The sequence below is a fragment of the Pan paniscus genome, chromosome 3, assembly GCF_029289425.2.
Source record: "Pan paniscus chromosome 3, NHGRI_mPanPan1-v2.0_pri, whole genome shotgun sequence".
Classification (NCBI taxonomy): domain Eukaryota; kingdom Metazoa; phylum Chordata; class Mammalia; order Primates; family Hominidae; genus Pan; species Pan paniscus.
Genome location: NC_073252.2, coordinates 162,475,660 through 162,547,748, shown reverse-complemented (window position 1 = coordinate 162,547,748; position 72,089 = coordinate 162,475,660). Strand labels below are relative to the sequence as shown.

Sequence of the window (72,089 nt, the reverse complement as noted above, 5' to 3'; positions counted from 1 at the left end):
GTGGAGAGAAGAGATGTTCTGGAACATCGGAAGCTAGGCCATATGATGTCTTACAGCTTTTGCCTGAGTTTCTTAGGACAATCATTCTTGGAATGCTTCCATGTAGAACCTAGCGGTCATCCTATGAAAAACCCAAGCCACATGGGGAGGCCTTGTATGGGTGTTCCAGTTTACAGTCCCAGCTAATACTAGCATCAGCTGCCAACCACGTGAGTCAGCCATCTTGGACATCCATCCCAGATGAGCCTTTGCATGATTCTAGCTCCAGCCATCATTGGACTGCAATCACATGAAAAACTCTAAAAATAAGAACTACCCAGCTGAGCTCAGTCAAGTCATAAAACCATTAGAGATAATATATATTTTTAAGCCACTATGTTTTGCGGTTGTTTGTTGTGCAGTAATAGAAAACTGGAACACTCATGGAAATCTTACTAGTTTTAGCATGTCTGTTTATTTTTGTGCCAGCACTAAACTGTTCACCACTGTAGTATTTTAATACATTTTAAGGTGGGTTTCCAATTATTATTGAGCCAATATACCATATAGGTTTGATGTACAGGCTCTGGAGTCAGACTACGTAGATTTAGATTTTATCTCAACCACTTGTAAATGTATCCTTGTATGTTAACTATTCTGTGCCTCAGTTTTCTCATTTATAGAGTAAGTATGATAGAAATACCTACTTCACATTGTAGTTTAGAGGAATTAATGAAATAATGTAGATAAATGTTAATTAATAGAGTGTCTAGCAATTTATCAGGGCTCAATAAATGTTAGCTATGATTATTACTCTTTCAGATTTTTCTTAGTTCTTAATAAAGACATCTAATCTTATTGAGATTGTTATTTTATTAAAACATCCCCTCTAAGAAGTTAATTAATATTTTTCTATCTCATTACTTGGTAAAATGCCTTTAGAGTGGTTTAATGATTGAAATTATTTAGACTGAATATATGAAATGAAATGTTAGTTTTGATCTACAATTCTGTAGTTTTGTTTTGAGACAGAGTCTTGCTCTGTTGCCAGGCTAGAGTGCAGTGACATGATCTTGGCTCACTGCAGCCTTGACCTCCTGGCCTCAAGCCATCCTCCCACCTCACTCTCCTGAGTAGCTGGGACTACAGGGATGTGCCACCATGTCTGGCTAAATGTTTTGGTATTTCTCATAGAGATGGCATTTTGGCATGTTGCCCTGGATATATCTACAATCCTTTATAGGAAACTTACAGGTCTAGATGTGCTTTATATTCAGATATTTCTGTTTTAGACAGTTTAAATGATATATAACCCTACATTATGTAAAACTCTCAAAGGAGGATTAGGAGAGCACCTGGTTATCAAACACAGTAACAGTTCTACAGTTAACCCTATGATTCCTTAAGAGGAAAAAATAGTAATTTAAAGCAGCCTCACATCAATACAGGTCAAGTTTTATTACCAAGTGAATTTAGATTAAGTCATTTTTGAATGCAAAATAAGTTATGGAAAAACATTCATATTTTAGCACTTTTTAAATTTTGGAATTGCAAAAAAGAGATTGTGGACGAGCATACTTTCTTTCTGTGTGAGTTCTGGGGATACAGACTAGGAGGTTAATGGTGCGACCATAGTAGCTGAAGTGCAGAAGCAAATGGACTTGCCCAAGAAGGTAGGCAAGGTAACTGGGAAACATCAGCATGAGTTTCTTGCTGGGTTTCTAAGAACATTCATTCTTAGAAACCACATGCTTGTCCTTTTTTCTCAATTTTTTTTTATTCCTTGTGAGGTTTTTTTTTTTCTATAAGAGCAAACTAATAGCTAGGACAAATTCCTGAAGTTCTCTCTTGCAAAACAATATAAATACTGTCCAACTTAGAATCAGAGGTAGTAGGATATAAATCAAATCACTTGAACCTAATATTCATCCCTGAAAGGTCTGAGAGAAACAAAAGAACATAACATGATAAAACCGGGGAAAAATCTGATTAAAAATACTATCTATCAGGGGAACCCACCCCCAATATTTCAATGTAGGTTCTTTCTATTTTCCATAAGTGTCGGCTGGCTGAGAAATAAAGAGAGACAGTATAAAGAGGAATTTTTTTTTTTAATTTTTTTTTTTTTATTGATAATTCTTGGGTGTTTCTCACAGAGGGGGATTTGGCAGGGTCATGGGACAATAGTGGAGGGAAGGTCAGCAGATAAACAAGTGAACAAAGGTCTCTGGTTTTCCTAGGCAGAGGACCCTGCGGCCTTCCGCAGTGTTTGTGTCCCTGGGTACTTGAGATTAGGGAGTGGTGATGACTCTTAACGAGCATGCTGCCTTCAAGCATCTGTTTAACAAAGCACATCTTGCACTGCCCTTAATCCATTTAACCCTGAGTGGACACAGCACATGTTTCAGAGAGCACAGGGTTGGGGGTAAGGTCACAGATCAACAGGATCCCAAGACAGAAGAACTTTTCTTAGTACAGAACAAAATGAAAAGTCTCCCATGTCTACTTCTTTCTACACAGACACGGCAACCATCCGATTTCTCAATGTTTTCCCCACCTTTCCCGCCTTTCTATTCCACAAAGCCACCATTGTCATCCTGGCCCGTTCTCAATGAGCTGTTGGGCACACCTCCCAGACGGGGTGGTGGCCGGGCAGAGGGGCTCCTCACTTCCCAGTAGGGGTGGCCAGGCAGAGGCGCCCCTCACCTCCCGGACGGGGCGGCTGGCCGGGCAGAGGGGCTCCTCACTTCCCAGTAAGGGCGGCCGGGCAGAGGGGCCCCTCACCTCCCAGACGGGGCAGCTGGCCGGGCGGGGGGCTGACCCCCCACCTCCCTCCCAGATGGGGCAGCTGGCCGGGCGGGGGGCTGACTCCCCCACCTCCCTCCCGGACGGGGCGGCTGGCCGGGCGGGGGGCTGACCCCCCCACCTCCCTCCCGGACGGGGCGGCTGGCCGGGCAGAGGGGCTCCTCACTTCCCAGTAAGGGTGGCCGGGCAGAGGGGCCCCTCACCTCCCAGATGGGGCGGCTGGCCGGGCAGGGGGCTGACCCCCCCACCTCCCTCACGGATGGGGCGGCTGGCTGGGCAGAGGGGCTCCTCAGTTCCCAGTAGGGGCGGCCGGGCAGAGGGGCCCCTCACCTCCCAGACGGGGTGGCTGGCCGGGTGGGGGGCTGACCCCCCCACCTCCCTCCCAGACGGGGTGGCTGGCTGGGTGGGGGGGCTGATCCCCCCACCTCCCTCCCGGACGGGGTGGCTGGCCGGGCAGAGGGGCTCCTCACTTCCCAGTAGGGGCGGCCGGGCAGAGGCGCCCCTCACCTCCCGGACGGGGCGGCTGGCCTGGCAGGGGGCTGGCCCCCCCACCTCCCTCCTGGACGGGGTGGCTGCCGGGCGGAGACGCTCCTCACTTCCCAGATGGGGTGGCTGCCGGGCGGAGAGGCTCCTCACTTCTCAGACGGGGCGGCTGCCGGGCGGAGGGGCTCCTCACTTCTCAGACGGGGTGGTTGCCAGGCAGAGGGTCTCCTCACTTCTCAGACGGGGCGGCTGGGCAGAGACGCTCCTCACCTCCCAGACGGGGTCGCGGCCGGGCAGAGGCGCTCCTCACATCCCAGATGGGGCGGCGGGGCAGAGGCGCTCCCCACATCTCAGACGATGGGCGGCCGGGAAGAGGCGCTCCTCACTTCCTAGATGGGATGGCGGCCGGGCGGAGACGCTCCTCACTTTCCAGACTGGGCAGCCGGGCAGAGGGGCTCCTCACATCCCAGACAATGGGCGGCCAGGCAGAGACACTCCTCACTTCCCAGACGGGGTGGCGGCCGGGCAGAGGCTGCAATCTCGGCACTTTGGGAGGCCAAGGCAGGCGGCTGGGAGGTGGAGGTTGTAGCGAGCCGAGATCACGCCACTGCACTCCAGCCTGGGCACCATTGAGCACTGAGTGAACGAGACTCCATCTGCAATCCCGGCACCTCGGGAGGCCGAGGCTGGCGGATCACTCGCGGTTAGGGGCTGGAGACCGGCCCGGCCAACACAGCGAAACCCCGTCTCCACCAAAACCAGTCAGGCGTGGCGGCGCGTGCCTGCAATCGCAGACACTCGGCAGGCTGAGGCAGGAGAATCAGGCAGGGAGGTTGCAGTGAGCCGAGATGGCAGCAGTACAGTCCAGCTTCGGCTCCGCATGAGAGGGAGACCGTGGAAAGAGAGGGAGACTGTGGGGAGAGGGAGAGGGAGAGCAAGAGGAATTTTTAAAATTATACTTTAAATTTTAGGGTACATGTGCACAACATGCAGGTTTGTTACATATGTATACATGTGCCATGCTGGTGTGCTGCACCCATTAACTCATCATTTACATTAGGTATATCTCCTAATGCTATCCCTCCCCCTTCCCCCGACCCCACAGCAGGCCCCGGCGTGTGATGTTCCCCTTCCTGTGTCCATGTGTTCTCATTGTTCAATTCCCACCTATGAGTGAGAACATGCGGTGTTTTGTTTTTTGTCCTTGCAATAGTTTGCTGAGAATGATGGTTTCCAGCTTCATCCATGTCCCTATAAAGGACATGAACTCATCACTTTTTATGGCTGCATAGTATTCCATGGTGTATATGTGCCACATTTTCTTAATCCAGTCTATCATTGTTGGACATTTGGGTTGGTTCCAAGTCTTTGCTATTGTGAATAGTGCCGCAATAAACATACGTGTGCATGTGTCTTTATAGCAGCATGATTTATAATCCTTTGGGTATATACCCAGTAATGGGATGGCTGGGTCAAATGGTATTTCTAGTTCTAGATCCCTCAGGAATTGCCACACTGACTTCCATAATGGTTGAACTAGTTTACAGTCCCACCAACAGTGTAAAAGTGTTCCTAATTCTCCACATCCTCTCCAGCACCTGTTGTTTCCTGACTTTTGAATGATTGCCATTCTAACTGGTGTGAGATGGTATCTCATTGTGGTTTTGATTTGCATTTCTCTGATGGCCAGTGATGATGAGCATTTTTTCATGTGTCTTTTGGCTGCATAAATGTCTTATAAAGAGGAATTTTACAGCTGGGCTGCTGGGGGTGACATCACATATTGGTAGGACTGTGATGCCCACCTGAGCCTCAAACCAGCAAGTTTTTTATTAAGGGTTTCAAAAGGGGAGGGGGCGTAAGAACAGGGAGTAGGTACAAAGATTGCATGCTTCAAAGGGCAAAAAACAGAACTACTGATAAGGGTCCAACAAAGATCACAAGGCAAAGGGCAAAAGCAGAACTACTGATAAGTGTCTATGTTCAGCAGTGTATGTATTGTCTTGATAAACAACTTAAACCACAGAAAACAGGGTTCGAGAGCAGAGAATGGGTCTCACCACAAATTTACCAGGGCGGGATTCTTCCCTACCCTAGTAAGCCTGAGGGTACTGCAGGAGATCAGGGTGTATCTCAGTCCTTATCTCAACCGCATAGGACAGACACTCCCAGAATGGCCATTTATAGACCTCCCCCAGGAATGCATTCCTTTCCCAGGGTATTAATATTAACATTCCTTGCTAGGAAAAGAATTCAGTGACATCTTCCCTTCTTGCACGTCCATTTATAGGCTCTCTGCAAGAAGAAAAATATGGCTCTCTTTGCCCGACCCCACAGGCAGTCAGACCTTATGGTTGTCTTCCCTTGTTCCCTAAAAATCACTGTTATTCTGTTCTTTTTCAAGGTGCACTGATTTAATATTGTTCAAACACACATGTTTTACAATCAATTTGTACAGTTAACATAATTATCACAGTGGTCCTGAGGTGATGTACAGCCTCAGTTTACGAAGATAACGGGATTAAGAGATTAAAGTAAGACAGGTGTAAGAAATTATAAAAGTATTATTTGGGAATGGATAAATGTCCATATTAAAATGAAATCTTCACAATTTATGTTCCTCTGCCACGGGTCCAGCCAGTGCCTCCATTCAGGGTCCCTGACTTCCCAAAACAACTATCCTAAACCTCTTGGGAAAAGAAAACACACAGAAAAACTGGCAAAAATGCTAATTTGAAAATTTTTAAGTAGAACTAAATGTTAACAAAATATAGTACCATGTAGTATTGGGTAGGAGGAAATAGCATCCAGGAAGATTCTTCCTCAAATACCCAGATTTAAAGACAGGGTCCTGGACTTGTGAATACTCTTTGGGCATTATTAAAAGGACAGCTAGAGCCTTCTATTCCCATGTGACCCTGTGGCTCTAGGGAGAAGCTGGCAAGTATAATCTGTATTTCTGGATGTGAATGAGGTAAGGGAGGATGAAGAGAAAATAAATGGTCAGAGATGTAGAAATGTGATCTATATGCTTTCAGTGAATCCACAGAGCTAGGAAAAATGTTAAACTTACTTTGCAACAACAAGAGTAATTGTGATTCTTAAACTATTTATCTCAGAATTGATAGAAACTATAGATCCTCTCTTCTTTTTTTTTTTTTCTTTTGAGGCAGAGTGCAGTGGCGCAATCTCAGCTCACTGCCACCTCCACTTCCTGGGTTCAGGTGATTCTCCTGCCTCAGCCTCCCAAGTAGCTGGGACTACAGGTACGTGTCACCACACCCAGCTAATTTTTTGTATTTTCAGTATGGATGGGGTTTCACCATGTTAGCCAGGATGGTCTCGATCTCCTGACCTCGTGATCCACCCGCCTCAGCCTCCCAAAGTGCTGGGATGATGGGCATGAGCCACTGTGCCCCACTGATCCTCTCTTCTCTAAGATGCACTGATGCATGTTCACCAAGTTTTGCACATCATTTTAGATAATTTACATATACATTAACTAATCCACAGACTCTGGGCTCCTGGCTTAAGTAAAATCTGATTCTTATCCAAGCTGGGATAAAAATATTTGCTCTCTCAGCTCCAACTTTAGAATAGAAAAAGGAAAAATATGTAAAATAAATAAGGAAATGTTTATAGCATTTAGTGATGATGTTTATTGTGGTTTATTTTTAGAATATTAGGATATCCTGGCTATGTTCAGCTGTTGGGAAGGAATTAAGAGAATCATTCTTTGAAATTATTTATTTTTATTAAGTAACAGAAGTAATATGATGTTATAGCTAATTTAAGAGGTTAGCGCTCTCTCTCTCTCTCTCCTCTCTCTCTCCTCTCTCTTTCTCTCTCTCTCTCTCTCTCTCTCCCCCTCTCCTCTCTCTCTCTCTCTCTGTGTCACACACACACACACACACACACACAGCCACCGGAGGCGACCTGAGCAGCAGCCCACTCCCTGTCCCCTGCAGGCGTCCGACCCGAAGTCCACGTGCCGGAACTTGGACCAGGAGCCAGAGGACCCCAGCGCAGAATCTGCGGAGACGCACGGCTTCGTCGACCGTGCTCCCAGGTGGCGTTCCAGCCCAGATCCAGCCACGAAGACACCGGCGACCTCGGCCTGGGTTTCCTGTTCGATGAGCTCCAGAAAGAAGACGATGCGAAGGATATAGAGACTTCAGTGATTGAAGCTGGAGGAGACGATGAGAAGAAAATACGGACCAAACCCGAGCAGGGAGCAGGAGCAGGAAAAGAAAGTCACGTGTACACGGGAGCTGCGGACCCCATGATCCACGAGAACCAGAAGGGCGGTGGTGGCCACCAGGAGCCCTGGCAGCAGCAGCCTGAGGAGTTGGCCCAGGACTCCTCCGCTGAGGATCCGCAACCCCAAGATCAGGAGCGTCTGTTCAGCCCCAGCGCATTCGGCGGGTTGCACCTGAAGGAGCTAGACAGCATTTTCTGACCTTCTCAATATCCGGACATGTTCGCTTGAAAGCAACTGGCAATATGCATGGATGTGAGTGAAGCCGAAGTGGAAGCCAGTAAGCCTGATGAAAGCAATTGGTCAGAGTAGCCACTCTGAAACCTGCCTCAGTCCTTGGATACTTTGTCCTACACATTCTCCAATTGGCCTGTATGTGTTGCCTTTTTATGTTTGCGAAGTGAGTTTTGAATTTTAGGGGGTGAAAAGTAGGATATGTAAACATTAGCTTGTGGAAATTTCCCATTAACAGAGGGAATATGCTTTCTAATGGAGAAATAAAATTAAACAGAACTGAAAAAAAAAAAGAGGTTAGACAATTATTTAATGGAATTACTATGCATATTTTGGTACATTTCCCTTTAGTCTTTTTTTTTCCCAAGTTAAAAGTAAAAATGTCAAAATATTGAAAAGAATATTGTGACGAATTTCAAATACTCATCACCTCGTGTGGCAATATTATTTTTCAAAGATGGCTGGGGTTGGGCGCTGTGGCTCACACCTGTAATCCCAGCACTTTGGGAGGCTGAGGCAGGCGGATCACTCCAGGTCAGGATTTCAAGACCAGCCTGGCCAACATGGTGAAACCCCGTCTCTACTAACAATACAAAAATTAGCTGGGTGTGGTGGCTCTGCGCCTGTGATTCCAGCTACTTGAGATGCTGAGGCAGGAGAATCGCTTGAATACGGGAGGCGGAGGTTGCAGTGAGCCGAGATCGTGCTACTGCACTCCAGCTTGGATGACAAAGGGAGACTCTGTATCATAACAAAACAAACAAAGATGGCTAGAACAGTAACTTTCGCCTCACACGCTATTCTTACAATGCGACCTTGCCACGCCCTCATCAAAAGGTGGATCCCTCCACTTGACCTGGGTGGACTTTTGTGTCTGGAGTAAAACTGAAGTGATGCTACATAACTTCAAAAATTAGCTTAAAAATAACACATAATTTCTGCTGGTTTATTTTGGGACACTTACTCTGGGATCCTTTAGTTACAATATAAGAAGTTTGTTTTCCCTGAGGCGACAAAGTGGAGAAACCATTTGGGGGTGAGCGGGAGAGAGAAGGCGGGAGAAGAGGAGGAGGGAAGGGACACACTTGAAGAGTTTCAGCTCTTGCAGCTCCTATTTGTTTGAGTGAAGAAGGACCCAGTTCCAGTACTGTCTCCAGTACTGCAGGAGAGACCCTGAGAGAGACCTGCCTAACTGATTTGAGTCAACTTCCAAATTATTGAGCAAAATAAGGATCATTACTATCTTAAGACCCTGTTTCTGGATAGTTTGTTAAAAAGCAATAGAAAACTGGAATACCTAAATTGAACAACTACTAACAGATTTCCTTAACTGTTCATCTAATTTTTTTCTTTGCAGGAGAATTTTAAAACAAATCTCAGATAACATGATATTTCGCTTCTAGTTCATTTTACATTTCTAAAAATTAATAACTTTTTTGTAACATAGAATGTAAAATACATTTACATAATGTAGTAGCCAGTTCATATTCAAAATTCATTTATTCCTCTCCAAATATATTATTTACATTTATTTTGTTTAAATTAGATTTCAAACTGGGTCCACACATTATATATAATTATTATCTCTTACATTTTTTTTGTATTGAATAACTTCAATTTTTTAAAACGCCACTGTTTTGTAGATAAGAATATCATATTTATATTTCTTAAATGCTTTGAACTATAGTGTCCACAAATTTATGCCAAGCAGTTTAGCAACATTTTTATAGTGCTATAGCTCCATAACTCTATCTGTTAATAAATACAGTATATATCATTGGGTTGCTACATGTGGGTTTGCTCACTCATTCCCCTAGTGTTGAATATTTTAAGAACCAATTACCTGTTCCCATTCCTTTGCTATTTTATTCACTACCATCAAATTCATAAATAAATCTTTTTACTTGACTCCAAATTATTTCCTTAAGACAAACTTCCAGAGATAAAAATTTTTAGTCAAAACTTGTTTAGTATTTTTTGGACTTGCCGAAGAGAAATTGCAACAGACATTTTTTAAAAATGGCAAGATAGGTTTTATTCTGTCAAGTTACTGCAGTACAGGAGAGAGACTTCAGTACAAAACTGTATTCTAAATACAGCCAAGACACCCTGGGATTGATGGCCACTAGGCAGGGTGGGATCAGTGAGTGAAAAATTACTGAGGAACTTGATTAGATATCAACAGCTGGGGAAAATGAGGAACTTGATCAATGATAGAGGCATTCTTGCTAAACTGGCTTCTCAGGACTCTTGCTAAAACTGGACTCGGTCAAGGATGAGGCCTGGTCAAGAAGAGTGCTTAGAGGAGCCTGACTAGTATCCAGTTAAGGAGGAAGTCCTTGTCAGACTCTAGGTACATGTTACCAAATTCCTTTGTAAAACCAGGATACTAGTAATATAGAGAGGAACACTTCACCAACATCACATCATGAAATTTCAAGAATAATCTATTAGATAAAAATGATACCAGCCGGCTGCGGTGGCTCACGCCTGTAATCCCAGCACTTTGGGAGGCCGAGGCAGGTGGATCACGAGGTCAGGAGATCGAGACCATGCTGGTCAACATGGTGAAACCTCGTTTCTACTAAAATACAAAAAATTAGCCGAGCGTGGTGGTGCATGCCTGTAGTCCCAGCTACTCAGGAGGCTAAGGCAGGGGAATTGCTTGAACCCAGGAGGTGGAGGTTGCAGTGAGCCGAGATCATGCCACTGCACTCCAGCCTGGTGACAGGACAAGACTCTGTCTCAAAAAAAAAAAAAAAAAAAAAAGTACCATTGAAAGTACTGAATATTTGCTACAACATGAACAAACCTTGAAAATGTTGCTAAATGAAATAAGCCAGTCACAAAAACCATCTACTGTGTGATTCTTTCTATATGAAATGACCAGAAAAGACAAATCTACAGAGGTAGGAAACATACTAGTGGTGGCCTATGGCAGGGTGGTTTGTGGGGAAATATGGGGTTTCTTTTTGGGGTGATGAAAGTATTCTAAAATTGTGGTGATAGTTGTACAATTTTGTGAATATACTAAAATCCATTCAATTATATACTTTAAATGACACATTGTATGACATGTGAATTAGATCTTAGTAAAGCAATTATATTAAACACAGTACCATGTTCTTGAGTGTTTTTGAATTTTATTAATAATATTTAAAACATTTCTATATATTTGCTTTCTAGCTATAGTTTCTCTTTTAAAAGTTTAAATTAATTTAAACAACATATTTTAAAAAGTTTTTTTTGTTTAAAACATTACGTGTATTTTTTAACCAATGAAAATAGTAGGCAAAAGAATAATATATTTTCCCAGAAAACATATGTTGTTGAAGAATAAAGCACTCATTTCAATCCTTGGGAAAACTGAGCAAATTATTATGATGTAATATTGAAGCAGTTTTGCATGAAAAAATACAACAGATTAAAGAGGCAACATCTAATATGCCAGAACAATAGAAATTACAACCAAATACAGAATACTCTAACTTAGAGATGATCTATTCACTGCCATATCCATTCAAATTTCTTTTTTTTTTTCTTGTTTTTGAGATGAAGTTGCCCAGGCTGGAGTGCATTGGCACAATTTCAGCTCACCGCAACCTCTGCCTCCCAGGTTCAAGCGATTCTCCTGCCTCAGCCTCCCAAGTAGCTGGGATTGCAGGTGTGAGCCACTACAGCCGGCTAATTTTTTTTTGTTTTTAGTAGAGACAGAGTTTCACCATGTTGGTCAGGCAGGTCACACCTGGCCAGTGGGTAGCTTTTTAAAAGGGGTCTGTTATGCGTTTATTGAGTTTCGAGTTTTGTAGATGCACATGTTCAGAAATATCAGTGAATGAAAATCACAGGCTGGGTGCAGTGGCTCACGCCAGTAATTCCAGCATTTTGGGAGTCCGAGGAGGGTGAATTACCCGAGGTCAGGAGTTCAGGACCAGCCTAGCCAACATGGTGAAACCCATCTTTACCAAAAAAAAAAAAAAAAAAAAAAAAAAAAAAATTAGCCAAGCGTGGTGGCGTGTGCCTGTAATCCTAGCGACTTGGGAGGCTGAGAGAGGAGAATTGCTTGATCCCAGGAAGCAGAGATTGCAGTGAGCCGAGATCGCACCGTTGCACTCCAGCCTGGGTGACAAGAGTGAAACTCTGTCTCAAAAAAAAAAAAAAAAAAAAATTACAAACAGAAACTGAGACTCATGAAGGGAGTGGTCTCATGGTGTAGAAGCTTAGTCTCAGGGCTCTGGTGGGTGCCTTAAGGAAACTAAAACAAAAGTATTTCTTTTACCTGCTATGCAGGCTTATCAAATGGTGCCATATGAGGACTCTGGGAATGACATTTATCCAATAATCAGATAATCAGATATTTAACTGCTCTTTGAGATACCGTTTGGAAATTGGTAACAACTCAATCTCCTGCGTTATTAGAGCCAAGCCCCAGGTGACAACCCATCTCAAGCAAATCTCTTTCAGTCCTTCTAGGGTATTTTAAACTTCATTTAATTCAGAGCAATCAGAAAAAGTAGAGAATGTATACTTGCCAACACAGGAATGAGACATTTCAGCAGTGGTTTATCTAGGAAAATTTACTATTTGCCATTAGTGTTAGAATTAAAATCCCAAGAGAGATTTGCCATTCTCAGCCTAGAATTCCCTCCCCAACCAAGTTCTGAGCAGCTGCTATGCAGGCAGATTCTCAACAGCCTCCAAGACTTCTCACCCCGGTACACATCCTGAATAATCCCTGGGACTGAGAATAGGATGGATTTTATTCTCATGATTAGATGATGAAAATCAAGTGGGCTGGCCTGACCTAATCACATGAGCACTTTAAAAGCACTTTCCTCCAGCTTGTCACAGTAAGGAAGTTAGAAACCGGAAGTGTGAGAAGGATGTGAGACATCATTGCTGGCTTAAAGATGGAGGGAATCATGTGGCACAGAACTGAGGGTGACCTCTAGGAGCCGAGTGACCCCCGGCTGAAAGCCAGCAAGGAAATGGGAACCTCAATCCTACAACTGCAAGGAACTGAACTCTGTCAACACCAGGAATCAATTTGGAATTGGATTTTCTCCCAGAGCCCCCAAATGAGAACTCAGTCCAGCTGATACCTTATTTCTGCCTTGGGATACCCTGAGTAGAGAACCCAGTCATGTTGTCCTAAAATTCTAACACATTAACGTGAGCCAATAAATCAGTTTTATTTTAAGTCTCCATGCTTCTAGTAATTTTTACCCAGCAATAGAAAACTAATGCAAATGTGTAGCCATTTTTACCTTATTAAAAGTATCTGTCACTAAGAAAAACGTTTCAGCAGTTTGACTCTCAGGCCAACTAACACATTTCCCCTCAGGAAGCAGGAATAAATTGAGGAGAGATACCGCCTCCAGCTGTGAATAACCAGGCCACGTAGGAGAACCTCACGCCAGGCATAAAATCGCACAGCGCTTCCAATGTCAAAAAGCAGGTTTTAGACACCTTGCAGGCAGTCCTGCCCTCATTAGTGACTTAAATGATTATACATTTAGCACATGCATGTTTTCAGATTCTGTGTTTTAGGTGTAATTCAACATCAGGGATGGCTTGGCAGTTTGATTTCTATCCTGAAAATATAAATATTGATTTTTTTGGATAAATTTCCAGTGGGTCTGCGTTTTTCGATTAGATGTTATCAGGCATGTATTTAAGATTTAAAGAATGCTTAAAAGTTGTGACTAGGTAATATATTCTGGAAAATCTCTGAAAAAGAATAAAATTATGTGAAAATGACTTTTTTTTTAAAAACGAAAACAGCTATATTAACGTAAGCTATTGGTGTTTTTGAGGTTGCCACCAAAAACCTAGCCTCACATTAACAGATTTTTAATAATTTACTTAGATACTTTCTCAAATTGGATAATGAAGGACCTCTTGTTTACTAATGAATGTCTAAGTTTGAGACATTATTTTTTAGGCAGATATACTCCAGGTATTCAATGTTGCTCTTATTGTTTGGGAGAGAGACAAATACAAACATATTCTAAGTTTTTCTTGTTGTGATATCTCATTTGATCATTGAAAAATATTTCTTCTTCTTTGACATTTATTTGCTGTGATTCATTTATTCTCTTTTATTAATTACCTAAAAAATTTTACCTGGGACAATACTAGTGTGTAGAAGCGTGGGATTTGGAGTCTGGGGGAAGCTGCTAGCCTATTCATTTATTCTCTTCCTTTTTCTTCTTCCTACTTTTTAATAGTACATATTGCAGCATACAATAAAAGACAGTTCTAGCCACCCCTGCAACTGGGTATAGCCATATATCTGTACTTTGGCCAACAATATGACAGTGGATGTACTGCTTGCAACTCAGGAGAAGACATCAAAATGGTTGTAGACTTGGTGTTGGGGGGGTGTTCTTTTTGTGCCACTTTCCTTTCCTCCTCCTAAGGACTGAACAGGGGAGGTGGCGGTTGGAGCTCCATACCTTTCAGGAGCCCTTAGACTTGAAGTCTTAAATGTGGGTAGTGCGATAGAAAGATAGGAGGCTGGTTCCTAACAACACCACAGATCTTCCAGAACAGTCATAGATTATCCATCACTGGATTTCTCTCATGTAAGAGAGAAACAAATTTTGATCCTTTAGAAAAGACTCATATTTTTGTTTATTAGATGGGCCTGCACCTCATCGTACTAATCACAGAATAGAACAGATCTGGGCTTTAGCCTGAGAAAGGAGCAACCTACCTTCTTCCTACTTTACCCGCAGAACTCCTCCTCATCCTTGCTATCTGAACTCAAGTGTCATCTCTAGCAAGAAGCCATCCCTGGTTTCCTCAGTCTGGGTCAAGTGCTTCCAAAGTACCTTATACACATCAATCAACACGATGTGCTGGGATTTTTAATTTACTATCACTTTTTAGATGACAAATTTTTTGAGGACTATCTATATAGTAGATACACATATACACATTTATATATATTTTTTATTGCTTTAATTAACAGGACTCAAAGACTTATTGATTTCCAGCTTTGTCACTTACTATTACATGAATTTGAATAACCTCTTTGAATTTCAGTTTCTTTTTAAGTGAAATGGGAAGTTAATATCTAATAGATATAACAAATTATATTTTTAAAAACTTATATGAAGTCCATTGCTTTGTACTTGGTGGACAAGTAATAGTTATTAGTGCCTATTATTCCCTCTAACATGTAGACAAGTGAGGATTCATATATATGTATTTATTAAAGTTAATTGAAATTCAAATTGAAATATAATTTTAAAAACTTCGTTTCCTGGCAACCAATTACAGACACAGTCGAGTACAAAGAAAACTCCAGAAATACTATAATAAAAGTCCACTTCTAATTGCATTGTTGTCTAAGTTAAGAGAATTGTGGTCAACGTCTGCCATACCTGGGAGCTTCTTACGTTTATAAAGAGCCGCAGAATTCATCTACATCAAATTAGTGCTGAGAATATCCCCCTCTAAAAACACATCGCCTCCATTCGTCTGCGAGGTGCATTGACAGAACATCCTCGCAAGGGGGCACCATTGCAATTCCAATTCCTAGCACCTGGGTGACAGCACAGAACTTTATTTGCAGTGTTAGTTATTTTTAATCTTTTAGTGAGCTGCACTAGCTCCCAGCCTCTGAAGGGAAGACTTTTTAGGAAAATAATCAAAATACTAGATGTAAAGTCAGTATTAAGAGATAACAAGGGGAAGCTAAAAAAGTGACCATTTGAAAGAATGGTTCAATGTAAAAACAACTTTCTTGGTAATATTTTCTTATCAAACACCCAAGAAAAGCCTCTGTTTTAGTTCAACAATAAAAGTAGTATTAATAAACCAAAGGGAAGCTGACGAAAGGTTGGCTTGAACACAAAGTAGATTCAACATATGTCATTTGTTATCTCCAGAAAACGAAATGACAATCAAAATTTGAAAAATGTCATATGCTTTTATAAAGAACTTTACATATTAGCTCCCCCAGTTCTAAGAGGTAGATTATTCAGCTATTATTTAACCCCCATTTTATAGAAAGGTTTAGAAAGGTTAATTAGTTTATCCAAGGACTGATAGCAAGTTCGCAGCAGAATTATAGTCTTGAACCCAAGTAGAGTAAGTTGTTTGTTCGTATCTATTAAACAAAGCTATTTGGTGCTTCCTCCTTATGCAAGATGTGCTTCATTCTTAAACTCAAGGAGGCTTTTAAAATTTATTTTTCCAGAATGGTAGGATAGTTTATTTTAGGATTCTAGAAGAAGGTGTTATTATTATTTAAGTATCTAAGAATCAAGGTTGGGAGTAGGCAATGAAGACTGATCTAAGGGGTTTTAGAATTCTGTAAACAGGTCTGTGCCACATAGAGAGGTGACATTTCTTACAGGTTCACAAGTCCTATAGTTACTAAAATAAGCATGACCTAATTTTAGCTCACTGTTACTGCTTCCTTATTTACCCCAGCAAGTAACAGTTTAACCTGCATTCATCATTGATATAATCAGAAAAACATCAATATATATAATTTTATTGTGAATAAACTACCAGCTTAAACAAGGATGTAAAAATGGTTGGCAATGGCATCAAGGAAAATGCTGAATGAAGAACAGAACTTGACCTCAAGACCACTGTATTCTTCTGAGAGAGAACCGTCTGCTGCTGAGGTTCTGGGCAATGAAACTCAAAGCTGAATATCACGACAGTAACTCAAACAACTCTTGAAACTATGTCAGAGGTCACAATGTCGAATGCCTTTAGAAGCTAGATTGGCAACACAACAAAGATGTTAGATAAGTATAAGAATTTTTTTTCTAGTCTCGGTAGTTTTAATTTTCCCACTTTCGATAGATGTGATAGAGAAAGATTTCATTTTTCTTAGCTCTCCTCTAAGAATAACCACACAAACAGGATGGCAATGGTACCTGGAACCCTTGGCATGGGGAAAACAACATGAAATGAAGGTTCTATGGTGACTGAGGGGACATTTCCATGTAAGGGGACAGCCACTTCTCAGTTCTCGCTCTTTGCTAGCTTGAGGGAAGGTAGGTATAACTTTACTAGATCTTCAGCTTTTTAAAGAGAAGCTGAAAATCTGGAATTTTATGTTGAGACTTCTTGCTTGTTAAAGTTTTCAAGTGACACAAAAATTTAAATATGTTGTGCTGGCTAGACAAGCCTGTGAGCTAGCAGTCTGCAACCATGGAACTATGCCTTAATTTCTGGTTGCCACCTGTCTCCTAAGCTCCTGACCTGAGTAATCAATTAGCTAATAGACATCTCTATTGGGATCAAAGTTCTCATAAGTTCAATACATATCTAAAGCCAAACCAACAGTCTTTCCTGTAGAACCCATGCTTTTTCTGCTACGAATGCCTTTAATCAACAGCTCCAACATCCACTCTGCTGTTCCAGCTCCAAACTGGTGGTTGCTCTACACTTCTCTCTCTGCCTTGCCACCCACACTTAATTAAGAACAACAGTTTATCAATTTTTCTCCTAAAACATTTATTCTACATATACTTAAGACCTGTCATGTCTCAGGTAGTACTCTAGGTGCTAAGGAAATACACAGATTCCATGATCTTTGTGCTCAGGGTTGTCATTCATGACTGGGAAAAAAGAAGGAATTTTCTCCATGACCAACATTTCCATCGTTATCAGTGATTTTCTTTCTTACTTCCTTAGTAATGTTGGAAAATGCAACAGTGAGTGAGTCTTCTGAGTTTTATTTTGGTTTTAGAAGTATAGTTTCCTAATTACAAAGATTCGATGAACATATTGTTCAGGTTTTATAAAATGGCCTCAACTTGCCAAAGGTTACTAGTTGGCTAATTGAATAAATAAAATATTAAGTCTTTGAGTGTCATCTGGGTGGAGAAGCCTCAAGACATTATTGTGATACAGCCACTGGTATTTGGTTTATTCCTAGAACATGCACCAAACTTCTTGACTTCCATCTCTTTTTCAGCTCCATAATCCATATGTAAATTCTATGCCTCACCTTGTAACTCATCATCTCTTTCTTTTTATTTCTAATGTGAGCTGCTTCTTCTTCTTCTTTTTTTTTTTTTTGAGTCTGAGTTTTGCTCTTGTTATCCAGGCTGGAGTGCAATGGCACAATCTCTGCTCACTGCAACCTCCACATTCCAGGTTCAAGTGATTCTCCTGCCTTAGCCTCCCAAGTAGCTGGGATTACAGGCATGCGCCACCATGCCTGGCTAATTTTTTGTATTTAGTAGAGACAGGATTTCGCCATGTTGATCAGGCTGGTCTCGAACTCCTGACCTCAGATGATCCACCTGCCTTGGCTTTCAAAGTGCTTGGATTACAGGCATGAGCCACCGTGCCCAGCCTAATGTGAGCATTTTAAGCAATTTGTTTGCTATGCCTAGTACTGGAAAGACAGAGACAGGTGCTGGGGGTATCAGGATGATCATGAGCATTCAAAGTAGAGAGAGAGATAGACAAGGAAAAGGGATGCAAAGTGCTAAAAGGTATGGAGAAAGGAGGAAAGGTGATTAGATGCATTGGAGGGGAATGAAGCATGTGAATTCAGCCTGGTCCCTAAAAGATCTATAGGATTTCAACAGATGATAAAGAAGACAAAGAGAATGTAGTTGGATGGAATATTCAGAGCAAAAGTTGAAAGATGTGAAGGTACATTCTGCATTCAGGAGAAAGTGTCCTCTGGAGAGGCTCCCACAAGGCATAGTGAGGGCAGTGGGAGGAGTGAGGCAATGGGGGAATCTAGGCTCGGGAGGGCTGAGATCATGTTACACAGAGGCTTTAGAAGGAGGCCTTAACAAGGAGCGAGAACAGAAGGCACAAGTTTGGGGTTCCTAAGTAGAAAACGTTAAGCGATTCAAAGCAGCTTTTTCATGTCTGTAAGACCAAAGCCTCCAACACCTTGCCTGGAACTGTGGTTCTTAGATGTGCAGTTTTTCTTTCTGAGCTACAACACTGTGCCAAGTGTGAATCCAGGTAGAAGAACAGAAATACCACTCTGCTGTCTTGAATTACAGGACAATTTTCACACATGCTCTACATGGAGTATCCCATTGGTCAGACTGGCTGAAGGACTAAGCAGAGAAAGAAGGGAAAAAAAGTTAATTTGTTGTTAGAGGATTCTAGAAACATAGGCTTTGGCAGGTTTTAAAAGGAAAATTTACAGCTTTAATAAAACTGATAAAGTCATCCTAACCTTTATGTGGTGAATATGATTTGATATTCACTGAAGATAAATTAGACATGGTGAGTTCCCCCAGGGCTCCTGCTGGAGACTAAAATGGCATCGTCTGAAATGAACTCAAAGAATCATCTTTGGAGTTAGATGCAGGCAAATTTGAAGAGATAAGGACCAGGCTAAGAGTTCAAGCATGACGTGAACAAATATGAAATAGAATTTAAGTCAGACGGTGTTCAGTGTTTTCTAGGTATCATTGTGCATACAAAAATCCAGAGGAAAGCAGGAGCAGGCTCAGAGGGGCCTTAGCTGGCTTACTTCCAGAATCACAGGCTCCATTGAGTCCCATGATGTCTGACCCCCATTCTTGTTGGGCCATACGTTCGTTTAGTTAAAACAGGATATAAAACCATGTGCAATTGCATCTTATTTATCTCTCCAGATCCAGCAAGAAGATAATTTGCACATAATAACAGATTGGCTCAGGTATCTAGCCCCAAATAGAGGGTCTGGTTGTGATTCATCATCATGACATTTCAACTTTAACAAATATGGCTGCTCACAGAGGGCACAATACATGAGAGAAATTGGAGGGACAGAATTTTTTGGAGCCATCCATCAATAAGAAAAAGGAGGGAGGGTTTTTATGGAATACAACCTTCATCAGTTAGCAGTGGCATGAGTTTTACCTCAAACCCTATTAAGATCCTTTTTAAAAAAATAATTAAGCTATTTTATTGAATATATCATAGTTGTCATAAAGTTCATCCATTTCACTTTTCGATACCATAATGTATTTCCATGAACCTTTAAGTCTACAATTTTATAGATATAGTTTTCCATCCAAGAAGCCAGAGGTAGATAATTTTTTTTACATGTAACTAATTAAAGGCTTTACAAGAGGTTAGGCTGTAAAAAGTTACAGTTTTGCCATAACACCACCGAAAGACAATTAATTAGGAAAAAGTTTTTTTCTACATTATTTCTTAGTCTTATAAAATGGTAAATTTTAAACAAATTGATAGCTTTTTACTCTTATTTGTTTCCTGTACTCTTAAATCATACTGCTTGGCAAGCAATATAAGTATTGCTATAATTTTTAAATTCAATTAGTTGTAAACAAACTCTGATTTGTTAATAAGTGCATGTATTTCCCTTTAACCACCTACTATACTACCTCAGAATTAATCCTCCTATAAAAACCCTCCCACATAGAAAAAATAATGCAGAGCTTCATCTCTTCCTCAAAGATTCTCATATATTATAGGAATACAAATCCATAAAAAAGGATTAAAAATTGACATTTCATCTTGCCTTACTAATTATGAGATAATAGAGATGTGACAAAAACAAATGTTCCTTAATGTTTTTCTGCCTAACATAATATTATACTAAGAAATACTGCAATTATGTTGGCGAGCTATTTTCCAGCTTCTCCAAGTATAGGACACAACTATGGTTCTATCAGCGAGGAGAAATGAATAATCAATCTTACGTAACTCAAAAGAACGATGGGAGGCACAAAAAGGTGAACTGACTTTGGCTTTTAAGAACCTGATGTTGATCCTGAAATGCCAGATTCAACAACAGAACAAAACAAAAGATTACAGCAGCAAGATACCACTTTGCCACACATTATTAAGAATTCTGAAATAGGCAATAGCTCAGTCACTCAATCTGTTATATCTTCTGTTTGTTTTTCTTGCTTTTTGGTTGCAGGCAATTCAAGGTGTGCCTATTGCATAGGACCAGCTATTCTTACTGTGCTCTCTGTCTGCATTGCAGTCATAGCTACCTAACTTCACTTTTCAACAATCACAATCCATAATTTTGCATTTTGATGAAATTTCTTCTCTTCTTCAAATACAATGTGTTGCTTTTGTTGTTGATGTTGTTGTTGAGACAGAGTCTTGCTCTGTTGCCCAGGCTGGAGTACAGTGGTGCAACCTCAGTCACTGCAACCTCTGCTTCCCAGGTTCAAGTGATTCTCATGCCTCAGACTCCCAATTAGCTGGGATTACAGGCATGCACCACTACACCTGGCTAACTTTTGTATTTTGGTAGAGATGGGTTTTGTCATGTTGGCCAGGCTGGACTTGAACTCCTAGGCTCAAGTGATCCACCGGCCTTGGCCTCCCAAAGTGCTGGGATCATAGGCATGAGCCACATTCAAATGCAGTGTACGCATTTAATAACGTACTATTTGCTTCTACTCAACTAAGTTCTGGAAGTGAGTTTTTAGCATCTATGGAAATTGTGACCTCTTGCCTGATGCCAGGCATGTCTACATGGAATAACTTTGTTCCCAGCATTTTTTTTCCATGGTCTACATGTGTATCCTTTTTGCACAGCCCTCTTGGGCTAAGAACATATTAAAATCTGAAGTTTCTTTTATTTTCTTCAATAGTTTCAGAGTTTCATCTCCTCATGGAAAAGAGGTGCTCCAGAATGATAGACACAGGCTTTCTCTAGATTCTGTGCACCCTGAGGTGTCTTTGAACACCCTCCATTTTCACATGAGGTCCCAATCTTGATTTCTTCACTGTCTTCTTTCTTATCTTATTCATTCCCTTATGACAGTTTATCAAATGCTTGTTTTAGGCAGGCAGATACTTTTTAGTTCCAAATTTGTCATTGGTTTACCTGGACTTGGCCTTTTTATTGATTCTGCTGGGTTAGAGGCTGGAATGATGTGCTCCTGAAATTTGGGTTTTGATTCAAATAGTTCTTTCTTCTCTGTAGTCTTGACTTCAGGTTTGACTGGCTCAGGTGACGTCTCACTATTCTGTTTAGTGAATAATGTTGTCCAGCCTGTTGTCCAGCCTGCAATGCATAAGGAATCAGAAACATCAGTTGTGCTTCTCTTACAGTTAGACCAACCCTCTAATGCATCACAAAGACTGGAATACTTGGGTGGGATGAACAAGTGTCATTGGAATTGACCTCTAGATTGAAGCACTGACTGCAGCCCGGTTATTGCTAGGCAATGACATTTTCTTTTCCCACCATTACAGGCAAGGTCCAAACACCAGGAACCACAAGACACTGTGTTTACCACTTCCTGTAGCAAGCACAGGTCTGACAGCTGAGGCGACTGCTGACTTCTGGAAATGGCTCCCAATTCTTTTACATTGTATTTTTTCCTTTTAGAGTGAATATCCAAAGATCATATATTTTTGTTACTTGGGAGCTACATGGAGACTCTCAAATCAGTTGTAATCTAAGTTTGTGGCTCTTTTACCAAGATTGCTAAATCCTCCTTGAAAGATAAATCAGAGAAAGGGAACTTAATTTTGATTGGTCGATTATGAAGTCAAATGGAGTCTCATTTTTTTGTATGTGATTCTTTGGATTTTTATAAGGGGTTGGATTATCATTCAATCAAATTTGGAGAGAGACCATGCAAGGAGCGTTAGTTGTGGTGTACCCCAATTTTATTTTCAGACAGTCAAGATGGAAATATTACAAAAGCTTACTCTTTAAGAGAAAGTGAAGGGATTTAAGAATTAGGCCATCTGTAAAATGTTTCTAAATAAATATACGCTTATTAAGAATTAAGCCTTTATGGTTCAAAATTAGAAAATAGATGCATCAACAACATAAGAGAGAAGAAAGTGACTGGTGAAAGAACATAAAATAGGCTGTTTACTCTAGCTGGCACCATGATTGCCAAGTTAGTTGAGCCTGTGGATATGTAATTACTTGGGTCTCTAACACTCAACATCCCAATCTAGGTTCAATCACCCAAGTCTTTAGCTTGAGTTGCTCAGATAATCCATGAACCCTCTAGGATTCTTTCCATAGAGTTAGAGGAGACAGAGTCCAATTGGAATCCAGTACTAGTGGGAGTTGTCCCCCTAGGTTAAAGAGCTACTGAGAGGCGTTCTAGTTACAGTACTCATTAGTGTGCATAGGAGAATACTGTGCCACAGCGTGTTGGGGATGCTCACTATGCTTCTTCAAGACACTGCATGCTGATTGGTTAGTTGTTCTCCCCATAGCTCTGGGAAGAAATTAAATGTAGTCTCTCATTTTGCTAAAGTAAAAAAAGAGGCAGAGACAGTAAGAGACTTACTTCATGCCATAAATGAAGACCACATTAACATGAGCGCTGTGACTTTTTCTGACTTTAGACAAATGTTTTAAAAAAAAACACCTAAAACGATTTGTTCTGTTATAATAGAAACTTAATTTGAACCAACTTGAATTAAACGGGAAGGACACTAGGATCTCCTGGGACTCTAAGAGCAGGGGCTCTTCATAGTCTCCAGAGGGCAATCAGGAACTAGAGTGCTGTGGAGATGCAGGAAGTCCCCTCAGTGAATCTGTTTTACTCTTCTTTTCTTACTGCAGATCACTTTTCTGTATTTCCCAGTTCAAATGGTAGTTTTGAACATATTAATGAAGGCCTAAGAGTAAAATGCAAGGAATGGGTTGGAGAAAGCCAGTATAAAATCCAAAAAGGTGAGGGAGGGTTCTCGAGGTGAGTGGACAGAGAAACCATGATGGAAGAGGTTGGTGTAAATTCATAATGGAAACCTAAAAGTAAACAGCAACAAGTAGAAAAGCCAGGAATGACTAAAGGAAGGTGATGGCTTGGCTATATTTCGGCACCAACATGTATGTGAATCTATTTTATTTTTGTTGTTTAATGCATCGGTGTGTGTCCACTCTTGCTGGAAAAGTTTGAGGGGGATATTGTGTCTTCATGAAATAATAAGACTTTATGGTAAGGAAGCAGAATGATTGATCTTTGGAGGAGTGTTGTTCAAAATTCTGTAATGGAAGGATTAGCAAAGAGGCAGGGTGGTGTTTGCATAAGAAGGCGAATGAACAAAAGAGACATCTATTGATGACTTAACTTTCTTTCCCATCAATCTCTTTCTTTCTTTTTTCTTTCGTTTGGCTGAATTTTATTATTAGAAGTGAGAAAATGACAATTAGAATTTTATTTCTACAATTGATCATTAACAATGAGAGCCCTAAAGAGTTTGGAAATTTTCAACTTTAATAGAATTTCCTGTGTTCAACACAAGAACCTTTCCATTTGGCCACATTATTTTTTAATTTCAATGGATTCTTTCATCCAGAGACATTGTTGAGTAGTCCATATTGTATTGTATGATACTGTGCTAGACAGCACAAGGTTAGGCACTGCTCAGAGTCCACACTGTTCTAAGCACTTCATCCATATTAACTCACATATCCATATGTGCATCCAGTGACACAGACACTGTTATTTTCTTATTTTTCTGCTGAGGAAACTGAGGCACAGAGAATTAAACAACTAGGCCTGGGTCACACAGGTAGGAAGTAGAATATGTCAGCATGCAGACTCCACAGCTTTTCCCTTAACTCAGCTATCTTCTCAAGAGGCTACAAATAAAAATATCTACAACAAATGGCAACTTATGATGTGCACTAAAAGGAGTTTTCCAGAAGCAGAGAAGGCATGACTGATTCCCAGCTGTTTGATCTGTCTCTCAAAAAAGGTTTAATGACGGAGGACTGTGAATGTTGAACTTAACTGGTAGGCAACGGGGACCCATTAGAGGATTAGAGATTTTGGAGAAGGACAATTACCATGGTGATGCTTTAGTTGGGAAGATCATTTGGCAACTCCTGTGAAGAATGGTTTGGTGTGGGAGAATTCGGTGATGAGAATTAGGGTCTTAGGATCAGGGTAGGAGGCCAGCTAGGAGCAATCTTGCAATTGGTCTAGGTGGGAAGTGATTTGTGTTTGATAATATGATTTTGGGAGACATGGAGAATATTTAAAAAGATATACCTTAATAGCTTCCTCTTTTCTCAGCTTTCCTTCTTTACAACAAGCACACTTACTTTTTCTGGTTCCTTTCCCTGCGAGAGTTTTGCAACACAACAAAACAATCATGTTTGTGCCTTTGATATTTGAGTGCTAGTCAGGGTACATTTTGCTGTTTGTGATTTGAAAGGTAGCCATTTGGAACAAATGAAAGCATGATCCTCGGTCTATGTTCTTGTTTAGGGTGGACCTTCTGCAGTAGCTTCAATGGCTTTGGTGAGGTCTGACATATTCTAGATGTTTAAACATAAGCAAAGCCTTTTGAAGGCCTTGCCTGACGTTGATTAGTCTTCAGAAAATGACAAGCTGTGACACCAGCTCCCAAGGAATCACATACCAGGGGAAGATGTATCTTCAGCTCTTTCCATTTCTGCCCTTTATTTGAGAGTATTTCCTTCTTGAGGAAAGCCTTAATGTCTTTATATCCCTCAGTGTTTTACATTTAGTGCTTTACATTTGTATTATTTGGCTTTTTACTAGTAATTCTAACTAGGGCCTGTTATAATATGTGGCTGTTTATTTTCTTTCATGGACCTTAAGTAATTTCTTTTAAAACTGACTTGTCCTGAAAGTATTATGGTAAGTGAAATAAGCCAGACACAGAAGTGCAAACATTGTATCAATCCACTTACATGAAGTACCTACAATTTTGAATTCTGTCAAATTCATAGAAACAGAAAGTAGAATGGTGGCTGCCAGCTCCTGAGAGGAGAGAGGAAAGGAGAGTTAGTGTTTAATGGGTACAGAGTTTCAGATTGGAATAATGAAAGAGTTCTGGAGATGGATTCTTGCAATAGTTGCACAAAAATGTGAATCTATTTAATGCTACCAAACTGTACTCTTAAAAATGGTTAAAATGACAAATTTTATCTTATGTATATTTTATCACAATAAAAAATTGAGTGATACTAACTTATCCTACTTTCCCCTTGCAGGAATGATTTGTTGGTGGCTTGGTTTCAAGGCTCTCACATTAATGATTCTACATTGCTTAAAATTCCTTTTATTTTTTTCAATGGGCAACCTACAAACATTTATTAAACATGAGCCAGACCCTGTCACTCACATCCAGGTAAATTATTGATCCTCTTTGCCCAGAGCCGCATATTACAAGCCATATTGTTACAGTCTTGCCAACGCACCACAATGTAGCAGTCCCTCATTGTGAGGTGAATTTCACCCAGAGTTTTTTGTCTTATGACCAAGAGAATTAAGGAGCTTGTAGACAAAGGGTAAGTTGGAGCGACAGTTTAATAAGTAAACGAAGAAAGCTCTCTACTGTGGAGAGGGGACCTGGAAGAGGGTTGTCACTGCCATTTTTATGGTTGAATGCAAGGCTTTTATAAAAAACCAATGAGGGCTGGGCATCTCATTTGCATAAGGTGCGAACTGTGTAGCTCCACTCTGTCCTCCTAGTGCACATGCAGACCCTTAGCTTGTGTTACTCCATTATTCCTTTGTTCCCCTTACAGCACATGTGTTAAGGGATAGAATTTTCCATTGCGGACATGTCTGAGCAGGTTACCCATGTAGACTTTCTTATCTGTGTAGCCGTGGGCATGTGTTAGGCAAGCCCACCTATGCAAGTTCCCTTATCTGTGCATGAAGCTTGATTTTTCAGGCTGTTGTTTTGTTTGAAAAAATTCAACCAAGGAATCACCCTAACAGCCTGCCTGACGGGTTTCTTCATATCTCCTTTCTCAATATTCTCCTGAAGACCAAATCTACAAGGCATTAAAGATGTCATCAAAGAAGGAGAAAATAATTGCAGGAATCATAGAGCTTGAGAAATTGAGAGTTAAATACATTACTCTACCACTGGACTTTTCAGAGACTTTACTGTACTAACGTGCATAAAACGTTCTCAAGAAGGGAGCATAGTATGCCCATTTCCCCAAAATTTCTCACCACACAACTGTTAAATAAAAAATAGTCTCTTGAAACTAGAATTTATTGGAAAATAGTTTAGGGAATAGTGGCCAACAGAATAAAGTCCACTATTCAGTATGACCCCCAACATCTCCTGTGATGACTCCAATTAAACTTTCAGGCGTGTATTACATTTTCCTGCACTTGCATAGTACACAGCTATATATCTTGATATTTCCTGAGGGAAATTTGCACTCTTGGCATTTCATGTGTTTGTTCAGGCTTGGTCTGATGCTCTCTCCTCTCATTTTGTCCTCCTAAAACATTTCACCTTGTTCACTTCAAAGTTTTACCTGTTCTTTTAAGTGTAAATGAATTACTCTTCTTTTGTAATCACCGTAGCAAACTTTTTGTTGTTGTTGTTGTTTTTAGAATTAGTGCATAGATTAGCTAATTACATGAGCAACGACGGCATCCTACCATCTATTCTTGTTAACTGTTCGCAAGTCACTCTTATCTACTAAATATTAAGTTTCAGGAATGTGAGGTAAGGCATTATGTCTTATTTATCTTTGCATTTTCCAGCCTGTTGTCATTCACATTAAATAGGTGCTCATGTGTATATAATTATAAAGTTGAATTTAATAACTAAGCAGCATCCAAGATGTACAGAGCTCTGAGCCAGGTTTAATTGATTGCATTAAAAATATTAGTCACAGCTTCTGTTCTAAGAGACAGAAAACCAACATATGCAGATCTGATTTAATTTTCAAAAAATTATAAAGTAAAATAGCTGGTACAAATGGTGGAATAGAAATAGAATACATGAATACTGAGGCAATGAACAATTAAAGGATAATCTAAGTTGGTTAGGTTTAGGGATATTGTTTGAGGTGAGTTTTTAAATTTTTTTTTATGGAGTCTTGCTGTTGTCAGCCTGGGCTGGAGTGCAATGGTGTGATCTTGGCTCACCGCAAACTCTGCCTCCCAGGTTCCAGCAATTCTCCTGCCTCAGCCTCCTGAGTAGCTGAGATTACAGGCACCCACCACCATGCTCGGCTAATTTTTGTATGTTTAGTAGAGATGGGGTTTCACCACGTTGGTCAGGCTGGTCTCAAACTCCTGACCTCAGGTGATCCACCTGCCTCCGCCTCCCAAAGCGCTGGGATTACAAGCATGAGCCACCGCGCCCATCCTTGAAGTGAGTTTTAAAGGAAGTAGGGGGGCTGGTTTAGTGAAGAGGAACAGAAATGCTGTGTTTTCCTTTGCTATCATTTTGCTTTATATCCTCGTCATCTTTTTCCTCATCAGTTACCATTCCTATCACCATTTGTTATCCAAGATCTGTACACGAACTGTGCTATATGTTAAACTTTACTCATCTACCTCATGTTATTGGGGCTTCCAGGGCTCAATAAGATGATGTCTGTAGAAATACTGTAATCCAGCATCTCTTACTTGGTGTGATTTTCTTCGTTGATACTGGAGATGGTAAAATAACACAGGGAAAATAATGGAGGTGTTTTTATACTCCAGTAAGTCTTGGCATATCAGCCACATAGTTGTGCTGTAAACTATTGTTCAGCAATCATTAGCTGAACAATAGTTCAACCATTATTGTTGAACAATCATTATTGAGCAATCATTATTGTTCAGCAAGAATCATTAGCTTGACCTGAAGCTTGATTCCATGTTGACACCATATTCTGACAAAAAGATTTACAGGCTTTTTTTTTTCTACTTTAGTATTATTTGCTTAAATAATTTAGATTTTTAAGACTCCAGGAAAGTTTTCACAAGTCTTGCTTTATGGAAGCCTATGGAAGTGGGCGCTGCCTAAATGACTGCGGGTCCTCCCGAATTACTTGTTGATTACTTGGCTTTTGCAGGTATGACGGACATTCCTGCCACTGCTGGCAAATGGGATGGGTAGGTCTTGATGTTCAGTGTGCCACATGCTATGTCACCCATAGGAGCAGCTCCACTGGTGAAACTTGAATAGGAAAAATTGTTGAAAAAATTAAGGTGCCCAGTTGGGTGAATGACATCACAGAAATAATGGGAACATTTGGGCTAGATAAAAGGGATGCCTAGAGACATGATTGCATGTAAAGGACTGGCTACATTATTCTGCAAACCTCCCACAGCCAACTTTCCCAAGCTGGGCATGTGGCTTATTTACTGGGTGAAAGGTCAGGTGTATTTGCTCTTGTGAGCATTCAATATAAGAGAGAAGGTCAGCTTTCCCTAACAAGTACAAGCCACCAACATTTTTTTTTCCATTGGAATACTTCTTTTGAATGAGATATTGAGCTATTGTGTTTAACGAAATATTGTATAGGAAGATGACTTGTAAGCAGTAGAGTAATTCCCAACAGCAGTGAACAATATTTTATGCATTATGACATACTTCCAACACTCCGTTATATACATGAACGCTCTTCACATGTATAATGTGAATTTAATTATTTGAGATAATTTTGTCTATTGGAATTTAGAACTTGCCTGTGTTTGGTTTATAAAGCAGATTTTCTATTATTTGATACAGATGTGGGAGATGGAAGAAACTTTGGGCAGTGGTGGTGTGTATTGTGATCAGAGTGGAGGTAAGGATATGATACTGTCTTTCAATTGCTAGAGTTTCTACTACCACAGAGCAAATTCCAAAACCTTCATTTCAGAGCACTTTTGGAATGCATGAGTGTACGAATGATGGGAGAGATTTTTTAAAAAGGGAACTGCAAGGGAGCAGCTACAAGCAAAATGTATATAATTGAGTGAATCTGACACTTTTATTTTTCTTGCCCATATAAATAAGATTAGAATTAACTCTATCCTCAGAAACTTACATTTCAGCCTATTTTATATAGTTACAAACTGAGATGATATCTTGAGACATTATTTGTTGAGCCCTGCTTTTTCCCAATTTATTTTCCCCGAGGCTATCAGACGCATCCCTGCTACTCCAAAAAGAAGTGGGAATGTCATAAAGGCAACTAAAAGAAAAGGGTGGACACAGTAGCTTGTTCCTGTAATCCTAGCACTTTGGGAGGCTGAGGTAGGAGGATTGCCTGAGGCCAGGAGTTGGAGACCCAGTTTGGGCAACATAGAGAGACCTTGTTCCTACAAAAATTAAAAAAAAAAAAAAAGCCAGGCATGGTGGTGTGTGCCTATAGTCCCAGGTAGTCAGGGGGCTGAGATGGGAGGATTGCTGGAGCACAGGAGGTTGAGGCTACAATGAGCTATGAACATGCCACTGCACTCCAGCCTGGGCAACAGAGTGAGACTCTGTCTCTTAAAAAAAATAACTAAAAGAAGAAAGAGTCTGTGTTTCATTTTCTTGATTTCCAAAACAGAGTTTTGAGATTCAAAAGAGAAAGACTGAAAAATGTAGGAAGCAAACACAATTTATACCATAGAAGTAGCCGAAGGAGACTAGACAAACTTATGCTAGAGCAGTGTTGCCTCTACCCTGACCCCTGGCTGAGAGATAGAAGAACGCACAAGGTCGGTTTCACAAGACTTCACACATTAAGGGTTGGCCCATACTGGAAACTCAGCCAATGTTCTGAAGAGCACTGACTGCCACTGAGAGACACTGTATGCTGCCTGGGTGAAGAAGCTGTGACAATGGTCTATCTTGTCCCCGAGAGTCCTTTTATGAGCAGCCGTATGCACATGGCTCACTTTTCATTTTGCAGAATGATGTCAGGCTCTAGTTAAACTTACCAATGTGGATATCATCCTGTTTGCCTTTTAATGGCCTACTACAAACTCCAATGTTGAGTAATTTTCCTTAGGTAATTAAGCCAGTCTTTCACTAGGATTTACCTCCAGTGTACAGATAGGATTCAAATCCAGACAGTCTAGCCCGGGCATAGAGCCTTTACCCTCTAAGAAGTACAGAGAGATCTAAGAAATTGAATCATGGGAACTGTCGTCAGTAGATGCTGAAAGCTGTGACAGTCTTTACTCTGAACTGAACAGCCTGCTACTTAGAAAGGATACTTTCTGTTAGTCATGATCTTGTGAAAAATGAAAAATATTTTAGTTGTGTTTGAAATGACTGCCTTTATAGATGTTGGTGATAATCTGCTCATGCCTTATTCATAGTCTATCTTAAGAAATTATTATCAATCTTCTATTTTTTGCCCTTCTCTGAGACTTGGGTTTTCCACCTGTAAAATAAGAGTGAAACACCCACCCTACAGGGTTATGAAGACTAAATTGGATAACACGTCAAATGTGAAAGCACTTAACCGAGTACCTGGGATGCACAACACCTAGAAAATTTTAGTTATCTTCTCAGGAAAAAAATGTTTCTAAGGCTATTTAACATGTATTAACTACAATAAAAGTTTAGATATCAGAATAAAATATATACCATGTCTAGTTAATGGTCACACATCTTTATTTACCTTGGAAATCTACCCAAAAGCACTTTTTCTAACATTCCGATTCTGTTGAGGTCCTCAGAAGGGGTTTCAGTTATTTCACAGATGGGAATGAAATAAGAGGTAGGGCAAAGCTCATCTACATGATCCTTCATCGACCTCACTCTAGGCAATCTAGAGTATAAGTATGCCATCCAGCCCTCACCATAGCCTCAAATCTCTGACTCAAAAACTACCAGAACCATCAGTCAATCTGCAACCCAATGTGTGTTTTTGAGGAGATTTTATGAGTTAGAGACCCATTCCCAAGCCCACATATTTGATTTCTCTGAAATTGATGTGCCTCTATTCAATCTTTCTTCTTAAATGTCCACTTCTTATCATTAGGGAAATTTATCTTCACTTATATCTTTCTTTGGTTGCAAAATTGAAGAGACTAATCAGGGAGAAACTATTATTTGATGTTATATAGAGAATTAAGCAGAGTTCTTGCTTTTTCAGAAGACAGCATAGAAATCACATGAGGATTTTAGTGCTACACATCAGGGCATTTCAGGAGTAAAGAAGACCATTGTGTGTGCTTTTATTTTTTTTTTCTGCTTAATTAGGATAATTATTTTTCATCACCTGCTACTTAATTCAATGTTTCTAAAATTCAAAGCCCCTATTAATCTCATTTAACACAATAGCTACCTTTATTAGAAAACATTTCTTACTTAGTCTTGACAATTTATTTTTTTGCAATTGTCATATTATGGATAATGTAGTAGGAATAATTTTGTCTTAAAGACCAGACCTTGAGTCTCATCATTTTTGTTGTTATTGGTGATGACAATAAACTGCTGTTAAATTCCAATATTCTAAAAGATCACTAAAATGACTGAGCATCTGTTAGTTTGACTGATTTTTCCCTAGGGCATCAATTTGAGTACAAAATTTTTGTAAGCTAAATTGTGTTTGGTGTCTTTGTTTTGTGCTGCTGTAACAGAATACCTGAGACTGGGAAATTTATAAAGAAGATACATTTATTTCCTCCCAATTTCTGGAGGCTAGGAAGTCCAAAATTACAGGGTCAGCATCTTGTGAGGGCCTTCCTGCTGCTTAATAATGTGGTGGAAGGCATAACGTGGGGCTAGGGGAGAGGGAAGGAGAGAGAGAGTGAGCAGAGGAGGAGGTTGAACTCACCCTTTTATAACAAACCCACTTCCTCCATAACAGCACTAATCCATTCATGAGGGCAGAACCCTCACAAGCTAATCATTTCTTAAAAGTCCCACCCCCAAACATTGCTGTGTTGGGGATCAAATTTCCAACATGTGAACTTTGGGAGATATATTAAACCGTAGCACTTGGATACCTGTGTTTGTTGAGGAAGGAGTATTTAAATCCTGATGCATTTTTTTTTATGAGAAGAAATTCCTAGAAATTACAATCTCTCTCCCACCTTGGGTCTACCCTTCTTCAGGCACCTACAAGGATGTTGGTGAGGGAAACCAGAATCTTCTTTACTTTATTTGAATGGAAAGAGACAAATCTTCTGAGGGAGGACAAAGGCCTGGCATTAATAGTATTTTCCTAGTCTTTTGCTTTAAGCCTTTCCAAAAATAAGGAATTCAAGCCATTAAAAATATATCAAAGCATAATGTCAACCCAAGGTAAAGAAGGGTGTGTCTGGTGTCTGTGCTGCCAATAGCTAATCACAAATTTGCTTATCATGAACGTACTAATGTAGGAAATCAGAACTTTGTCTGTTCAAATCTTGCAAAGCATATAAGAACTAGTTCACATCTTGGAATAAAAACCCAGTCTCCCTTGATAAGATTGTAGAGACAAATGTGAAATAAATCTATCTTTTAAATAGAAGTATAAATGTTGTAAAAACTTCAGTTACATCGCTGATGTGTTTCTGGACTTTTCCATCAGTAGTATCATTAGAATTAATTGCTTACATACTGCTGTACTGCTATCCTCACCTGCCCATATGTTAAAATCACCTGTCTTAACAGCAACAAGCTGTTGTTTTAGTATTGCTTGCTGTACCAGTGCTTAGGACAGCAGGTCTACCAATTACTAAATATATGCCAGAACATTTTCTTCATCTTTGAATGTTGAGGAAGCTATAATTATATTTTCTTTTTTTTTCCCAGAGTGTCACAAAAATGAAACGGCTTATCTTCCTACAACCTACCTTCTCGTTTCTTTTTGGAGGCAAATTTATAATGTGGAGGAATTCATAATGCCTTGGACAAAATGTGCAGCTATTGTTTTTACTGAGAAGTTTGCAAGTACCTGTTTTATCCACATAGATATCCAAGTGCTATGGTTTAATATATCTCCCAAATTTCACATGTTGGAAATTTGAGTCCCAACACAGCAATGTTGGGGAGGGTGGGACTTTTAAGAGGTGATTAGGTTATAAGGGCTCCGTCCTCATGAATGGATTAGTGCTGTTACAGAGGGAGTAGGTTTGTTATAAAAGGATGATTAGTTTAACCTCCTCCTCTGCAGTTTATTTAGAGATCGATTTTATTTTGTATGGAGGAAAAGGGAGTGGATTGGGGCACTGGAAAAATAATAAAAATAATTGTGATTACTCTCTTCTCAAACATTGAATGTTTACTACAAATTTTCATTGGTCTGTACATTCCAAATGTTTCACTGTCATTTATATATCTTTGACACTCTTAAAAGTTGAGCTGAGGCCCTCCTCATGCAAATGAAGGCCCCAAGGAATAGAAATGCTAACTAGCCCAGGGCCAGAGACTGAGAGGTGGGAATTAGTTTAGGTCTTTACATTTCCTCATACTGAACTTTACTATGTGTGCAATGCTGACCCTTGCTCTTATTAATTCACTGACCACATATTATCCCATAAAAATTACTTAAGGAAATTTTTATTTGACAATTTGAGGATGTTATATGACTCTCAGTAGCAAGCTATACCATGTTTCTTTCTCTAACATTTATGCTTCCTTGAAGTTTTAAACTTTTGTCAGTCAGCAAACTGTTCACTAAATTCTTCCTGTGGGTAGGAAGCTCCTAGGATTTAAAGGAAAATAAAGATGCACGAAATATTATTTTTACTTGGGAGGTACATTTTTGGGGAGGTAAGGGAGCTACTCTAAAACCTTAAACAGTCACTTAGCTACTATGTGATTCAATATGATGTCAGTAACATAGAGACTTCATGCTGTTGGTGAATCTTCAGAAGGAGGGTTGTCCACAGGCAAACCCTCCTTCTCTTGGGATGTAGGATCTGTGCTTGGATTTAGAAGCAGCTGAAATATAGGTAATGAAAATTAAAATGGAGCTGAGGACATCTTGGTTCTCACTCTAGACTTGACCTTGGGTGAGTAAAGGAATTGCTTGAGTCACAGTTTTCTCATCTGTAAACTGAAGCACTTGGGTATAGTTTTAGAGTCAGATGGATCTAAATGTAATAATTTGGGCAAGAAGGACTCCTTGTGGTAGGCAGTCTCTATGATAGGTGCCAATGATTCCTGCCTCTGCTATTCATGGCAACATTGAGGGAATGTCACTTCCATAATTAGGTTATAAAATATTGGTACTTTTTTCTTGCTAGCAGATGCTCTCTGTTGCCTTCTTGGCTTGCACACTTTGATAAAGCGTGATGTTATGTTGTAGGGGCCCCCAAGCAAGGAACTGAGAGCTGCCTTTAGAAAAGAACTAGTAAAGAATTAAAACCATCAGTCCAGCAGCCTACAAAGAGATGAATGCTGCCAACAGCCACTGAGTGACCAGGAAGCACCTCCTTCCCTAGTTGAGACTGCAGATGAGACCACAACCCCTGGTCCCACACTTTGATTACAGCCTTGTGAGAGACCATGAACCAGGGGACCCAGAGAAGTCATGACCAGATTCCTGCCCTACAGAAATTATGAGATAATAAATAAGTATTGTTTTAACCTACTCTGTTTTAGAGTAATTTTATACTCAGCAACAGATAATGAATACATTCCTTTAATTAAAAATATAGCTTAATATCACAAAATGCTGCTTATTTATTATGGAACTAAGATAATATAGATAAGAAAAGGGGGAGGCATCTATTATGCTTGCTTCCTGGAAATAATCCCTATTCGACCTTGATTAATCTGTTAACCCTTGTTAAATCTGTTAAATCATCTTCAGTGTGCACATGGGGCATGGTTTTGTTTCTCCATGCATTTGATGTCAATCTAATTGTTCTCAGGAATTTCTTAAAATTATGGTTCTACTGATAGTCCTTTTACAAAGTTGTTATTTTATGTCATTGCTTGGGATTTGGAGCCAATTGGAAGGCAGATCCTTGTGATTATGCCTTTTTTAAAATTTTAATAGAGACAAGGGCTCACTATGTTGCCCAGGCTGGTCTCCAACTCTTGAGCTGAAGCAAACTTCTTGCCTCAGCCTCCCAAAGTGCCGGAATTTCAGGTGTGAGCCATGGCGCCTGGCCTAGTTCTTCTTTCTTAACTGGTGCTTTCTCTTTCTAATTTTTTTTCTCCCTTGGTTTCAATGGCAATTGCATTGAACTTTTCTCCTGCAACTTTAGAGTGTCCTTCTCAGTTCAGACCAGGTGTGGTGTCCTAGACTCCTTCGCTAACTTTTCTTTTTATGCTCACCTCTTAAATATGAGGATTCTGTTTTGGGGCTTTTCCTGATCTAAACTTGTGCATTCTCAAAGTTTATCTAGCCTGCAGATCTAGTTGAAGCTCGTATTTCTTGAAGTGCAGAGTATGAACCGTGGCTGGAATGGCAAGGGATTTGAGGGGTTTCATACTGATGTGATGAACTAATACCAAATCCCATGGTGAGAACTTCATATCTCATTTCACTGTTTTTCCTATTCAGATTACATCATTACGTGTGAAACTTGAACACCTCTGCCATATAGGTGTTCTGACCAGCTCCCACTTAGTCTTCAAGGCTTTACCCTCCATTCTTTCCCAATGGTAAGAAAATTATAACTGTGATTTATAAGGCTATATGTTATAGTAAATTTTTGAAATCATAGTCCAGGCACAGTGGCTCATACCTGTAATCCCACACTTTTGGAGGCCGAGGTGGGTGGTCACTTAAGGCCAGGAGTTCAAGACCAGCCTGGCCAACATGGCAAAACCCCGTCTCTACTAAAAATACAAAAATTAGCCCAGTGTGGTGGCACATGCCTGTAGTCCTAGCTACTTGGGAGGCTTAGGTATGAGAATCACTTGAGTCTGGGAGGTGGAGGTTACAGTGAGCCTAGACTGCACCACTGCACTGCAGCCTGGGTGACAGAGTGGGACTCTGTCTCAAAAAAAAAAAAAAAAAAAAGAAAAAATTTTTTTGAAATCTTAAAGGGTTTGATTGCAAAATTTTTCAATAATATAAACATGTAAAGAAAGTCTTCCTTCCTACCTTTCCCTAGCCCTACTCTTCCCCTTAGAGGTAACCACTATTAATAGTTTAGTGTGGTTTCGGCTGGGTGTGGTGGCTCACGCCTGTAATCCCAGCACTTTGGGAGGCCGAGACGGGTGGATCACGAGGTCAGAAGATCGAGACCATCCTGGCTAACATGGTGAAACCCTGTCTCTACTAAAAATACAAAAAAAATTAGCTGGGTGTGGTGGCGGGCACCTGTAGTCCCAGTTACTCGGGAGGCTGAGGCAGGAGAATGGCGTGAACCCGGGAGGCGGAGCTTGCAGTGAGCCAAGATTGCACCACTGCACTCCAGCCTGGGCCACAGAGCGAGACTCCGTCTCAAACAAAAAGTTTAGTGTGGTTTCTAGATCTTTTTGTCTGCATTTACAAACATACATATAAATAATAGAATCTATATATGAATATGGTTCAGCAGTTAGCTTTCTCATTTCATATCTCATGGGCATCTGTGCACTCCAGGGCTTAAAAATCTACCACTTTTTTTTTTTTTTTAGCAGTTGCTTTTATTTTATTTTATTTTATTTTTTTATAAAGGAGAGATCAAGGAAAGAAACTGACTTTCATGTCTCCAGGGTTCTTCAGAAACACGTTTGAGAAACTTTGTTTACTGCAGCAACTTGTCTTATTTTTAATCCTTATTTTATAATATGTCCTTGAATACAATATCTACACTGTTTTTTCAGAAGTAATTTCAGGCAGAACTTCAGTAACTGACATTTCTTATATTATGTATTTATGTATTCATTTACTTATATCAACACTCCTATCCCATCTTAATACATGTTAGTTTTTTGTGCTTATGACCCTCTGCCACCCACCTCTAGGACCCATTTATTAATTTGTTACATTTGAATAAAACATTAAAGTTTTTCAACCATATTATTGAATTCAATTCTCACAGTGAATCTATGAGCTAAAAAAAATTATTTCTAATTTACAAAGGAGGAAGTTGAGGCTTAGAGAACGGTTCCTAACTACCAGCTGAGTCATATTACATTGCCTGTGTTCATGCCCTCCTACCCCGTCTCCCGTGAGCTTAAGATTTACCAGGGTAGGCTGGGCGTGTGGCTCACGCCTGTAATCCCAGCACTTCGGGAGGCTGAGATGGGCAGATCATCTAAGGTCGGGATTCCGAGACCAGCCTGGCCAACATTGCCGGCTGCTTCAGTGCTGTCAGGGCTGGACTCCACTCACTTGCTCTGTCCCACTGCGTTCCACCCCTCTCAGGAGGGGGAGCACAGGTGAGTGGGCACAGGAGCCAGGGCGAATGCTTTTGGATGCCAGCAGGAGCAAAACTCCATGTCTGCCCCGTAGCAGCATCTAGCGGGGTTGCCCATGACCTCTGAAGCCCCAGAAGGAGTGATACAGTGCTCTTATAGCTTTGCCATCTGCAGATGGCTTAAGTATTAGCAGCTCAGTGGAGGGTCAATGTGACAGACTTTTGCACCCACACTCATGGCACCCAAGTTCTTGTCCAGCCAGGAGAAATGAATTCACACAAACAAATTGAGGACAGTAATGTGGCTGGCCACGGGTGGTTTTGGAAAAGGCAACATTCAAGCAAAAAAATAGGTATGTAAGTTCTCACTTTGGGTCACGGTACCGGGCTTTTCAGCTTGAGGATGAGGCCCTCACCAGGGACCTGCCCTCCTAGAATTTCTCTGCCTCCTGTCTCTATCAGTTTGGCTTGCCCTTTGGCTGCTCTTGGAACTCTGCCAGGTGAAGAAGCCCAGGTGAGCCTACAGTATGATGAGATACATGTGACCCATTTTCCCTATCATCCTGGCCAGGCATATAAGCAAGGCCATCCTAAGTCCGCTAGGTGCTAGCTGCATCACTAAAGAGCCTGGCCAATATGAGCACAGCTAGACCAGATTAGAGGAGACTGCTTAGCTGATTTACAAAATTGGAGCTGGAAAAAAAAAATGCTGCTTTAAGCCCCTAAGTTTTGGGGTAGGTTGTTTACAGCAAAAGACAACTGATACAAAGTCTAATTTTAGTAATAATAAAAATAACCACTTATCCATTGCCTCCCCCATCACATTGCTGGAAGAGTCCATGAAAGAATGCAGTGGCTGTGCATGACAAGTGACTTCTTGTAGAGCTGTGCCCAGCACAGTACCTGTGTCTCACTAGCAACTCAATGTTGTACACTGAACAAGTGAATAATAATAAGCTATACAAGTACAAGGTAACAGTAGTTGGAGCAATAGAATAGCCAAATATGTAAAATTCCCCAAGTAAGATATTTCATTTTCTCTTTAAACATTATAATAGCTGTGCCAGAGAAAATTGAAAAGAACAAAATGAAGCAGGTGATCTGAGTCACCTGGGTTAGTAACAGCTGGGAGACAGGACCAGTGGTTTCTCTGAAGCTCTCATCCCAGCCAGGGCGGCAGCCTGCACTTGTCTGGGGTTTCCCACTATGATCAGAAAGATATTGCCAATTGCATTCTCTCTCCTTGAGTTTGAAAATTCAAATGATCAGACTTTTCTCACTTATTTGATTTTCATCCATCTTTTTTTAAATACTTAGGATATGTGGGTTCGATCTAAATATCATTTTCAGTGGGGATGGTCATAGAGTCCATAATAAAAAATTGTTGAGAACCAAATCTGGAGATACGGAAGAAGCCTTCACAACCCACAAAAGCAGCAGACACAGTCCATGACAACAGGGACTGTAAGGTAGCAAATGACTACTAAAAATGGTACAAATATTTCCTTAACTGAAAACACACTTGACCCAACTGGGCCTATTAAAAATAGGTATATATATATTTATTTTTATTTTTTTGAGACAGAGTCTTGCTCTGTGCCCAGGCTGGAGTGCAGTGGAGCAATCTTAGCTCACTGCAACTTCTGCTTCCCAGGTTCAAGTGATTCTCCTGCCTTGGCCTCTCAAGTAGTTGAGACTACAGGTGCCTGCCACCACACTGGCTAATTTTTGGATTTTTAGTAGAGATGGGGTTTCACCATGATGGCCAGGCTGGTCTCGAATTGTTGACCTCAGGTGATCCACCTGCCTTGGCCTCCCAAAGTGCTGGGATTACAGGTGTGAGCCACCGTGCCCAGCTAGGTTTGTATATTTCTATTCACATTTGTCTACTAGACAAATTTTTAAAAATTTGGTTATACTCTATTGTAGTCTAGCACATATAGAGAAAAGTTCGCAAAACATAAAGGTACTGTTTATTTAAGAATTATGAAACAGATACCCATATATCCACCACCCAGGTCAGAGACAGGATGTTGCCTGCATGCCAGAAGTTCCTTCCTCTTCATACCCTCCCCTCTAAGCCTAATGCAAACTATAATCCTGACCTTATGATGATGATCAAGTCCTTGATTAGCTCTATTGTTTTACCACCTCTGCAGAGGTGCGTACCTCTAAACACTATCGTTTAGTTTTGCCTGTTTTTGAACTTTATGTAAATGAAGTCATTCCATATTTGTCCTTTTGTGTCTTGCTTCTTTTGATTAATGCTGTTACTTGCTTTGGATAGCTATAGTTGATTCATTTTCATTGACAGGTAGGTTTCCATTTTATAAGTACAGTATTTATACAATTTACTATTGGTACATGTATCAGTAGAAACTCAAGTTTCTCTAGAAACACAAATTTTCAGGGTCATAAAATAAACATATCCTCAAATTAAGTGAAAGAGACCCAAATTATTTTCGAAAGTGCCAGGAACCATTTCACCCTGACACAAGCTGTATTTGAGTGTTCCTGATGCTCCATATCCTTGCTAGCACTAGTTATTGTCAGACTTTTAATTTTTGCCAATCTGTGGGTGTGTGACAGAATCTCCTTATGATTTTAATTTCCATTTTCTGATTACTAATGAGGTATTTATAATCATACATATGATTCTATAATAAATATCATAATCTATGCATTATATATAATATGTAACACACTTTCATATTTTTTAGCCATTGGATTTCTTTTTCATGAAGTGCCTGTTCAAGTCTTCTGTCCTTTTTTTTAATTAAAAAAGTTGTGTATGTCTTTTCTTATTGCTTTGTAGAAGATTTTACATACTTTGGACCTGAATGTTGGCTGGTTTTATGGGCTGCAATAGATTTCCCCACTCTTGGGTGTTTTTAAACTTTATTAATATGTACTTTTTGATGAGTTATTAATTTTAATAAACTAAGATATGTCTAATTTCTGCTTTTGATGACTTACTAAAGAAAGCTGTTCTTATCCTAAGGCCTTGAAGATAGTTTCCCATATCCCCCTGAAAGCTTTACAGATTTGTCTTTTACATTAAGTGTATAACACATCAGGTGTTGAGTCTTTAATGTGAGGTGAAGATGCAATGTCATTATTTTCAAAATGAATACATACTTATTCCAGAATCATTAACTGCAAACAACTTTAGAGGCAATATGGAAGAATAGATCAGAGGGGAAGCAGAAAGACAAGTCTGGAATCTACTGGAGTCATTCAAGCAAAAGAAGATAAGAGCTTGTATTAGGATCATGATAATAGCAATGTCGGGGGTGGGGGTTGAAGAGGAGTTTAAGGTAGTTGGAAAGAATGCCAAATCTTTGCTTCAAAATGATGTAAGGAAATAGGCTTTGGGGGAGAAAGATTACATGAATATACCAAAGAGAGGATAGCGAATAGAAAGAAACTTCTTCAAAACAGGCCACCTACAGGCTATATTGAAACTTACAACAGTAAAGTTTCAGAAAGTTAAAAATATCAGAAGTATAGAGACCTTTGAAAGAATAGAAGATTTGCAGTTGATCTGAAACTGGTGATTGATGATAAATGTATTAACATAGGAATTAGGCATGGCTCCACTTCGTTTAATATTATTTTTCAGTTTTTGACATTCTTAGCAATAAGTTTTTCAACTTTTACATCTGATGCATTTCAAGTAACTTGATGTCATTTTGTAATATCGTTAAGTCTTGCTGAAAATGCATTCAGATATTTTCAATTGATAGTATCTTCCAAGGTTTGACTCAGCCAGTGTTTTCTAACAAAGTCTCATATCATTTTTTCTCATATGTTGATTTTTTTTTTCTTTAGTAAGTTAAGGAAAAGCAGATCAGACAATAACTGCTAGTATGGTTCAAATTTATATTTGGTCTCATTCCTGTTAAGAGATTAATAAGATACATGCTAGTTTGTGACTGCAAGTTGATTATGAGAGAAATTTCATTTGCTCTGAAACGCATGAATATTTAATGTAGTAATTGCACAGATATTTCACACTCAAGATCACACCTTCTACTGCCATTTCTTGGCCTTCTGAGTTCTGCACTTTTGAAAGAGATGAGCCCTCCAGAACATGACAAATTTGAATTAAAGATATTTGCAACAGGATGTTATTTTACCTGTCAAAAGCTGATATAACCCATAGATTCTCTTTTCTTAGTTTGGGACTCATGGGCTTGAGAACTACTAATGTAAATTCTACTCTTAGGTATGTGACATGACAAATAGAAAAAAAGAAAACTCAAATAATTGCTCACAAGATATGGACTAAGAAGGCTGCAAGATCCATAATTAAGACTTTTAAAAAATATAGTAAATTATAACCTGGTTTTTCAAAAGCAGTGGTGGCATTTACAAATAAGAAGAAAAAAATGAAATGATAGGAGATAGGAATAAATGCAACTCAGAAGTCAGATATACCAAAACTTTTTTCTGTGTGTGTGTGTGGTCATGGTGTGGGTAGGGAAAACCCTTTTAACTGTTTAGTGGTTAACTTTCACAGTGAAACATTACATCTCTGAAGCAGTAGGGCAGGATGTCTAGAGAAGAAACAGATCTTGAGTGTTCCTTTAGAACTTGCTGCATGTTAATAAACAGACCTGCACGTGATGTAGCTGGTGTTATCTAGGCCCAGGACGAGTGAAAAATCACAAGATCTAGACTGAAGCTCACCCTCAATTACATTTTTGGATATGTCATTTCATCTCCATGTCTTGCCTCCCACAGAACATGTTTCCCCACAGATCTATAACTATTTTTCAACTGTTTACTCAGCAGTGGATTAAAGGAAAAAAAAATTTTTTTTTGAGACGGAATCTCACTCACTCTGTTGCCCAGGCTGGAGTGCAGTGGCGCAATCTCAGCTCATTGCAACCTCCGCCTCCTGGGTTCAAGTGATTCTCCTGCCTCAGCCTCCCAAGTAGCTGGGACTACAGGTACCTGCTACCATGCCCAGCTAATTTTTGTATTTTTTGGTTGAGATGGGGTTTCACCGTGTTGGCCAGGCTAGTCTCGAACTCCTGGCCTCAAGTAATCCACCTGCCTTGGCCTCTCAAAGTGCTGGCATTACAGATGTGAGCCACCACATCCGGCCTAAAGGGAATTCTTTAGTCATCGAAGATCTGGTTTTGGATCGACTGCAGACTCCTGTGGCTCGATGTAAGTTATTTTATCTGCTCATTTTTCAGTATTCACAAAATGGATGTTTCCAAGTGAATGAGTCAGTTACACCTTTGCACAAGAAACAGTATTAGGTGTGGAGTTTGGTATAGCAAATTACATCAGAGCCTGTAGCAATCTGGGCTCTAGAGAAACCACATAGTAGGTTTAACAGGGAAAGTTTAGTATAATAATTTCAAACTCTAATAAAAAAGTAACCATAGATCTAAGAAAATTACTGGTAGTAGCCTAGGGCTGAGGGAGGAAACATTTGGAAGGTGTTCAGAGCTCTTGGATGAGGTTTGCCTTGGCCATTCGGTAGCAGAGAAAGTTAGCTGGTATGGAGTTGTGTGCAAACACTAGGCAACCCTCGGGATTGCAGCTGGGAACAGGTGAACAGCAGCTGGTGCAATGGGGGTGCAGTGCTACGTGGCTGCAGGACAAGAGGGCCTTCAGAGTGCATGGGATGCGCTGGGGCAGGGGTCTGGGGAAAGCTGCTCAGGGCTGAGGACAGGTTATCCCCGGGCCAAGGCTGCAAGGTTGCCGAGGATTGTGTCCTGGTCCTGTGGTTTGGTCAGGCTCCAGCATGGCTGACACTCAACTCCTCTGCCTGCGCCGCAAATCGTGAAAGCCTCTTTTTCTTGGACTCTTCCTCCAGCGCCCTCTACTGACACAGTTTAACATCACGCTCACTTAAAAGGAGAAAGGCTTAAAGGAATTGGTGGTTGGTCACAACGCACTGTATTGAAGGGTGTGTTTGCACCCGTATGACAATACATTGATACCTGACCCAGGGTCCAAAAGCAGTGAAGAAGGCCAATGACAGCATCGCAAAAAAGCCTGGAAGCTATTTTCAGTCTATGAAAAGAGGACCTTTAAAAGGATGCTGACAATCAACCTTTTTTTTTTTTTTCAGTTGACCAAAGACCAACATTCTTTGATATTTCTTAAATGTATTATGATGTATTCATTCATACATTTCTAAATAAATTACAGCAGTTTCTTAACTGTGTATTTAAAGATAAATGAAAACCTTACAGAGTCCTATTCATCTAAGCATATCCAAATAACCAAAAGTAATGAAAACATTCAGTCTCTGGAAAACAATAAAGGGAATGCAATTCATAAACCCAGGGAATATTTCTCATGCTCCTTTTCCCGCTTCTTCTCAATTCCCTTTCATATCATTTTTGTTTGAGCCTCTCATCTGTGTGTGACCCTCCACCCTCAACACATAAGCAGAAGCTCACAAAATAAATCCTCTTATCATTTTGAATCCCACAGCGTACTTTCTTCTCTCGGTTTCTTTCTCTTTCTCCATTAACTGGCCTCTCTTTTTGTTTTCTTCTCTTCTACTTACTTTTCCATTTCTCCTTAGGCATCCCTCTCTTTTCTTTCATGTTTTTAGGTTCAATTGTTTTCTGCCCATTTTCTTTTTCAGATTGCAAGAGTCCTTGAACTAGTTGGTCAGAGACAGAATCTCCTCCGAAGGCAGAGGTGGGAGGAGCAGTAAATGGGGCCCCTTGTTCTCTTCATGGGGGTAGGCGGGTCGGCTCAGAACATTAACTCATTAGAAATGCTGTCCCCTTCACACTTTCTCCTCGTAAATCTTTGTTGGTTCTTGCAAAGAGATCAGATATTCAATATTTAAATCTTTCAGAAGTTCTGGAATTTACAACCTAAGACCACCTTATTCTTCTTTCTCTTTACTGGGTTATACCCAATTTCTCTTGGTTCCTTGGGAAGTGCCGCCAGGTGAAGTGTAAGCAGACACACACACACACACACATACACACACACACACACACACACACATCATTCTCCCATTTGGAAAACATTGACATCTGCATTATTGTTAAATCTTTGCCCTCTAGTATCTCTGCTCCTTATAACTTGCAAAAAGTTATGTCCCCTAAGTACAGTGTTCGCAGTTCTGTGTTCCTTTTAGGTGTTCTGCAAACAACTGCGATATTTCCAGTGAGCTGTACCTGGGTGGGTGCAGAGATCCTGCTTGGGCTCAGTCTGCCACCTTGGAGGCACACCAGAAGGCACATGATTTTATCCTGAACCATAAAGCTCCTTTTACTTACCTACGAACCAGGAAAATGAAGTTGGCAGTGTTCAAATACATATTTTTAGTACATTATTCTTCTAGGAATTATATAGGATTTTATAGTTTGAATGGTAATCAGCAAGAATTTACATTCTAAATGTGGTAGTCATTATGAAATATTTTAGCTACCTTTCTCTTCTGGGCAGATTGTAAGATTGGGTTTCCTGTGGATCAGGTGACTGGCATCTAATTGCTGGTGCAAGAGTCTTCAGAGCTGTCTTTCCACTTTGACTCAAGGACTGGATATATAGGAGATGGTGGCTGCTCTATCAACAAGGTCTTAGAATGGGATGCTATAAAGCAGAAACTTCAGCCACTCTGGGAAAGACATAGCATATAGGTGAGAAATAAGCCTCTGTCGTTCTAAGCCACTGAGATTTGGGATTGTTTGTTACTTAGTGTAACTTAGCTCATTCTAGCCAGTTCCCTAAACATGAACATTTCTCTTTGCTCTAATGATAATTGTTTTTGCCTTGGATAAATATCTTAACTACTTACACAGTGTCAGTGCAATTGTGCAAAATTCCCCATTTTGTGATGTTTCTGCCATCATCTTTTTGAAGAAACATTTGTTGAGTAATGTAAGTGAAATTATTTTTAAGGCAAGGATCCCCATCTGTAGTCCTAGATGGGATCTTTGATATAAATATATTACTAGAGTGTTAAAAGCAATTTAACGCTTTAATATGTTAAAATTATTGCAAATGTAGAGCTTTCTATTAATGTGTATCTTATTTAATTTTCTGCAGGTGATTTTATGCATTTGTTCTTCATTCATTCATGTATTCATTAATTTATGATTTTGCTCAATGAAGTATTATTGAATATCAGGGCCTGTACTAGGCTGGAGATATCAGTATGAATAAGATGTAGTACCTATCATCTTTGTAATGAAGTTATTAATCCATTTCTTGCTTACAAAGACCAGTAATGGTTAAAAGTACAGTAAAACAGAAGGTCATTTCTAAATAATTTGCATTTAAAATATGTCATATCTTGGGCATTATAAACTGGTTTTCAGCTGATTGAAGTAATTTTAAAATGTCGTATGTTAGAGTTAAGAAGCTTCTTGTCGTTTCTACCTGTACCTTTGTCCGTTACAAATTTAAGACAGCAAACTCGAAGTGCTGTCAATATGTAATACCAGTCTTTATGGATATTTGGTTATAATTGAAAGAACTGATCTGGAGATACAACAGTAAATTGATGAATTGAGGAGGTGGATAACTTTGTATTGTAAATTTGTTTCATTTGTGGATGCCAAATGACCTGATGTTGCATATTTTCCCATACATAAAGGTACTTAAAAAAATGCTTCCTCTGGGCGCGGTGGCTCACACCTGTAATCCCAGCACTTTGAGAGGCCAAGGTGGGCGGATCACGAGGTCAGGAGATCGAGACCATCCTAGGTAATTTGGTGAAACCCCATCTCTACTAAAAATAGAAAAAATTAGCCGGGGGTGGTGGCGGGCGCCTGTAGTCCCAGCTACTCGGGAGGCTGAGGCAGGAGAATGGCATGAACCTGGGAGGCAGAGCTTGCAGTGAGCCAAGATCGTGCCACAGCACTCCAGCCTGGGCGACAGAGCAAGACTCCATCTCAAAAAAAAAAAAAATGCTTCCACACTTAAGTGGAGCAATGGCGACCTTGAGTGGTTGAACTTATTCATTTTAGGGCTACTTTGCTCATGAGATGTCTTACTGATGTCTACTGTGTTTTGTTTCTGGGTGGCTTCCCACCATTGGTTTTAAAAAACTGCAGATGAGGGCTATCAAGATAAAAATATGAATTATGGAAAAGCAACACAAAAAGAACAGAGCCCTCACAGGTTGGGGCCTCCTAGGGAAGAATATAGACAAGAAAATTCAACAGAAAATGTTTGCCGTGTAGGTGATGAGTTTTCAAAGTAAGAAATGAAGCGGTTGGGTCAAGGATATGATAATGAGAAGCCTCTCATAAACATCCTTCCTAGGCTGCTTGTCAGGTAAGTGCTTCTTTTCAGACCAACTTACTCATCATATCTTCTATGAGACTATCTATATATTCTTTTCCCCCACCCACATACATCTCAGTGATAATCCTAAAAAATTTTGAAGTGTGACAAAATGTATTCCACAATGTATGCATACCTAAATGTAAAATTAATATTTGGGAAGAGAGTACCATTCTGTCATATACATTGAAACATTTAAATATAAAATAAATACTGATTACTCCTCTCCTTTATTTGACACCAGGGATGTTCTTGTTTTTTTCCATTGAGGTTTTTATCCCAATTTTTTGCCAGGACTTCACATAAAAGTTTGGTAGCTCATGAGATCAGAAATACAGTAGGCTGAACTAGGTTCAAGGGGATATAGTGATAAAATACAGTCTATTGTGTTGATGTTAATCCTGTCCTCAATACTAGCACTTGAAAAGCATTATACTATAGTAAGTTTGACTCATACCAATAGGCACAGGTGGGAAAGGAGGTGTACAGGTCATGCTGTTTTCCTACCTATATTTTTTGCCTAATAAATCTTTAGAAAAGCACTGTTGATCATGGATAGTGAAAGGAATGGGAAGAAGAAGACAAGAGAGCATGCTAGGTGTCATTCTTTTGCTGGATGGCACTTTGTAGAAGCCAAGTAGAATGGATAATATTTTAATATAAGTAATATTTACCATGTATAAAAAGTAGAATTAAAAAGTATTAGAGAAATTACAAACTAGCTGAGAGATCATAGACTTCTTTCAGGAACTATGGATGCACATGAGTAGTGCTATCTACCAACAGCCACAGATAAATAAAAGAATTCCATTCAGTTTCTGGCTTACTTTTAGGGAAAGCCATTTGAGCCTACATATAACACACACTAACAAATCCATTAACCATCTGCTCTAAAATCAAGGAGCATAAACATACAAGCCTTTATCCAATAAATGCAATAAGTGCTCAAAAGCACATTAAAAAATTTAGGTTCTGAGGTACATGTGCAGGTCTGTTACATGGATATGTTGCATAATGATGAGGTTTGGGCTTCTAATGTGCACATCACCCAAATAGTGAACACAGTACCCAGTAGGTAGTTTTTCAACCTTCACTCCCTTCCCCCCCTCTCCCCTTTTGGCTTTCCCAATGTCTATCTCCATCCCATGTTCATGTGTACCCATTGTTTAGCTTCCACTTATAAGTGGGAACATGTGGTATTTGGTTTTCTGTTTCTAAGTTATTTCACTTATACTAATGTCTTCCAGCTCTATCCATGTTGCTGTGAAGGACATGACATCATTCTTTCCGATGGCTGCATAGTATTCTATGGTGTATACATACCACAAATTTCCTTGTCCAGTCCACCACTGATAGACACCTAGGTCGATTCCATGACTTTTCAATTGGGAATAGTGCCAAAAGCACATTCCATTCCTCTGTGGATCCTGCCAAAGGTGAGAGATGGCATCAGAAAGGAAGAGCGGGCACAATGTTTGCGGTAGTCCATGAGCAATGCTTTCATTCCAGGTGGTTGGCTTGGAACCTGAGCATTACCTAGCACCAGTGCAGATAGAAACTTTGGCTGTCTCATTAAACTATGCTCATAGTTCTTTAACTAATGTTATCCTTAACTTGAATGCTAGTTTGAAGAGAATAGCTCCAGTCGGCCATCACTCATGGAAAGCCTCTGTTGGATACGGTGATTTTAATATAGCAATACTACCTCACTGGACACATGCTAAGGGTAGTGGAATTCAAGATGAAGGCTGGAATATGGATGCTCCAAAAAATCCCTCCTAACCCAATTCCAGACTGACTGCTTGCTCCAGTCCCACCTGGGCTACCCAGTGGAAGACTTTTTTTCTTTTTCCTTCTTCTTTTTGAGACGAGTCTCGCTCTGTTGCCCGGGCTAGAGTGCCGTGGTGCGATCTCGGCTCACTGCAACTCCGCCTCCCGGGTTCAAGCAATTCTCCTGTCTCAGCCTTCCGAGAGAGTGGTGGGACTACAGGCGCAGGCCACCATGCCCAACTAATTTTTGTATTTTTTGTAGAAACGGGGTTTCACCATGCTGGTCAGGCTGGTCTCCAATTCCTGACCTCAGGTGATTCACCAGCCTCGGCCTCCCAAAGTGCTGGGATTACAGGCTTGAGCCACCACACCCAGCAGAAGACTTGTAATAATTTTAACTTAAGAATGAAAAGTCTGGCTGTGTCCACATTCTCACAATGTCACCACCATTCTTGAGGATGAGCTGGTCTACGTATGCTGGAGAACATATGGAAGTTAGTAACGGTGCACTTTGTGGCTTACTGTGTCATGTTAAAGCACTCAGAGTAGCTTCAAGAAGTCTTTAAGATGCAGGGCTATTCCAACATCAATGTTATCTGCATTCATTATTCACCATTTAACAATCCACAAATATTTACTGAGTGCCAACTGTGTGCCAGGCCTTATGTTAGGTATTCTGATAAATTAGTGAGCAAACACAGACATGTACATTTCCACCTCGTACGCTTCCTTGTGCTGGAAAGCCTTCCATTTTTCTTATATTTATTCTACCAAAACTGCAAGGCCAAGCTCAAGTCCACCTCTTCCTTATGAATCTTTTATTTACTACTGCTTCTTAGAAGGTTTTCTTTAACACATATTAGGCATTTAATTATATCTTATCTATGCTTCCTGTGTCTCTCCTACTTCATCTATGGCCATGTAAATTTCTTGATAACTGCTGCTAATGCATTGCTTTCTTCTCTGTATCAAGTTATTATGTAGACAAAGGGGACAATTAAAAAAAGATGCTTTGGGCACATACCACTGGGAAAAAAAAGGCAGTTAAAATTTTGACATCTGGTAAGAATATTCTGATCTGTCACAGGAAAGAAAAAAAAAATGGCTCACCCGTTGAAGCAAAGTAACAAAGGTTCGGTAAGCTCTACAGTTTTGTAAGAAAGATAATGACCTTCCCTAATTTGATTAAAAAATTCTATATTTGTATCTGAACTGTATTTAGTTTATTTGCAGCATCTGTATTTGAAAGTTGACAGTATCTCTCAGTCTTACCCTTTGTTTTTGACTCTTTTACTATATGCCTGCTGCATACAAATATGTTTTCTGTGTCCGAAGCAATAACAAGATATTTAAAAGAAGGATACCCCATGCCAAAAGAATTCTGGTTGGCTGTCTATCACATAAATTTATTCCTCTGGAAAAAAGGGCTATTTTTCTCATTCGCTTTAGTGGTGCTCAGAGCAGGTAGCTGTAATTTTTTTTTGGGAGGTGGGATGGGTCTTATGCTTATCAGCCCTCTTAGTGCTTATTTTGTTATGGACCATTAAAGAGTGAGGTTGATAATGTTCCATCATTATGCAATCATGCAGAGAATGAATTTCTCCTCTAGACAAATGGAGTCAAAAGACTATTACGTTTTCTTTATTTTTCCAAACTAATGGATCACTTAAGAGCCATTGGGCTAGAGTATCTTAAAAAACTTCAAGAAACAGTTTCAACAGCCAGAGTATCTTCTTATCTAATTTGTAACCAAAATAAAGTAAAAGATAAAAGATTTGGTGAGAAAATTTATCAGTCAGTCATTCCTTCTTTGCTTCTTCACAGAGTATAGTTTGGCCACAGCATTTAATAGCACCTACACAGGAACTCAATTCCAGTTTTTGGATAAGACTATTGCAGTATTCTGATTGGACATTATAATAATTAAATCCATAGAGATAAACCAAACTACCTGAATGGGGATGAATAAGTTACTGCAATTGTCAGCGTTGTCCATTTGTATTTAAACCAACTAGATAGTAGTGAGTTAACAGAAGTATAAAATGCTAAAACTGAGAAAGATGATGTGGTCATTTCAATATTTTCTAAATGAAATAAATCCCTTTAAAAACAATACATATCATTTATATTCAATGGTTTTGAACTTTGTGTATTTTAACAAAAGTTAAAAATAGCATTTTCATAATGCCTTGTGCATATCACATATTAGGTGCTTTATGTTTTACAGAAAAATAGCACGTATTTTTCTAACTCATAAATATTTTCACTGATGAACACATGGCTTGTCAGAGAGCCGGTAAACATAGTGAAGTGATTGAGAGCATGTACCCTGGGGTGAGACACCTAGAATTTGACTCTTAGTATCTGTGTGGATTTGAGGATGTTGTTCAACCTCTGTAATGGGTTGAAAGGTGGCCTCCAACAAGGTATGTCCATGCCGGTACACCCAGAATCTATGAACATGACCTTAGATGGAAAATAGTCTTTGTGGACATAATTAAGTAAAAGATCTCATGATAAAATTATCCTGATGTTTGCATGGGCCCTAAATCCAATGACAAGTGTTTTTATAAGAGAATGGCCAAGGGAGATTTGAGAGAGACACCCAAAGGAGAAGACAATGTGAAGATAAGGCAGAGATTGGAGTTATGCATACACAGGCCAGGAAATACCCAGAATCAGCAGAAGCTGGAAGAGGCAAGTAAGAATCCACCCTAGAGTCTCTGCAGGGAGCAGGGCCTTGCCAACACCTTGATTTTGAACTTCTGCCTACGGATCTGTAAGACAATACATTTCTGTTATTTTAAGCCATATTGAGGGCTCAGTGTTGGTCTCTGCTGCTAGCAAATTGGGCACTCAGCAGTGGCTATAGCCAGGTCTTCCCTGGTGAGTGGAAATCCATGTTGCTGAGCCCATGCATAACCTCCATCCCTGCCACCATGGCCACTTTGTTCTTGGGCCCATTGGGCAATGACAGGGGTGGCTGGGGAAAGAGGCAGAGTGGTGCCCACAGAACAGGTCATCCTATCCACTTGATTATTAAAATCATCCTCTACTGAGGTCACCCATTGGTGAGCACTCACACGGGGCACAAATATCTTCACAGTTTTTGACCACTCAGAGAGGTCCTTCCACATACCTCTTCCCCAAATTTCTTTGTCACCGATTTTCCAATCATGCTTCTTCCAAGTCCCTGACCATCCAGCCAAACCATTGGCTACATCGCATGAACCATATATAATCGCACATCTGGCTATTTCTCCTTCCATGCAAAGTGCACAACCAGGTGCACTGCTGGAAGTTCTGCCCACTGGGAAGATTTCCCTTCTCTGCTGTCCTTCACGGATGTCCTAGAAAGGAGCTGTAGCACTGCAGCTATTCACTTTCAGGTGGTGCCTGCATATCGTGCAGATCTATCTGTGAACCAGGCCCTAGTCTTCCCTTCCTCTGTCAACTGATCACAGGGAACTCCCCATGAGGCCATCAGTGCAGGCTGGGGGAGAGATTGTAGGGTGGCAGAAGTGGAGACCATGGGCATTTGAGCTACTTCCTCATGTAACTTACTTGTGCCTTCAGGATCTGCTGGAGCCCAATCACATATATATCACTTCCATTTGATGATGGAATGCTGCTGTGCATGACCACTTTATGGCCAGATGGGTCAGAAAGCAGCCAGTTCATGATAGGCAGGTCAGGTTGCATGATGACTTGATGACCCATAGTCAAACGTTCAGTTTCCACCAAAGCCTAGTAAGAGGCCAAGAGCTGTCTCTCGAAAGGAGAGTAGTTATCTGCAGAAGATGGCAGGGCCTTGCTCTAAAATCCTAGAGACCTCCACTGTGATTCACCTATGAAGACCTACCAAAGGCTCCAAACAACATCCCTATTTCCCACTGACACCTCAAGCACCACTGGATCTCCTGGGTCATACGGCCCAAGTGGCAGAGCAGCTTGCACAGCAGTCTGGACCTGTTGCAGAGCCTTCTCCTGTTCCGGACCCAACTCAAAACTGGCAGCTTTTTGGGTCACTGGATAAATGGGCCAGAGTAACACACCCAAATGAGGAATGTGTTGCCTCCAAAATAAAAGTAGGCCCACTAGGCATTGTGCCTTTTTCTTGGTTGTAGGAGGTACAAAATGCAGCAACTTATCCTTCATCCTAGAAGGAATATCTTGACAGGCTCCCCACCACTGGACCCCTAGAAATTTTACTAAGGTAAAAGGTCCCTGAATTTTAGTCAGGTTTATTTACCATCCTCTGGCATGCAAATGTCTCACCAATAAGTGTGTTTGCTACTTCTTGCTCATTGGATCCAATTAGCATAATGTCATCAATGTAATAATGGGCCAGAGAGATATCTTGCAGAAGTGAAAAGCGATCAGTGTCTCTCCAAATAAGATTATGACACAAAGCCAGAGAGTTGACATACCCCTGAGGTAAAAGAGTAAAGGTATATTGCTGGCCTTGCCAGCTGAAGGAAAATTGCTTCTGGGGGCCTTATGGACAGGAATGGAGAAAAACGCATTTGCCAAGTCAATGGCTGCATACGAGGTACCAGAAGATGTGTTAATTTGCTCAAGCAGTGAAACCACATCTGGTACAGTAGCTGCAATTGGAGTCACCACTTGGTCAAGCCTACAATAATCTACCGTAATTCTCCAAGATCCATCTGTCTTCTGCATAGGCCAAATGAAAGAGTTGAATGGGGATGTGGTGGGAATCACCACCCCTGCATCTTTCAAGTCCTTGATGGTGGCACTAATCTCCTCAATACCTTCAGGGATGCAATATTGTTTTTGATTTACTATTTTTCTAGGTAGAGGCAGCTCTAATGGCTTCCATTTGGCCTTTCCCACCATAATAGCCCTCACCCTACCAGTCAGGGAGCCAATGTAGGGGTTCTGCCAGCTGCTAAGCATGTCTATGCCAATTATGCATTCTGGCACTGGGAAAATGACAACAGGATGAGTCCAGGGACACACTGGACCCACTGTAAGTCAGACCTGAGCTAAAATTCCATTAATTAGCTGACTTCCATAAGCCCCTACTTTAATTGGAGGATCAAAATGACGTTTTGGGTCCCCTGGAATCAATGTCAGTTCAGAGCCAGTGTCCAGTAGTTTCTGAAATGTCTGATCATTTCCTTTTCTCCATTATACAGTTACCCAGGTGAAAGGCCAAAGGTCTCCTTGGGGAAGGATGGCAGAAAGATTCACTGCATAAATTGTTGGTACTGTAGTGGGGTCCTTCCTCAAGGGGACCCAGCCTCTGCTTCATTCAAGGGGTTCTGGGTCTGTAAACTGGCTCAATTCTGGAATTTGGTTGATGGGCCATGATTCTCTGTTTTTATAATTCAAATTAGTCTTTTGTCCATTTGACCTAGAAGTTTTCTGCTTGTATAAATTAAGTAGGAATGTACTAGGCTTCCTATCATTTTCAGTTCTAGGAACACTGTGATTAATTAGCCAATGCCAGAGCTCTACACGAGTCAGACTATTCTGATAGCCACTTTGCCTCCGCCGTCCATTATGGTAGTTATGCCCACCTTGCCTTTGATGGTTGAGTACTACCAGTTGGCCCCTGTTGAGTGACTGTTTTTCCCACCGTTAAATCTGACATACTGAGAAGAGCAATTACAGAGAAGGGCTCTTTGAAGATACAGGTGCTGCCCTCACAAATCTGTTTTGCAAGACTTTGGTCAAGGGTTTATCTTCTGGACACTCCCAGCTGGAATAAGTAGGTCTAAAGTGACTAACCACTCCACCATCCCAATCCCCCTAAGCCTTTGGATCCCTTCCTCTACATTAAACCAAGGGAGATGAGGCATTTCCAGCTCACTCACAGTGGGCCAACTTTTAATCCATAGTTCAGCTAACCAAGCAAATAAACTATTAGAACCTTTTTTAACTTCCCGAGCTGAAACATTAAATGCAGAGTCCCTACTTAGTGGGCCCAAATCAATAAATTCAGCCTGATCCTACTCTATGTTCTGTCCACCATTATCTCACATCTTTAATATTCATTCCCATGCCTGTTCTCCAGATTTCTGTTTATATAAATTAGAAAACCCAAGCAGTTCTTTTCGAGTATAGTGAACCTCCTCGTGGGTCACACTGTCAACCTCACCTCAGATTTAGTCTAGTTATAGTTCTAGAAACAAACAGGGGTGCTGGGGGTAGTTCCTAGGGAGAATCAACATTATTTTGCCTGGCAACTGCCTCAGGGGAGGCCATCACTGTTGCCTCAGGCAGCCCAGGGTTTATCTCCTCAGACAAAAGTGCAAAGGCTGGTGGCAGCGTGGGTCGGGGAAGGGATATTGCCACTAATAGGAATGAGGATGTTGTTTCTTCTGGCAAAAAAGATTCATTAGAGTTTACAAACTCAGTGTCCCCAGCTTCATCAGGGTCCTCCCACACATCCCCATTTCAAGTTGCAGGGTCCCATTCTTTCCAATCAATGCCCTCACTTTAACAGTAGACACCTGGCGAGGCTGTGCATATACCTTTCATTGCAGGTCAGCTACTCGTATGATAAGAGCTTCTGTCTGTTTTTCCACAATTTCAACTTTTTCTCTACAGATGATAAGACTCACACTCAGAGCAATCTTGGCAGATTTAAGGCTCAGTATCTACTTCTGAAGCTGGGAGACAGAATCCCTGAGTTCATCATTTTCTTTCATCACTTTGTCCAGTGAACTTAGGAGCAACCAACCAGTTTCATTATGTTCCTTGGTTCTCCACATATGGTCAAATTTATTAGGTATAGAGTCACTAAACTCCTTGCCTCTCATGAGTGGTGAATCAGGAGGGTCAAATGCATTTATTTTGCATAACTCTCTAAACAGTTCATGCCAAGGGCTACCATTGTTCTCCATACTATTAGAAATACAGTCCTTAGCATTTTTGAGTCTAATCACATTAAGCAGCCAACTCCAGAATCCTCAAAATCACTGAAAGAACTCCATTTTTAATATTCTTTTCCTCTGGAACCTGGGGGAATGAAGATAATTTGGCTAATGGGTACAAAAATACAACTAGATAGATGAAATAAGTTCTAGTGTTTAATAGTATGGTAAGGTAACTACAGTTAATAATAACTTGTTGTATATTTCAGAATATCTAGAAGAGAAGATTTCTAATGTTTGCAACACAGAGTGATTAATATTTGAGGTGATGGATATCTTAGTTACCCTGATTTGATCATTACTTGTTGTATGCATGTATAAAAATATCACATGTCTCATAAATTTGTATAATTATTATGTATCAATAAATTTTTTTTAAAAAAGAATAGATTAGTGGTGTACACAACAACTTGGATGAATCTCCAGGGAATTTTTTTGAGTAAAAATGTCAACTACCAAAGTCACATGCTATAGGATTCTATTTGTATAAAATTCTTGAAATGACAAAATTACAGAAATGGAGAACAAATTGGTAGCTATCGGGCTTAAGGAGAGGACGGGAGTGGAAGAGGAGTGGGTGTGGCTATAAAAGGCAACATAAGGGGTCCCTGTGGAGATGGAAATGTTCCGGGTCTTCGTATACCAATGTCAATATCCTGGTTGTGACATTGTACTATGATTTTGCAACATGTTATTGTTGGGGAAAATTGGGTAAAGGTTACATGGGATCTCTGTATTATTTCTTACAAATTATGTAAGAAATGACCTCAAAATAAAATGTTTAATTAATAATATTGGGAGAATGTGAAGAAAGAGGAAATGTCACCAAGTAGATTGAGTTGCTTGAGGATGGTCCCATACTTTTTGGCTATAAATAGCGGGAGCAATTGTGTTAAATGTTGCCTACAGTTAAAGCAACGTGTATGAGAAAATATAGGATGGGAAACTCAGGCATTTAACAATATTGATTCTGGTGGAGACAGTAGCTTTATATACATGATTTCATCTGTAGCTAAACCCTAGCATGGTTAAATAACATGTTATCACACCTTATTTCTAAATTAGAGGTACTTTCAGTTGGATAATACTCTGTCATTTTTATTCTTCACTTTATATAGATCAACAACACTAGTAGTGTTATTGTATGCGAGAAAATCTTACTTTAAGTTATATTTATAATAGTGTTAAGACACAAATTTGAATGATGCAAAACTGAGAGTTATTTCTAAGAGACTGCTTCAAAATAGAGGGAAAATGTAGTTCTAGCGTTATATTTATTCCAAAGTCAAAGTGATATAGAGTGATTTGAATGAAGAAGGTGGACAACAACCTATGTAAATTTTAGTCACAATATAGTACACAAATATGCACTCGACATAGAATCATCCAACCTTACAAAACTCTTAGATCAGGAAGAGGTTTTTTTGTATTTATAAAGTAGTTTTATTTTTCTGAAAAATCCTTTTGATTTGATTGCTTATGATGTAGCACATGCAAATGTAAGAACGTATCAATGCCTGAACTAGAAAATAAATTTTCCTAGATTTCTGCAGCGCTTGTACTCATTTTTGTTTCTTTTTAGTAGGTAAACAATTAGCTTGTGCTTCTTTCTGGTGAGAATTTTATGTGTCACATATGTTCTACTCAACTGCATAGAGAAATCAAACCAAAATAACAGGTCAAAATAGCAGGGCATATTTATGGCCAGGCACTGTGCTTAGCATTTATGTAGACTATCTCATTTAACCCTTACAATTACCCTATGAAGAAGACATCCTTATTATCCTGGCTTTGCAGATAAATAAATGATGGTGCTTTTGGCTTCGGTAGCTTGAACAAAGCCACACAGCCCCTTTGCCTATCAATTTGATGTGTGACTTAAGTGGCAATTTATTTTCTTTATACTTATTTCTTCATTTATAAAAAAGGGTATATATTTATTGTCATCTGTGGTAATCCTGAGGGTTACAGAGCTGTATTAGGACCCAATCAGATCAGCTATAGTTATCCTCTGCTTTGGACAGTGCCCCTTCAAAGGTGAAAAGGGTCATGGAATAATCAGTTAACAAGAAACAGTGTGACTCAGGTATCTAAGAACCCCATCTGTGGTGATATTCAAGTAGGAAATCACATTCTGGGGAGAAACTGGTGAATAGTTTTTACTTTATTCTTACGAAGGAAATCTTTGAAATCTTATGAAAAAATGATTCAGAAATCACAAATTATGATTTCACTATTATAAACAATGAAATATGTGATTATGGGAGAGTTATTTAATAACCTAGCTCTTCAGTTTCCTAAAAGTTATAAAAGCAAGGACTACCAACTGAATTTTTCTGACTACAATTTGGTGTTCAGGTCAGCTGTTTTGGGTCACCTTGGAACATTTCTGACTGCGTTTGTGGCTCTCTTACTGACAGCTCACACTCATTCAAGTCCAAGTTTCCTCATCTCCCAAGACACACTCTCCTGACACCGAATGTAGACCTATATTAGTGAGCCATTGTTGCCTTCTCTTTGGAAGAGGCACTGGGATTTTCACCTCTTGTTAATATCTGTGCTTCATATGCCCTGAAAATAGCCCACTCTCTCAACTGACTTTCTGTTAAAATCCTGCCATCTGAAATGTGGACTCTTCCATTAACACTTTCAACACTTTAGACTCATGTCTCCTTCCTCCAGTGCAAGTACCTCATAGTCCTGCGAATAAGTGCTGCTCTGCTGTTGTATACTACGCTACAAGGTTTCCGACTTCCACACTGTTCTTTATGCAGTTCCCTCCACACTTCTTAAAATTATACCCATTTAAAAAAATTTTTATTTTATTTTACTTTAAGTTCAGGGATACATGTGCAGAACGTGCAGGTTTGTTACATGGGTATACATGTGCCATGGTGGTTTGCTGCACCTATCAACCTGTCCTCTAGGTTTTAAGCCCCGCATGCATTAGGTATTTGTTCTAATGCTCTCCCTCCCTTTGCTCCCCATCCAATGATGCTGATTTTTAAGAGACTAATTCCAAATGCCACATTTTGTTTTCCCAAACATTTTCTAATCCTCTAAATTACATGCAATGTCTTTTCCTAGGAAACACCATAGTGCTTAAATTGAGTAACTCTAATTATAGTAATAGCTGACATGAATTCAGTGTTTCTCATGTACTAGTCATCATATTAAGAACTTGCCTGTATTCACTCATTTAATCCTCAGACAAAACCTGTGTTCCACTATTGTTGTCCTATTTCCAGATGAAGACAAGGAGACACTGCCAGATTCCATAACCCGCCCAAGATTATAGGGTTGGTGAATTGCAGATCAGGAACGAGAACATCTGGCAGCTGGACTCTAGGGACACTTTCCTCTGCCTACCTTGTAGTATGATGACTCTTCAACACTCCTCACCTCCTTGTTGATTACAAACTCTTTGACAAATAAACATCCCTTACCCATCTCTGTACCCTGTGGTGCTTAATATACTAAGGAATGAACCTATCAAATTAAATTGAACTTCTTTCAATGGCAATTGTAATAACTCTGTGCATGTAGAACAAATAAAAAAATCCAAGTATTTGTAACAAGCAAAAATTTGTCTGGAAACACATAATTCCATATTGTACAAAAAGAATTATTTCTTCCATACAATGCTCTTATCTTTTCTGTCACTGTCCCCTCCCCATATAGATACAGATAAAGGCCACATTCATCTTTGGAAGAATGAGTGACCTCCTACATATTGGAATGAAGTGAAATAGCAATATGAGAGGTAATGTTGTCTAGTCTTCCTTCATGGTACATTGTTTTCTTTTAAAGCTGAAGCAGCTACCTAGCTTTGGTCCTCCCCAGTTTCTCATGTGATTGTCCTTATCAAACATGACTGTGGTTTGTGTAAAAGAAAGTCAAAGAGTTATTTCTTATGCTTATGTAATATGCAGTCTTGATCTTTGGCAGGTGTTTCCCTCCCTCCCAAATTTTGAATGCTCATTTAATAAGGGGAGGGATGAGCTTAGCTGCCTTAAATTCTCTGTGGGTCCTCACCATCTGGCACATTTTCTTGGAGCTTGTGACATAAATTTTTGAGGGTCAGAGTAGGAACACTTTTTGCTAGAGAGGCACTTTAGATGTCAATCATCGTCAAAATAAAGATCTCGAGTGACTTAAATCAATTCCCAGTAGTGGAAGAACTCCTGCCAATCAGTGGTGGAGTGTGCTATTGGTATAGTGAAAGGCAGTGACATCTTATGATGCTAGTCCACCTTCGTGGGCATTAGTACCTGTCAGACTCTCATTTTCTCTGTGACCTTTAACTTTGGACTTGTGCCATTTAAGAAGTCTTATTAAGTTCCGGTGTTGGAAAACTGTTTATAATTCATAGTTAAATTTCCAGTGCTGCTGCTATTATCAGAGAAATAGTTCAAACACATAGCATATCTAAAAGTCTATAACAGTGTTTTGATTCCAGCAATTTTCCAACCAAAGCCCAATCATGAAAGAAATCATTTTCATATCTAATGGAGTGTGATTAAAGGATACGCTCAAGGAGTAGCTCCAATCCTCCTTCTTACTTCTTATGGAGAAACTCCTAAATGCAAGACTCTTCACTCAATGGCACAAGAGGCCATCCATCAACACAATTCATGCAGGGGTTCTGCCCTCCAGCAAATATAATCTTGTTGAGGAGTTAAGATGCATATGGGAAGACACCTACAGTACAAGGCCGAGTGATAGTATGATAATTTTGGAAGTTTGATGTGATAGATTTTTTTTTTGATTAGCAAATTTTTTTGACTCTCCTTCACTTATTGGGGCAAAATTCTTTATGGCTCACCTAGAGCACTGATTGACACTTTCCAAAAGAAAGAGAAATGTTAAAAAACAAATAAAACAAGAAAGAACTAGGTAAAAACTTTTCATACCAAAATATGTAAATTATTCATTATTATTTATATTTAAGAGAAAATAAGTTTATGCCTTTACATTTTAAAAAACAGTTCTATATAAAACAAAAAATGACAAGGGTTTTATTGAATTCCATTTGGTAACATGTTACAAATTATTACATAGTACAAATTCACAGACCACATTTATGATAATATCAGTGTACAAGCAAATGTTAAGGGGATTATAAAATCATCTGTTTAACAGTGGTGTCATGGATGATTAATAATACAGGTCTTAAATTCCAGTAAGTAGACAATGAAAGACCAAACTATGCAAATATGCGTTACTAGAGACCATTGACTTAACCAAATAGTCTCACAAAACTAAGTTGAAATAATAACTAACAGTTATTAAGAAACCATTATGTTCCACCCACTGCTCTAAGTGCCTGATATGTACTTCCTTTGATTCTATGAGAGATAACCCTGCAAGGAAACTGGGAAATAAAAATGTTGAGCAAGTTGGCCAGGGGCACAGGAGAAGGTCGTCTGACTCTGGAGCCAATACTCTAGCCTCTGTTGCTAACATCCAGAGATGATAAAGAGTTCATAAGTGAAAATAACAGCAGCTAGGCATCATGATCATATGAAAACTATGCAGATGATTTGCCAATAAACCAATAACATAAAATGGTCGGAATTCTCCCTATTTTTATGTGGGCGTGCATGACGGAGCTTGGTATACTAGTTCACCTTTAGTAGAACACTGAATTAGAGCTCTCTGCAAACTGTAGTAATGCATTCACTTTAATTTATAAACACTAAATTTTAGTAAACTTAACAATTCAGGAAGTCCTTGTACTTTACTTGTGTATAAAAATTAAAGAAGTCTTTTGGAGAAAGGCCTTACGCTTTTGGACCAGTCAGTGTGTTACAGGTAGGCATGAGCGAGATAGGAGAGGGTGCTTTTCCCCGACTCAGTAGGAATGCCAGGTGATGGTTTGACAATTACCACATTGCCAGCAGCTGGAGCTAGGGAGAGACAAGCTCCTGATGATCCACAGCTGTTAACATTAAAGTGTTAATTGAATGCAGGCACCAAGGAGGAGCAACTTCCTGGGCATGCGTGTTAAGAGACAAAATCGTGGAGTATGACCTTCTGGGGGCACATTGCCGGGTGAGGGAAGAAAGCCTCAGATGGGAATGGATATAACTTCCTAAACACACCGTGCGTGCTCACTTCCTAAAGGTAAGGAGGGCACTGGATATATGGGCTGCCCACCCTAAGGGAAGAATCATGGGAAAAGGGTGTAAGATGGCAGCCTATAAAGTCCTAGGATCACGGTTACACACCGCACTTGTTCTCCAAGTCACCCACTTGGATCTCTTCCATGTGTTCTTTCCTTTCTTTCTTGTTCTAAAGCCTTTTTAATAAGCTTCCATTCCTGCTCTGGAGCTTGCCTCGGTCTCCTTTTCTGCCCCATGCTTCTCAGCTGAATTCTTTCTTCTGAGGAGGCAAGAATTGAGGTTACTGCAGACCCGTAAGGGTACGTTGCCAGTAACTCAGATACCTGCCATTGGTAACAAGTGGTGCAGCAGAAGAGTTTGTCAGTAGCTGTGGACATTAAAAACATTTTTTTTGTTGTTTTAGTTTAGAGGAAAGGGATTACATTTTGCTTTGAGACAGAGCTGGATTCTAATAGGAATTATGCCGTTTACAAGGTGTATTGCTTTGAGAAGTTACTATATTCTCTTAATTTCTGTTCTTAGTTCCTCTTCTGTAATATGGGAGTAATAATATTTGACTTACAGGATTCTTATAAGAATTAAGTGAAAGAGCACACGAAATCCACCTAGAAAGATTGTAGACATGGGGCTCAATAAATACTAGTTTTCTTTTTTTATATACTAGTTTTCCTTACTGCTTATATTTTATGAGAAAAATCTGTAATGATTCACAAATAGTTACATAATTTGCAACATAATTCTTTGGTAGGCTATTTTTTCCCACACATTCTCAAATGAGACACAGCTAGGCAGACTGGGAGGCCACTATATTAAGAGTCAAGAGATCTTATTCAGGCACTGAAATGAAAAATACTATGTGCTCTGGGGCAAGAAACTCTGCCTCTCAGCTGTCTTCGTTGTTTGTAAAAAGAAGGTTGTAGGCCTATTAGTCTGTAGGCCTTTCTGGCATCAACAGCCCATTGAGGGGATGCGATTTGGATGTCTTCCATTAATGGCAACAAAAAAGAATTGTGTGCTTGAAAACTGAATATCATTCTCAGCAAACTATTGCAAGGACAAAAAACCAAACACCGCATGTTCTCACTCACAGGTGGGAATTGAACAATGAGAACACATGGACACAGGAAGGGGAACATCACACACCGGGGCCTGTTGTGGGGTGGGAGGAGGGGGGAGGGATAGCATTAGGAGATATACCTAATGTTAAGTGACGAGTTAATGGGTGCAGCACACCAACATGGCACATGTATACATATGTAAGAAACCTGCACGTTGTGCACATGTACCCTAAAACTTAAAGTATAACAAAAAAAATTGAATGTCAGTACTGCTTCTAGGAAAAGACTTATTTGGATTTATGAAGTTTTCAACAAATAAAGAGTTGCAACACTCCAAGGATATTGCATTTACGTAATAAATGATCAGTGTTTTTTTTTTTGAATATGAGACCAAAAGCACAAGCAAGATAAGCAAAAGTAGACAAATGAGATTGCATCAAACTAAAAATCTTCAGCACAGCAAAGGTAACAATCTATAGAGTGAAAAGGCAATCTGCAGAATAGAAGGCAATATTTGCAAACCATATATCAGACAAAAGGTTAATATCCAAAATAAATAAGAAACTTATATAACTGAATAGAAAAAAACCAACCCAATTAAAAAATGGATAAAAGATCTGAGTAGACATTTTTTCAAAGAAGACATACAAATGGCCAACAGGCATATGAAAAGGTGCTCCACATCACCAATTATCAGGAAAATGCAAATCAAAACCATATAAGATATAACTTCGCATCTGTTAGGATGGCTATTATAAAATCAAAAGACATACCAAGCGTTGGCAAGGGTGTAGAAAAAAGGGAACCCTTGTACATTACTGATGGGAATTTAAGCTGATAAAATTTTTATGGAAAACATTATGAAGGTTTCTCAAAAAATTAAAACTAGAACTACCTGATGATCTAGAAATTCCAATTCTGGGTATATATCCAAAGAAAATGAAATCAGGATCTTGAAGAAATATCTGCACTCCTATGTTCATTGCAGCATTATTTACAATAGCCAAGATATGGAAACAAAAATGTAAGTATATATATATATATATATATATATATATATATATATATATGATCAGGGAGACATTATGCTAAGTAAAATAAACCAGATGCAGAAAGACAAATACTGCATGGCTTCACTTAAATGTGGAATTGAAAATAATCAGTTTTTCAGAAGGAGAAGTCTAAAGATGAGTAGGAAATAATTTTGGAAAAAAGGCTGGAAAGAGTGTTTCTGTTGGAGAGATTGGTACAAATGAAGGGCCAAAGGTGTTATATTAGGAATGGCAGGTTTGAGGATTTGAAAGCCATGGGTGGAAGGGAGGGCTGTGCAGTGAGCCTGGGAAAGTAGATGTCTCCAGATCCCTGCGGGGAGCAGGTGGGAGTGGGGTCTCATAAGCCACCTGCAGGAATGTGTCCTGCAAAAGCCACTAAATCAGGATGATTTGGAATAGCAGCAAAGTTGGAAGCAAGAAGACTAGATAGAATGCTTTTGTGAGAAAATGGTGATCTAGGATAGGACAGCCGCAGTGAAGCAGGGGAGGGAGGGAAGGGGAGAAGGAGAGAGGTTACTGGAAGTGAGGCAGTAAGGGAAAGAGAGACATCATAAACGAGAGGTGGCTAGCATAAACATCTGAACCTGGTAGAGCCATTTGCTGAGAGAGCACTGGAGGAGGAGAAGATTGAGAGCAGGGGAGGCTGGGTGGTGGGGATCAAGTTTTCATATTTAAACATGGTAACAAATGTTAAGTATGTATGAGTTGAAAGCTCGCCCCCGAAAAGATACATCCGCATCCTAATCCCTAGAATCTGTGAATGTGACCTCATTTGGAGAAAGGGTCTTTGCAGATGTAATTAACTTTGGGATCTTGAGAAGCCAAAAGCCTGGATTATCTCAGCAGGCCCTAAATCCAATGACGAGTGTTCTTATAAAAGGATGGAAGAGGAGAAGACACAGAAACAGAAGAGAAGGTGATGTGCAGATGGAGGCAGAGACTGAAGTTTTGCAGACACAAGCCAGGGAATACCTGGAGTCACCAGAAACTAGAAAAGGCAAATAATGGATTTTCTGCTGAGCTCCAGAGAGAGTGCAGCCTGACAAACTCTTGATTTTCGACTTTCGGCTTCCAGAACTGTGAGAGAGGAAATTTCTGTTGCTTTAAGCCATTCATTTTGTGGTAATTGGTTATGGAAGTGACAGGACACCAATACAGGAGAGGACATCCAAATTGAGATGGGAGGTTGGCGGCAGAGATATAGATCTGGAGCTCAGAAGAGAAATCAGATATATATATTTTAAAGTATCAGCGTTTAGGTAGTATGTAAACCATGATAATGGAAGAAAGAACGTAAAGAATAAAGAGGAAGATCCTCTGTCTGGAACGCTCTTCTCCTTGGTCTCCATGTCTCCTAGGTCTCCACTCCTCACAACTTCCAGGGCTTTGCTCAATTATTTCTCAATGGACCTTCCTGGAACACCCCATTTAAAACTGTGCTCTCTCATACCATTCCTTTTCTCCTACTGCTACTTAATTTTTAAACACAGTACTATTATCTGCTAGTCCATATGATTGTTGGCTTTTTTTTTGAGACAGAGTCTCACTGTGTCACCCACGCTGGAATTCAGTGGCACAATCTTGGCTCACCGCAACCTCTGCCTCCCAGGTTCAAGAGATTCCCCTGCCTCAGCTTCTGAGTAGCTGGGATTACAGGGATGCACCACCACACCCAGCTAATTTTTTATATTTTTGGTAGAGAGGGGGTTGCACCATGTTGGCCAGGCTGGTCTCAAACTCCTGACCTCAAGTGATCTGCCCGCCTTGGCCTCCCAAAGTGCTGGGATTACAGGTGTGAGGCACCTTGCCTGGCCTGTTTGCTTATTTTATTCAAGCCATATGTCTTCCCCTTTTAAGATATAAGCTCTATGAGGATAGGGTTTTGTCTGTTTGGGTCACTGGTGTCTGGTATATCGTAGTTGGCTCAGTAAATATTTATTGAACGAATGAATTATTGAGTGAGAATGACATGGACAAAGGGACACTTTTATGAAAAAAGCTAGAAGAGACTAGAACCAGCCTGAATGCTAATGAGGAGGATACAGTAAGATTCAATAGAGGTCAAAGATAGAGGGTGGAAAGAAAAAGTGCAATGACCTGAGCTCTGTAAGGAGGCAGGTGGGGATGGGATCTGAGCACAGAGGAAGGGGATGATCCTGGTAAAGTGGTGACTTGCCCTTCATTGAAACTAATGAAAGAAGAAAATATGCTCATTAGTTGATGCAGTTTCTTCCTACCATTGATGGTCTTTACAATTTGGCATGTTTTTGCAGTGGCTGGTACTGGTTGTTCCTTTCCATGTTTAGTGCTTCCTTCAGGAGCTCTTGTAAGGCAGGCCTGGTGGTGACAAAATCTCTCAGCATTGTTTGTCTGTAAAGGATTTTATTTCTCCTTCACTTATGAAGCTTAGTTTGGCTGGATATGAAATTCTGGGTTGAAAATTCTTTTCTTTAAGAATGTTGAATATCAGCCCCCACTCTCTTCTGGCTTGTAGAGTTTCTGCCGAGAGATCTGCTGTTAGTCTGATGGGCTTCCCTTTGTGGGTAACCTGACCTTTCTCTCTGGCTGCCCTTAGCATTTTTTCCTTCATTTCAACTTTGGTGAATCTGACAATTATGTGTCTTAGAGTTGCTCTTCTCGAGGAGTATCTTTGTGGCGTTCTCTGTATTTCCTGAATTTGACTGTTGGCCTGCCTTGGTAGGTTGGGGAAGTTCTCCTGTATAATATCCTGCAGAGTGTTTTCCAACTTGGCTCCATTCTCCCAGTCACTTTCTGGTACACCAATCAGATGTAGATTTGGTCTTTTCACATAGTCCCATATTTCTTGGAGGCTTCGTTCATTTCTTTTTACTCTTTTTTCTCTAAACTTCTTTTGTTGCTTCCTTTCATTCATTTGATCTTCAATCACTGATACTCTTTCTTCCACTTGATCAAATCAGCTACTGAAGCTTGTGCATGCGTCATGTATTTCTCGTGCCATGGTTTTCAGCTTCCATCAGGTCATTTAAGGACTTCTCTACACTGTTTATTCTAGTTAGCCAGTCGTCTAATCTTTTCTCAAGGTTTTTAGCTTCTTTGCGATGGGTTCGAACATCCTCCTTTAGCTTGGAGAAGTTTGTTATTACTGATCATCTGAAGCCTTCTTCTCTCAACTCGTCAAAGTCATTCTCCGTCCAGCTTTGTTCTGTTGCTGGCGAGTAGCAGCATTCCTTTGGAGGAGAAGAGGCGCTCTGATTTTTAGAATTTTCAGCTTTTCTGCTCTGGTTTCTCCCCATCTTTGTGGTTTTATCTACCTTTGGTCTTTGATGATGGTGATGTACCGATGGGGTTTTGGTGTGGATGTCCTTTCTGTTTGTTAGTTTTCCTTCTAACAGTCAGGACCCTCAGCTGCAGGTCTGTTGGAGTTTGCTGGAGGTCCACTCCAGACCCTGTTTGCCTGGGTATCACCAGCAGAGGCTGCAGAACAGCAAATATTGCAGAACGGCAGATGTTGCTGTCTGATCCTTCCTCTGGAAGCTTTGTCTCAGAGGGGCACCTGGCTATATGAGGTGTCAGTCGGCCCCTACTGGGAGGTGTCTCCCAGTTAGGCTACTCAGGGGTCAGGGACCCACTTGAGGAGGCAGTCTGTGGGTTCTCAGATCTGAAACTCCATGCTGGGAGAAACACTGCTCTCTTCAAAGCTGTCAGACACGGACATTTAAGTCTGCAGAAGTTTCTGCTGCCTTTTGTTCAGCTATGCCCTGCCCCCAGAGGTGGAGTCTACAGAGGCAGGCAGGCCTCCTTGAGTTGTGGTGGGCTCCACCCATTTCGAGCTTCCTGGACGCTTTGCTTAACTACTCAACCCTCAGCAATGGCAGATGCCCCTCCCCCAGCTTCACTGCTGCCTTGCAGTTCAATCTCAGACTGCTGTGCTAGCAGTGAGCAAGGCTCCATGGGTGTGGGACCCTCCGAGCCAGGCTGTGGGATATAATCTCCTGGTGTGCCGTTTGCTAAGGCCGTTGGAAAATCGCAGTATTAGGGTGGGAGTTTCCCGATTTTCCAGGTACCATCTGTCACAGCTTCCCTTTGCTAGAAAGGGAATTCCCCGACCCCTTGTGCTTCCCAGGTAAGGCGATGCCCCACCCTGCTCCGTGGGCTGCACCCACTGCCTGACAAGCCCCAGTGAGATGAACCTGGTAAGTTGGTTGGAAATGCAGAAATCATCCATCTTTTGCGTCGCTCATGCCGGGAGCTGTAGACTGGAGCTGTTCCTATCTAGCCATCTTTGAACCTCCCCCGCTAATTTTTGTATTTTTTGTAAAGACAGGCTTTGACCCTGTTGATCAGGCCTGTCTCGAACTCCTGGCCTCAAGTGATCTGCCCACCTTGGCCTCTCAAAGTGCTGTGATTACAGGCATGAGCCACCACACCCAACCTCATGAAACTTTTGTCAGCACTAACATTCTTCCTTGAGTGAGTTTCTTAATCTTGGGTTCTAATTTGATTGCACTGTGGCCTGAGACGCTGTTTGTTACGATTTCCGTTCTTTTGCATTTGCTGAGGAGTGTTTTACTTCCAATTATGTGGTCAATTTTAGAATAAGTGTGGTGTGGTGCTGAGGAGAACGTATATTTTGTTGATTTATGGTGGAGAGTTCTGTAGATATCTATTAGGTCCACTTGGTCCAGAGCTGAGTTCAAGTCCTGAATATCTTTGTTAATTTTCTGTCTCATTGATCTGTATAATATTGACAGTGGGGTGTTAAAGTCTCCCACTATTATTGTGTGGGAGTCCAAGTCTCTTTGTAGGTCTCTAAGAACTTGCTTTATGAATCTCGGTGCTCCTGTATTGGGTGCATATATATTTAGGATAGTTAGCTCTTCTTGTTGCATTGATCCCTTTACCATTATGTAATGCCCTTCTTCGTCTTTTTTTGATCTTTGTTGGTTTAAAGTCTCTTTTATCAGAGACTAGGATTGCAACCCCTGCTTTTTTTTTTTTTTTTTTTTTTGCTTTACAATTGCTTGGCAAATCTTCCTCCATCCCTTTATTTTGAGCTTATGTGTGTCTTCTCCCATGAGATGGGTCTCCTCTGAATACAGCACACTGATGGGTCTTGACTCATTATCCAATTTGCCAGTCTGTGACTTTTAATTGGGGCATTTAGCCCATTTACATTTAAGGTTAATATTGTTATGTATGAATTTGATTCTGTCATTATGATGCTAACTGGTTATTTTGCCCATTAGTTGACGTAGTTCTTTATAGTGTCAATGGTCTTTACATTTTTGTTTGTTTTAGCAGGGGCTGGTACCAGTTTTTCCTTTCCATGTTTAATGCTTCCTTCAGGAGCTCTTGTAAGGCATGCCTGGTGGTGACAAAATCCTTCAGCCTTTGCTTTTCTGTAAAGGATTTTATTTCTCCTTCACATATGAAGCTTAGTTTGGCAGGATGACAATTTTCAATAATACTTTCTGCTTTAATAAAGCACAATAAATAGAGATGAATCCTGGGTTTACTTTTTTCTGTATCTATCATCATTATTTGATAAATTCCCATTTCTAGAGGAGAATTTAAGATACTTGCATCCATGTGCTACAGATAAATCCTAATGTTTCAAAGCTTCATGGAAAATATTTATTTAACTTCTAATTGAGTGAAGTACCATGCTGGGTGTAATGTCAAGAAAAGAAAAAGGTTATAGCATAGGAGAAGAATTGTGGGAACAATTTTGCAGTTATTTTTATAATATAATCTTACCCCAGTTTTTAAATATGCTTTAGGGTTTTAAAATATGGAACATTTGTTGCTCTATTTTTAATAAAGGCAGAGCTTAAGAAATTCAATTTTTAAAAAGTCATCACTTTAATACATCTTGTGTACCATCCTCTTGAAGACATCTTAGTATGTTAATGAGTAACATAAATAAAAAAAGCAAAAGATGCATATTATATGCACATAAGTGTGAGTTTATTTATTATAATAGAATATAATATTCCAGAGAAAGCAGATCTGTTAATTTTTTTATGTTCTTTATGTGCATCATCTGAGTGGCAATAATTCTTACTGTTAAGTATTAGTAGTTGCTTTGTATAAATAAGTTATTTAATTTTCTTTCAAGTTTGGCTTTAAAGTTGTTACATAAATATTGAACGGTGTTAATGTGAAAATATTTTATGTTTTATTTTATTAATTTATTTACTTTGAGACAGAGTCTCACTCTGTAGCCTAGGCGGGAGTGCAGGGGCACCATCTCAGCTCACTGCAGCCTCAACCTCATAGACTCAGGTGATCCTCCCACCTCAACATCCCAAATAGCTGGGACAGCAGGTATGTGCCACCAGGCCCAGGTACATTAATTAATTAATTTTTTTAGAGATGATGTCTCTCCATGTTGCCCAGTCTGGTCTCAAACTCCTGGGCCCAAGGGATCCACCTGCCTTGGCCTCCCAAAGTGCTGGGATTACAGGCATGAGCCACTATGCCAGGCCAGTATTTCATGTTGTAAAGTTGTATCCCATTTTCCCTTAGTTTTCTATTTTTCCAGCCTAAACATTGCCAGGTCTTCCAACTGTCTCTTTATATGGCACAGTTTTGAGCATCTTGATTGTCCTTCAAGAAATTTTCTTGTTAACACTCAGACTCATGTATAATACTCTTAATAGGGCCTGATTAATGAAGCGGAGAGATTTTACTTTCTACCTTTGTTTTACCCTACTGCTATTACACTCTACTATAGTAGTTTAATTTATATTAGTTGGTTTATTTTGTCATGTTATCACTTATTTTTATGTTGTTTACTGTCAACTAGCACTCTTAGGTTTTCTAAACTTATGATAAAAAGAAACAATCATAACATTTATAGCTAATGGAATGCTTAACAGCTGCCATGCTCTGCTTCACGTACTTTGCATCATTAACTCTTTTAGTCTTTATGAATTAAGAATGTTATTCATTCTTAAAGATGAGTACATTTAGACATGGCTTAAGATTGTGAAGTCAGCAGGTGGCAGAACGGGGATTCAAAGTTGGAAGTTTGGATTCAGATTCATGCTCTTATCTTGTAGTTACCCTTTTAATGTGACCTGATTTATATACTCAGAAATTGTAGATGCAATTACTGATATTTTTAATTAAACATTTAAGAATAGTTTTAGATTTGCTGGAAACTTACAAAGAAGTACAAAGATTTCTCATATGCTCCACATCCCTGTTTCCCCTGTTTTATCATCCTACGTAACCATTTGCAAAAACTAGAAACCAACATTGGTGCATCACTATTACTAAATTCCAGGCTTTATTTGGATTTTACTAGTTTTTCTCCAGTGTTTTTTTCTGTGCCAGGATACCATCCATGATGCCACCTTACGTTTAGTCAGCCTATCTCCTTAGTCTCCCTCTATCTGTGACAGTACTACAGAGTACTACAGAGGTGAAGAGTACTACAGAGGTGAAGTGCTCTCATCATCTCATACCAGGGGTCCATGATAGCAACCTGACTTATTACTGACATTATTAACCTGGATCACCTGGCTGAGGTTTCTCTACTGTAAAGGTACTTTCCTCCCACTTTCCGTGTTATGTTCCCTGGAAGCAAGTCACTAAGCCTAATCTATGCTCCAGAGGGTAGTAATGAAATTATTTTTCATTTACAATTTTTAGATTATAAGCTTTTTTCCCAAAATAATTTCATATATCCACCAAGAGTACCAGTGACTTGAAGTCAAAGGGAGGTGTGATTATTATGCCTTTTATGGATGACAAAAAGTGATAGGGATGAGAGATGTATGATGAAGAGGAAAAGGTTTACTTAGTTTTCTATACAGAGCTATTTCAACCTCTAGTTTTTAAGTTAGAGATTCTGATCCAGTGTTTCCCAAAGTGTGTTATACAAAATACTAGCTTTATGGGAAGTCAACTGTTATTACTTGAAATAAGGAAATTATTATTATTATTTTTATTATTATTTTTTATATACTTTAAGTTCTAGGGTACATGTGCACAATGTGCAGGTTTGTTACATATGTATACGTGTGCCATGTTGGTATGCCTCACCCATTAACTCGTCATTTATGTTAGGTATATCTCCTAATGCTAGCCCTCCCCTCTCCCCTACCCCACAACAGGCCCTGGTGTGTGATGTTCCCCACCCTGTGTCCAAGGGTTCTCATTGTTCAATTTCCATCTATGAGCGAGAATATGCGGTGTTTGGTTTTCTGTCCTTGCGATAATTTGCTCAGGATCATGGTTTCCAGCTTCATCCATGTC

General features: G+C 40.0%; 1 pseudogene; it reads right to left on the bottom strand.

The window, feature by feature from the left end:
• Nucleotides 1–20,595: 20,595 nt before the first annotated feature.
• Nucleotides 20,596–25,115, bottom strand: LOC100974355 (cysteine and histidine-rich domain-containing protein 1-like; annotated as a pseudogene).
• Nucleotides 25,116–72,089: the final 46,974 nt, after the last annotated feature.